At 47.4% G+C, this 52,133-nt stretch overlaps 1 protein-coding gene and 1 non-coding gene across 3 annotated transcripts; both read left to right on the top strand.

Moving 5' to 3' along the window:
* Positions 1–8,621: 8,621 nt before the first annotated feature.
* Positions 8,622–51,116, top strand: Dkk3 (dickkopf WNT signaling pathway inhibitor 3). 2 transcript variants are annotated; one of them, XM_020166358.2, is made up of 8 exons: positions 8,622–8,907; positions 9,464–9,687; positions 16,133–16,270; positions 18,716–18,799; positions 46,242–46,334; positions 47,503–47,647; positions 48,511–48,667; positions 49,525–51,116. In XM_020166358.2, exons 1-8 carry the CDS (start codon positions 8,637–8,639, stop codon positions 49,757–49,759), a joined length of 1,347 nt encoding a protein of 448 aa, XP_020021947.2. In that variant the 5' UTR covers positions 8,622–8,636; the 3' UTR covers positions 49,760–51,116. The 2 variants fall into 2 exon arrangements, with proteins under 2 accessions (XP_020021947.2, XP_073897584.1); XM_074041483.1 differs by lacking the exon at positions 8,622–8,907 and adding an exon at positions 9,112–9,234.
* On the top strand, positions 28,001–28,130 carry LOC141416645 (small nucleolar RNA SNORA51). The gene has a single exon (XR_012441275.1). It is a non-coding gene; the product is annotated as a small nucleolar RNA SNORA51 (small nucleolar RNA).
* Positions 51,117–52,133: the final 1,017 nt, after the last annotated feature.

Raw genomic sequence — 52,133 nt, 5'->3', positions numbered from 1 at the left:
TTAGTAGATTATTTACCAGTGCCTCGTCTCTTGGTCTTGTAAATTGAACCCAATCAATAAAGAATATTTAGTAGTAATGGCAAACTGGAAGACACATGTAAAGCTTGGAAAACACCTCAATTTGCCTTTCTGGTTTTTTTCTATAGACATGAGCTTGGTTCTACCTGAGCTGGGGTGCTACCAATAATACCAGTCTTTGCTTCTCCCCAATGGGGAGAGGAGGTTCTGAAGAATAAGAATAGAGGTTCTGAGGGCGTGGTGCCCAGGCCAGTTGTGTTGGGATCATCACCTGGGAACTGAGCACTGCCCAGTCTAGGACCCCATCAGTAGCCTGTGTTAACATCACTGCTCTGGGGGTGGGTGGGGGGGCTCTAGTGACTCTGATGCCTGCTGAAGTCTGAGAACCACGGCTAGAAGATGCTGGAGGCTCAAATGTGCTCCTAGCAGTGCTGGCCTCAGGGCCAGTAGGTGAATTTCCAGCCAAATGGGTAGGATCTACTGTCTTGCAGAGATATAAAACATAGTCCCACTCCTAGGTCTGCCTCAGATTCAGAAGGAATAGACACAGTAAGGCAAAGATAAGGAATCAAAACGAGAAGACACAATCTTAGCAATATTGAGTGAAATTGCTGTAATCGTGGGAAATCTTTTCCTTGTTAACAGTGGGACTTTGGACAAATGCCTTCATCTGAGTCTTGCTCACATTTTATCAGATTGCTGGGTGGGAATCTTATTGCAGGAGGGGATGTGGCGCTCCCAAGATGTAGATTAAAGAAAAATAGTCTAAAATGTGAGAGTCTGGTATCAGGACCTAGGAGTAGAGGGAGATATGTCCTGGGGACAAAACTTGTTTACTATGTGAACTTCTGACCCAGCTGTCCTGGCAGCTCTGTGTGGGAAGCAGATAAAAGGCCTGCCTGCATAAACAGAAAGGGCGTCTGACTGCGTGGGGCCCTCCAGAGTCCCAGCACATTTGTGTGGACACTGCCCTTGCCCTGCCTTCCCTGGGGCTGACACACACACACACACACACACACACACACACACACACACACACACACACTCTCTCTCTCTCTCTCTCTCTCTCTCTCTCTCTCTCTCTCTCTCTCTGTTCCCTCCCTAACTTCGTGATAAAAGGGCTCAAGGCTCTGTTGACCAGGCCTGGTAACTCCCTGGTGCCTACCACATGCCAGGTACTTTGCTGCATGCTTTAAGGAACTATTTCTTTCAGGACTCACCACAGCCCCATGGGATAGATTCAGTTTCTGCCCTCTTACAAATGAGGACAGTTAAGCTCAGAGAAGTGGAGAAACTTGACCAAGTTACCTAGAGAACGAGTAGTACCATTGCCTAGGGCCCCGGATTTTATAGTGAAATTGTAGCACCTCCCAACAAAGATTTTTTTTTTTTAGGGTAGGCTTTTTTGCTGTTTTTTTTTTTTAACAAAGGAGAAACTACATTCAAAAAAATGGGGAAAAATTAGAAGCATCCACTAGCTTATCCAAGATTATGAATCCAGAAGGTAGCAAGACCATGACTAGAACACAGTTCTGTTCCTCACTGTGATGTCCCAGATGCTTGCCTCTTTGTCTGACACACCTGGCCAGGGACAAAGCCGCTACCCTGAAAAGTGCCCCTTCTCACCTGTGGAGCTAATGGGGGCTTTCAGGTGACAGCACTGTGTCCTATTAAACGTCAGAATTCAGGAGTTAAACATACCTTTTTGAATCCCTGGCTCTGACATTGGACAAATTATCTTTTCCTCCCATTTTCTTTTAATTTGAGTATATAGTATATTTGGGTAGCCATGTGTATATGGTTTCAAGGAGACTGCGGTTGAGGAAAAGCTGCGAGGCTCAGGATGCATGGAGTTCAAGCTGTACTGTGGATGCTTGATTCCTTCTTCCATAGTGCTGCCAGACATGCCCCCTTTGACAGATCTAAACTTTTCACTTTATCACTTCAATTAAGCACATTAACTTTTCCTTTGCTTTTTGATCACCATTGCTTTTGGAAGACATTTTTCTACAAAATTAAGGGATTTCTGCAGGAAAACACTTAGCAGACCACACAATGATTTAAACACAACAATGATAACACAGGGCTGACTGAGAGCCTCTCCACCTCAACCGAGCTGCATAAAGCTTGCACAGGAATTTAAAATTTGTTTTTGAAAGTTCTTTTGATTTTTTTTTAAAAAAATCGTTATTTTTTTAACCCTACTTGGTCAAAATTTCATGTAATAAATCCACAAATAAGGCAATTTAGTGTAATTTATACATATTAAATTCAGTCTTTTCAAATTCAGTATATATATATATGTATGCATATACACATATATACAATATATACATTGATATATATACATTGAAAATACACCCCCCTCCACCCCCCCCCACACACATATATCAATGTCATGTACCTACCACTGGGAATCCTCCAAATGTTCCCAGGCTCCTTGATTCTTTAACCCTTCTCCATCCCAGCCTCTGGCAACTAAAGGTCTGTTTGCAGTCCCAATAGTTGTACATTTTCTAGAACATGGTATAGATGAAAACTGAATGTAGCATAATGCATTTGAGATGTATCCACATTGTTGTGCATAGAAGTGGTTCGTTCCTTTTTAGTGCTGACTAACAAGGACCTTAATGTAGCAAAAGCCACCAGGAGCTGCCCTTACTTCACTGAAAACACTTGGCCAAGCTGCTGAGAGAAGCTCCTGGCAGGTCTTGCTTCACTATCTTTAGGAAAATCCTTCCTTATGGCCTGCAGAACCAGGACTTGGTCACAGCATTAAGGGGAGCCCCATCTCACACCTGCTTAGCCATTATCTCTAGATGCAGTACCCAGGCATCTGTATTTTTCAGCAAATTTCTATATAGGTGACTCCTACATGGCCAGTATCAAAAAACCACCCCAGAGAAGAAACAATCACATCACTCTGTGCAATGCAGTGGAGAGAATTGGGTACAAATATTTCTAGATCAAGTTCCTCCATAGCTGGCTAATAACAACAGTTCTTCACTTTTCCTCTTTGGGTGCTGATTCCACCAAAATCCTCTTGCTCCTTTAGTCATTCTCCACTTCAGACATACGCATGCATATACAGAGCACGTGGACACACCTGCTGAATACAACAGTAAGACAGCCGGGCTTACGCTCCCCACTCCAGCGCTGCATTCCAAGGGTGATGGCCAGCAGTAAGGTCCTCTGGGTCTCTTTCACACCCACCCATGGAAACTTGGCAAATTCAATGTATATTTTGGATATGCAGTGGCTGTTACTCATGGAAAACCTGAATCCACATGGATACTTTCCAAAGGCAGATGGAGTTTCCATTCAGAAAAATCTTGGCATTGATTTCTTCAGAACAATAGCAAGTCCCAGGCAGGACCTGGGAAGGCTCTGTAGAACCATTGACTGGCACTGCGGGGAAGTGGTTGACTGATAAAGTGACTCGTCCTTTGCTCCTGGTGACTTGTCCTTGCTCATTAGGGCCTGGCGATCCTGTTTCTGGGAGATCATGAAGGGGGGTTAACCTCCTCTAAAGCAAGCCTACCTTGAGGAGAATTGTCTTATTAACACATACACAGTTGCACCTCAACCATTTGTACGAATGATTGGTGACTAAGTGAAGGAGTTTGATAGTAACATAAAGCTATTAGATCTAGCTTAAGCCAAAAGGGAAGTACAGTTGGCTCTCCTTATCTGTAGTTTCAGATCAGTGGATTCCACCAACTATGGTTTGAAAATATTCCCCCCAAACCTGCATCTTACTGAACACATACACACTTTTTCCTTGACATGATTCCCTAAACAATACAGCATAACAATAATTTCCATATTATATCAGGTATTATAAGTAATCTAGAGGATGCAGGAGGGGACTGGGGATGCAGGGTACTTGCCTAGCATGTTGAGGCCCTCGGTTCCATTCCTAGCACTTCATACACACAGAGAGAAAGAAAAAAAGAAAGGAAGGAAGGAAAAGAGGAAGAAAGGAAGGGAAAAGCATAAAGAAAGAATAAAGGATAAGGAAGATATACACAAGTTATATGAAATTGTTATGCTACTTTATTATAAGGGACTTGACCATTGACAGATTTTGGTATTTGAGGAGGTCCTAGAACCAGTCCCCCAAGGAGTTGGAGGGGTGACCGTATAAGAGGACAATATAAAAACAGCTTTCAGAATTTAAGGACCGATGGTGCAGCTGGATCTCAGAAGATCTCACAAAAGACTAGAACCAAGAGCCAGAGTGGCTTCATGGCATGTCTTTCTATCGCCATGGGCTCTTCTCTAAGTTTCTCTCTTCCTCAGTTGAATGATTTATCCAGCTTCAAATCCAAACAAGAATCTGATGGGTCTAGCTTCATTTGGATGCCCCCACCTTGGTCCAATCAAATGGGATGGCCACCCACGTAGATACCACCTGACCCCCATTCCCGTCATAGTTAGGTGGAGCAGTGATAGCTGCTCTTCATGAGCATTCTGGAAAGTCAGACTCTAGGGAGTCTCCTGCCTCCTGTCCTTCAGTTGCCAGTGTCTCTGTCTTTTCCTCCATCATATCGTCTTGTCTCTGACTATTTACTGACTCTTTATTGTATGATGGCTTTACAGATCTGCATTATTCAACATATTCTCATTCAGGCTGGGGCTGACGGAAGGTGGTTGCAGGGGCAAGTGTCACATACCTTCTCACGTGGCTTGCATTCTAGCAAGGAAAGCAGACACTAAAGAGCCAGTGGACATGTAATCTCTGATCCCAACTTTCCATTTTTGTTCCAATTTATATTCATAATAGTCTATTTAAGATGGAAGGGAGAGGGAAGAAAAAGAGATGAAAATGTGTGATATATCCCTACTTATCTAATTAACCATGCAGAATGGGTAAAGCTTTAAAAGTTGGTTAGGACACCCTAACCAATGTACAATGTAAGGCTATTCACATTTGTTACAATGAATAATCCCTGTACAATGAATATATGCTAATAAAAACGAAAAGAAAAAGAACATTCTGCAAGAAGGTGTTATTTTGGTTTTGTTTGTTTGTTTGTTGTATTTGGGGATTGCCTTTTTCTTTTCTTTTCTTTTCTTTTTTGCAGTAGTGGGAATTCAACTCAGGGTCTCATGCTTGCTAGGCAACATTGTTTTGTGGTACTGGAATTTGAACTCAGCACTTCTCACTTGCTAGGAAGGTGCTCTACCACTTAAGCCTCCAGCCCATCTTTTTTTTTTTTTTGCCAATTTATTCACACAAAATATTTTAGTATCCTGACAATAATCAGATCTGCCCGTATACCCGTATGTAACTAATCAGCTGAGATGATGAAGCAAGTGTGACTATTTAGATACTTTTGCTTAGAATTACTTCATGCTCATATATTCTCTTTCTTAAGGAACTAAAATGTCATTAATGCAACTACAAATGTCCCCCCCATCTTCCCTTGCCTCCCACTCACAGGCAGCCTACACATGTCTGTATTTTTTACCATATGTGTACCATTCATAAATAGCATATATCATTGTTTTGTGTTTTCCAAATTTGCACCAGTAGTATTCTGTCCATTTCACTTTGTAAATTGCCTTTTCTACTCCACATTATTTTTGAGATTTAGTGACATTGTTGCCTGTTAGTTCATTGCTCTTACTGCAGTAGAATAGTCTATTGTTTGTAGGAACCCGTTTATCCATTCTCCTGCTAAATAACACTGTTAAATGGCTTTCATGTTTTTCTCTTTGCAACTATTGCGCCAATGAATGCCTTTATACCTGTTTCTTTAGACACATGCTCACAAGTTACTAGAGGGTCAATAGCTAGGTGCGAAATTGTTGTGTAGCCACTAACTTTCTAGGCAAATTCTAGCAAGTGACAACCACTCAGCTGTTATTTCCTCAACCATGAAATGGGACCGAAGTTTATGACACAGAGAAAATGTGAGAATTTGGAATTTTAAAATAATAATTCCAGAAATGAATTCTAATATCTTAAAAGAAAAAAAAACAAGTATGGTGGCACAGGTCTTTAATCTCAGCACTTGGAAAATGGACGCAGGAGGAGCACAAGTTCAAGTCCAGCTTGTGCTACATAGTTCAACCCCGCCTAAAGTAAAAAGAAAAGAAGAAAAGGAGAGAGAGAGAGAGAGAGAGAGAAAGAAAGAAAGAGCCAAGTTGGGCTGTGGTGACACATGCCAGACACATGGGAGGCTGAGGCAGCAGAATCACAAGTTCAAGGCTAGATTCTATCCCCCAAAAACCAAAACAATGACAATAGAAACAAAAGAAAAAGAAAAGAAAAAAATCAGAATGTTGGTAGTGGATGAAGAGCCTAGTCAATGATATAAAGGAAACTGGGGAATTTTGGAATGTCCCTTCCTACAATGGTGATTGACCTGTCCTCTCCTTTTGCTGTGCCTCTGAGCCCCCCCATCTCACATGGCGGTCAACACTGTAACCCACTGGCTTCCCTCACTCCCACCCCAAGCTCTCTGGAGTGCAGGCCACATCTGGATCTGGCTGGCACCCATCTCTGCAACTGGCCCAGCACTTCTCCTGCCAGCCTGGGAGTGCCTCCAGTTGGTGGTAAGACTGGCTCAGAGGTGGGCATTTATATACTTTAGTATGTAGATTTTCTTATTTCTTTTCTTTCTGTGGTATTTTCATTTAATAATGGAACTATTTGGCTGCAAAATAGTTCTGCAAAGAATGATGATCACATTTGAGAGTACAAAATTTAGACCCTTTATGAGAAAGCACAGCCTTCAGATGACACTGGCACAGCTCAACAGTGTCTCTGTAAGTTCCATTGGGACCTCCCTGCAAAAGACCTGAGGCAGAGGACAAGGCTTATCTGGGGAGAGTCCCAGCATTTTAAGCCAGCAATTGGCTGGAAGAGCACATGTTGCCCTGTGAATCTGCCCTACTTCTGTTCTTCATTTGGCCCCAAATGTGTACCTCCCCCCGCCATGGCCTCCAGTTCAGCCTTTGGTTTCTTCTAGTAAAAAATACGTTTGAGTGCAGAGCAGGGCATCTGGAGACTCAGCTCCTGACTTCTTGCATGGGCTCAGTCACCCCTAGAAAGCAAACATGTAGCTGAGCCAGGGTTGCCAAATACCCAGGGGACAGAACAGAGATGCTGCCAGAAGAACTTTTTTTTGGATTCTAGAGAATCCACAACGAAACCCAGAAGTTAGAGAGCCCTAACTTGGCCATATGAAATTTTGAAGAGTTCTGCAAAGAATGGTGTCATAAGGACTAAAGCCTGTGAGCACTAACTTTGCAGTTGGCTATACTGAGTCTCCTTCCAGCCTGCACCCACTTGGCTGTTGGGATGGTCTGCTACTTTCTCTGATTTACTGGCCCCTCACTTATGAAATAGTGACAGTACCTCTCTCATCGAGTTGTGGTGAGCACAGTGCCTGGTACAAAGACGGTACCAAATAAGCTTCTTCCCCAGTTGACACTCAGCTGTGGATTCAGGTGTGTGAATACAATGTATGGATGCAACAAAGTGGCCATGGTCCCAAACTCATCTTTTCTTTGTGGTCTCTGAGGAAATCACTTTTCTCACACTCCCAAGTCATCTCAGACATCTCCCAGCCTGGCGTGTAGCAGAGGAGTGTGGCAGTTAAGGGTGAAGGCTCTGAGTCCAGGTTCCTGGGTTCAAATCCCAGTTCAAAGGCTTGCTGTCTGTGGTACCTTAGGAAAATGGATACTACAAACAAAAGTAGTAGTGTCAAACTCAGGAGTTGAGAATTTGACAAGCACATTGATTGCAAATAGTGAGGTCTTAGTAAGGATACTGATATATTATATCAGTAGCTATTGGCACAATGATCAGCCCATTCATTTCTTAGGCCCTAGTCTGAGGCCCCAGTGACACAAATGTGCTTCAGTGCCAGCCTCCAAGGAGCGCCTGGTCTCTGGGGAGAAAGTGGGCAGGGAAGATTGACTATGGCAAGTCAGTGATGCGGCAGCATAGGGTGTTAACCAACCTAGACCAGAGATGAAGAGGAAGGGGAAAAGAGAAGATGGGTCTTGAGAGAAGGGGAGGAGTCAGCGAGGTCACGGGGCGAAATCAGAGAGGTTAAGGGGAGGAGTCAGAACAGTCCAGACAGCAATCAAGGAAATGGAAAGAGGTTATTGAAAAGAAAAAAAAGAGCGCCCCTGTTTTAGGCACGGGGGAGACTGCTGTGAACGAGACATGCTCTCATTAAAAAGTAGCTGACACTTCTGTCTCAAGTATTACGTGCTCCACACTTCTGTGCCTGCATCATGCATGTTAACTAGGAGATAACGCATCTTACTGTCACCTCCATTTTACATTAGTATAACAGGGCACAGACAAATCTGGTTTTGCACGGACTTGGTCCAGGTGGAAAACAGGAAAGTCACATTCTGGTGACCTATTCCCGGAGCTACAAGTGGATTATTTTGGCTAGAGTCCTGCATCAACCAATGCAGTCCTACTAAGGCCAGCCTGTGATGCCTGAGGGGCTGGGATGCCAAGGATGGTGCGCTGGGCAGAGGTTGGCTCCGAGTCAGCAAGGTGTGACTCAGGAAGGCTGTTGCAAGACCCAAGTCAGAGATGGCAGTGGCTTGGGATGTGGCAAGGGCAGGGGGCTGCAAGGACGGCTATGGCTTCCTGCAGAGAGGGTCTCCAGGGGGCAGAGGAGACAGGCTGGGGGCGTGAGATCGTCGGCGCCCGGGCTGGCCAATGGCCGGGCGGCAGCCCCTCCCGCGGGGCTGGGGGCGCGGAGGGCGGGGCTCCGGCTGCGGGCTCGCTTGGGTACCAGCACTGCCGCATCCCCGTGGGTCTGCCGCGCCACTCCTGCTCCTGCTGCTCGGTGGCGGCTCTGAGACCAGGCGCGGACAGATCCAGCCCGCATCGCTGCTCGGTCCAGTCGGGTGGGTGAGGGGCGGCGGTGGGGGCGGGGTGGGGATGGCCCAGCTTGTTCTCGCCTGGGTGGGTGCTGGGCGGGGTGTTCGACTCCTTTCGACCGCGAGAGGAGGCTGACCAGATGGGGGCTGAGAGAGATTTGGGTGGGAGTGTGCGTGTGTGTGTATGTGTGTGGGGGGGTCCCAGATATATAGCTGCGCTCCGACCTCGTCAAGCAGGGGGCAGGGCTCGAACCCAGTACGGAACTGGTGTGAGCAGAGGCGGAGGTGGCTATTAGTGTAGGAGACCCAGGTTCTTTGGCTCCAGAGAGGGGGCGGCGAGCAGAGCTCCCCCAGGTACTAGAAGGCAGGGTGCGGAGGGGATCCGGGAGCAGGGAGGGCGCGGGGCTGAAGTGACTGGGGGGCGCCAGCGTCCTGGAAGAGCTGCGTCTGGAAGCAGGCTGGGTTTCGCCCTATCTGGGGGCGGGTGCCGGGAAGAGGGGCGCCGGGGGGCGGGCATCGAGGCGGGGCGGGGCTGGGGAGAGGGGTGGTCCGCGCGCCTCTGACCGGGTTCCGGGACACACAGGCGGCGGCGGCCCGCGCGGCGTAGACATGCAGCGGCTGTACCTGCTGCTGTTGGTGGTGGTCCCCACCGCCCCCGCGCCCACGCCGACGGCGACTTCAACCCCAGTACAGTCTGGCCCCGCACTCAGCTACCCGCAAGAGGAGGCCACCCTTAACGAGATGTTCCGCGAGGTTGAGGAGCTGATGGAGGACACGCAGCACAAACTGCGCAGCGCGGTGGAGGAGGTGGGTGCGTCCTGAGGGCCCGGGCGGGGAATGTAAGGCTTAGGGGAACAGGCCTGGGGGAGACAGGGTCCTAGCGCTGGCAGCGGACCTGGAGTCGCTCAAAGGAGCCGGGAAGGGCGCGAAAGCAGACGCGAAGAGTGCCTGTGGGCACCTCACCACCGGTTCTTTTAGCCTACCTGTCCAAAGATCTAGGTCTAAGCCGGTCCACTGAGAGTCTCGGAGATTCCCTCCCTGGGTAGCTGGAATCACTATCTGACCACCATGCTGCAGTTGCCTTCAGTTGGCCTTCTCCTGTTGGAACTATGCTTGCAAGGCCCGAGGTATTCAGTGCTGTGGTTTTGCAAAAGGCTCAGGCAGCTCCAGGCAGCTCCCAAGTTCTAGCTTGTTGTTGGGTGTTGATCCTGTCGTATCTTCCCAAGATATGGTTAGGATGCCATGTGGGGACAAAGAGACAAAGAGCCCTGAGCTTTGCTGGCAGTCTGTCTTTGCTGCCTTGCTTCTTTTAGTACATTATAGGGCAGAAAAGGAAGATTAAAATCTTAAATCTCTGCTACGATGTAAGTCGGAAGAAAGGAGATGAGAATGTGAGAGGCAACCCCATTCCCTCAACAAGAGTATGTTAGGGCTCAGGGCTCAGTCCCCCCTCTGCCACTTGCTGTCTGGGGGACATTGCAAATCATTTAACACTCTGAACCTTGGTTTCCTTTGAGAATTAAATGCTGTAAGTGTGGGCCCTTGGCAAATAATAAGCGTGCACTATATATTAGCTATTTTTTATTATCACATACCAGATACCTTGGCTTCTTCTTTCCTTCACCTCTCAGTCCAAACACTGTGGATGCCATTCTGTTCTGTCTCTTATGGTGGGCCCCAAGCATGGAGAAAGCTGTCTAGGGCCTCCTGATCCAGGTGTGGGGAGCTGTCCCTGGCACCTGGGGTGGACAGGCATGGTCACTCTTGGGCTCAGCTCTGGCTGTAGCCTATTTTTGGAAAGGAGCTGCCATGCCAGTAAAGGAATCAGTGAGACACCACATGTCAGTTTACAGGCTTCTACACATTCCTGTTGTCTCCAACTTGGTAGTCCCCTTGGGCAGTTTTAAAGGCTGACTCTTGTCTACTGGGAGAGGTTGTTTTCTTCCCAGCCTTGTGTAGTTTGGGTATATTCACCCTCCCTCCCTCGCTCCCAAGAATCGATCTGATAGCATCTGCAGTGAAGAGGACACTAGGTTGGGAGGCAGTGACATGGATGGTTGTACCTGATTATGCACTGGACAGGCCCAGACTTCAAGACCCATGAACCCTCCGTTTCATGAGATGACAGAACAATTGTGATGTGGAGCGATTAAAGGGTGAGAGGCTTCAGGTCTAGAAACTGAACTTTAAATTAAATTGAACTGGGAATCCTTCTTGTTCCAAGGCAGGTCATTTGCTTTCCTTATCTGGGTTCTAGGATTTTCCCTCCAGCACACAGATTCCCAGTAAGACTGACTAGTTCATCTCCATGCTTTCATTCAGTAGGAAAATGCCCACTACCATTCAGAACATTTGCAGCATGATGAGGCCTGGCCCTCTTCAGCCTCTTCATTGATCAGAGCAATTTGGGGCCCTTTGGGACCCATGTCTTCTCTGTGGGAATTATCTACAGTGAATTTTGTCAGGGCTCTGCCCTCAGTCCCTCCAGACATGGCTCTACTGGAGTTGTACAGATTGACAGGCTGAAGTTTGCCACCAAAGGAGACATTACATCTACTCTAGTCATTTCCCAAGCAGTGTCTTCTTGGGCTGTAGGGACAATATGAGAGGATAATAGGCAGGAGAATAGGTAGCAGGAACCAACAGACCTTCCTCCATCCAATCCCAGCTCCGTCATTTACTAGTCAAGGGATCCAGAGCCTGAATTGGTGAGAATGTCCCCATTTCAGGGGAAAGAGAGTATTAAAAGAGGATCTTAGTAAAGCAAGTTACCTGACCACCTATAAGGAAGGTAAACAAAATAGATGTAATACAAGTATCTTTCTCGTGAGGTCATTGTGAAGATTTTTGGAGACTGTAGGTTCTTAGTAAATAATAGGTATTGTTATCATCATATTAATAGCAGAGAAACAGTGCGCCACCACCATCTGACAGATTCTCAATAGAATCAATTTAAAATATCTTAAAGTATTAAAAATTAATCTTGAAATACTAAAAATATCTTTTAAGAATAACTTCAAATACAGGATAGAATATATTTTAATAGATCATGGCTATCGGTTTTTGTTTTTTTTTTAAGAAGCACCAGCCGGGTGCCCATGGCTCATGCTTGTAATCCTAGCTACTTGGAAGGCTGAGATCAGGAGGATTGTGTTCAAGGCCAGCCTGGGAAAATGGTTCACAAGACCCCATCTCCAAAATAACCAGAGCAAAATGAACTGGAGGTGTGGCTCAAGCAGTAGATTGTCTCCTTTGCAAGTGTGAAGCCTGAGTTCAAATCCCAGCTCCACCAAAAAAGAAGAAAGAGGAGGAAAAGGAGGAAGGAGAAGAAAGGAAAAAGAAGGAAGAGGGAGGGGGAGGGGGAGAAAAAGGAGGGAGAGGAGGAAGAAGAATCCTGTGCCAGCCATGGTGGCACAAGCTTGTAATTGCAGTACTTAGCAAGACTAAGAGAGGAAGAGAGATTGAGAGAAAAGCTTCCGGAAAGCCCCTTAAATCTCATAAACACATGTGACAGTTGCTATTTATTTGTCCTCCAAAGCAAGAAACAAAGACCTGGGCCAGATGCATCAATTGTTTACATAGCTGCATCATGAATCTGCTTTCAAGTAACTTCCTAGTATTTTATTTATTCCAGCTGCCTCAAGCTGTTGATGTCTCTTAAGGGAAAAAGACAAGGCAGCTCTACTTCTAAGATCATTTATTAGGAAAAGCAAGTTTGCAAGTGGCTTCAATCTGGGATGTTCCTATTTTCCTGTTTTATTATTCTGTATGTTACTAATAACATGTATGTGGAGGATAAAAACCACTACGTTTCTTCTCCCCCTCTCATTGCCATGTCTGTAACTGGTGTATTTTAGACTGTTCTTGTTGTCTCCTTAGTCCTAAAATGAAGCCCAATACCAAGCCCGCATTTATCTCTGTGGTTTTTTCTACTGTGCCCCTTTAATAGACAGATTTAACCCACTGTAAAGGCCATTTTTAACAGCACTCGCATTCCTCCTCTATGAAATAACTATTGCTTCAGGCTTAAGTTTCTCTTGCAAGTGGCAGTAATAGTTGTGGTTGAAATTTCCATTGTAAACTGTACTTTTAGTTCACAGTGCTATTAAAGAGCCGTTAGCTCATTCTGTTGAAACAACCACTGGCTGAGGTGGGGAGAGGATTTATAGAGACTGTCTGCTCAGCCACAGCAAACTGAAGATTTGGGAACTTGTCAGTTTTTTGAAGGCCAAACTGTACCATTCAGATTCCAAGGGGAATTTAAAAACATTAAAACATCTCTTTTTCCCTCTGTATAGGTCCCTCTGCCACTTTCAGTCTCCTCCTTTCCAGCTCTATCTTTTCCATCATTAAACATACCAGGATCTGCCACTTGACAGAAAAAAAAATGTCATATCTTGCCTTTCCTGTCTCTCATCCTGTTCTTTCTTCTCCACTTTGTCAAAATGCAGACTCTTCAAACACATGCGCTCTTTTGCCTGCCTCTCCCCATTCCAGCTTTTTTTTTTGGAAACTGCTTCCTTACAGGACAATGTTATGAAAGCAGTTACATTTTACATATTTGACATGTGACAGGTACTGTACCAATGCTTACATTTCATGATCCGTAATTGTTATATCCGCTCAACAAAGTAGGGTCATCTGCATTTCTATCTGGTATCTTGCCCAAGGTCATATGGCTACTTTGGCACCTAACTGGGACTTGAACCCATCTTGTCTGAGTCTAGAACCTTGGCACTTCCTACCATGCTGTCCTCTGATGATGCTGGAGGCAACTGCTTGTGTAATTCAGGGGCTGTCTCTCCATGGTTCAGTCCTTCTAGACTTATTTGGAGTCTTTGCTGCCTAGAAGGCCTCACCCCCAGATAGAACTCCCTCCTAGACCTGATTCTAGTCAGCATCCTGACTCTTCTCTCCTCCTTTCCTAGTCTTTAAATTATCTCCCAACTAGTCTAGAATTTGCTATAGCTCCCAGTTACTTGGAGAAGAGGTTCTTGGGGAATCCTCATTGATATCTCAGGTCCCAGCTCCGGAACTTACAATTTGAGAAGTGTGAGAAGGGATCCTGGTATGCATGTATGTACGTATGTATGTGTATATATATATATATTTTTTTTTTTCTTGAGTTTTGGGTATGACTTTGAAGTTCCTGTTTGGTTGAGAACCAGACCAACAAACTCTGCTTTCCAGCTGCCCCTGGAGTCTGCCTGTTGACCTCTCTCTACTGCATCATCCACCACTTCCTCCCGTGTCCAATGTGGATCTCTGCTCCAGCTCATAGCACATACCTTGCCTGTTCAGGCTGATATAGCTTTGCCTGTGCTGTCTGTAGTATTTTCACATATCTCTTTATGCAGATCCTCTTCATCCTTTGAGACCAGCCCAAATCCTGCCTCCTCTTTCTCCTGGGAGCCTTGCTTATTTTTTCTTTGAACCCCTAACTTGCTTGTAGGAGAGATCATAATCATCTTTAAACTCATTTGTGAGGGCTCCCTTGTCTTCTAGTAAAAGATTAAGCTACCGGGAAAGAGCGTATTGGGAAAGGCATGTAATTTAGAGTCACGTGGACCTGAGTTCTAACCCAGGGTTTGCTGTTTAGTACTGAAATGATGATCTCTGCCAGCCTTGTTTCCTTCACCTGTGCCATGAGTGTAAACAGCACCTTCTCCATAGGGGTGCTGGGAACACGCAAGGTGTCCAGCACAATGACGAGGCACGGCCAATGCCCCACACATGGGGCTGTGATTATGAGTTACATTGTAGTCAGTGACCAGTTCTGTCAGTGACCAGTTCTATGCATGGCAGGAGCATCCCAGTGTGAGCACAGCACTGTGTACATGGCAGGAGTGCCTAAGCCCTTGTTGGATGAGTTGAGCCTCTGTGTCCAGCAGAATTCTTCACACACCTAGTTCAGTATGTTTGTGCAATATGGAGATATGAGGATTTTTTTTATCCCTGTTTGCTCCAGTTTGGCAAATCTGGCTGGGGGAGCAGAGAAAAGAAGGGGCTTAAATGGTAGTCAAGGGGACAAAGGACAATGTTTTGTTTTTCAATATGAAAATAATTCTTGAGGATTAGTTGTAAAGAACAAAAATAGCTCAGAATTATAGATAGCAATGTAGGAACACTGTCAACCATCAACTTCTCATTTGAAATTGCTAGAGAGAGTATCTGATTGGCTCAACTGTCCATGCATGGTCTGCTGTCAGGTCCATTCAGCTATGAATGGGTCACATTGTCACCTGCCCACTTGTCAGGGTTAGGGCAGGGTGATAAATCTGGAAGCGTGTATAGTGTTGACTGCTAGATCTGATACAGATGTCACAGAGGCTCAGGACATTGGAGGATTTGAGGACATGACTATAGAAGCCTCAGAGAAGGACAGATAAATGTTCAAGAAGGGCCAGACAAGGTGTGGATCCTAGCTACTAGTTGGTTAATGCTCTAGAAGGGCCCCCTACACAGGTACCCAAGAGGAAGAGTGAAGAAGGAGACATCCTGTGGCCCTACCTGCAAGAAGATATGGTACTATCTTAGTTTGGGTCCCCCTACCACCACCACCACCAGACCTCACAATAAAGATTTGGGAGCAAATTATTATTTTCACTAACAGGAAGTGAGAAAGTGAGGTGGGAAAGAAGAAAGGCAGTAAATGTCCATGAGCAGTTTACTGAGATGGGCATTTAGGGTTCAGTCCTACTGGGACCCTCAGAGACTAGACTCGATATATTTTAGAATGGTCTTACAAGGAGAGAAAGAAGCTGGGGTTCTTATCTTATAACCTATCCCTCAATGCTAGAAATTGGGGCCTGTGCAGACTGAGCACACATCTGAGGTCAGAGAAAGACAGAGGTGATTTTGACACACATGGGAACAAAATGCAGGCGACCTTGGTTTAGGTCTCCAAGAGATAGGCAAGGCATCATCCATATTGTTACAGGGACCAAGATTGATTCATGAAGCATATTCAAGTTCCAACTTCACTCTTCTCTGGGAGTCTTGGGGGTCCAGCTAGCCTCCCTGAATCTCAGTTTCCCCATTTTCAAAATGGAGGCATTAGCAAGCAACAAGCTCTTAGGATGGTTGTGACATTTGGCACAATGTCTTGTCCTGATGAGGACTCATGGCCCATCATTGCCAACATCCTTTGGAAATGCAGAAAAGGGAAAGAGAGGTGGTTCTTTTTTTCTAGTGAACTCTCAGTTGTAACTAGAGGAAACAATTTTGTTCATTAAATTCATTGACCTGACAGATGGAGGCAGAAGAAGCTGCTGCTAAAACGTCATCAGAAGTGAACCTGGCAAGATTTCCTGCCAGCTATCATAATGAAACCAACACGGACACCAAGATTGGAAATAATACTGTCCATGTGCACCGAGAAATTCACAAGGTAAAGCTGGTTGTGGCCAGCACTTCCTTTTTCCTGCAGTGCAGTTCCTTCAGACAACTAAGGGCTTATTTACATATATTTAATACCCAAATCACAAGTGCAAATAAGAATGATAAAATACAGATTAAAACCAGGGGCGTGAGAGTCTATTTAATGGGGATAGATGTGTATCAGGAACCTAAATTGCTTTTGCATTTAAGCCAGTATTAAACTCTAAGCTTCCTACCAGTCCAGAAGGAGGAATTTATCTCAGGTTTCTAGGGTTGTCTGGGTAGGGATTGAAGCAATTTTGGTGAATGGATCCTCACTGTTTCCTCATAAAGAACTCAGATGTGGTAACACCCCACCTTCAGAAGGGAAACACTCTGTTGCCATGAGATTCAACATTCATTCACTTCCTGTTGTTCATCTAAAATTCTGTAGCAGATTTTTTTCCAACCTACCACCTGTCTCAGTATCTCTTGGTCTAACATCGTGGATGAGGACCAAGCAGGTTCATCCCAATCTGGCCTGATGAAGAATTTTGCAAATCTAGGGGAACATAGATAGCACTGACTGGCCTGCCCCATGTGTGAAATATCTCTTGTGTGATTTTGGCAGAAGTTAGCAAACTATGTCATCCTGTGAAGAGCATTTGCCAGGCAAATATTCAGGGTCATTGTTGGAGGCTGTAGGGTTGACATTCTACGTAAATATTAAGGAGCTTGACTGCTAATCTCATCTCAACCCCCGTATGCAAGGCCATGATGGCCCCCACCAAAGAGCATTGTGTTTCTGCAAGTGCCCAGGTAATTACTTGATTGAAACAATAGTGTTTCTGTGCCATGGAGCACAAGGAGAGCAATTTTATGGGCCATTGCCTTGACTATAAAGCAGCTTTTGTGAGATTCTCCTCTTACTGTATCCATTTGGATGGATGAGCTGTGCATGTATCCCAGGTGCGTGAATGAATTCACCAACTGAACAGAATCATGGATTTTGCTCATCTGAACACTGGGGAATGCTTCTGAACGTGATTATCTTACTCTTGTCAAAACCAATATGAAGTCATCCTTTCTGACTGTAATTAGCCAACAGTTTCTGTTGCATCTTAAAGTTGCTCCTGTACATGTCGGAATACCTGGATGTGAATCTCACCAGTAACTAGAGTGATTTTGAAAAAATGATTTCACTATCCTGAACTTTACTAATAGCACTTATAAAAACAGGGATATCAATATCTACTTTCTGGTATTGTGAGGGTCAAATAGCCTAAAGTATATCAAAACTTTGTAAACTATAAAGTCTGTACATAAGCAAGTTCTTCTTCTTGTCATTGTATTATTATAGCAAATTTGTGTAACCAGTACAGTACAGTAATCTCAGGTGGGTTCCATGGAGCACCAGTCTTGGGCAGCATTTCATGAAATGCTTTTGAAAATATTGTATAATTCTCCTAAAGATGAGAAATGTCTTGGTGCAATAAAGGCTCCAGGAAATCCTGCAACCTATACATACAGGACTGCAGAATGTTTTAAAATATGACATTGGTTTATCATATGCAAAGCTGGCATGAAGGAAGAAGACATCATCCTCTTTCCGGTAAAATTGAAAGGCACGATGAAGACATGGTCCACACTTCCTCAGACCTGGAATTTGATCCCTTACTGCAAACTAGGCTGTTTCTACTTTGTCCTGGGTTCAGACTCCTGTGACTAGAGCTGGCAGGGGTTTATAAAATGATGTAGAAATGAAAAAACTGAATCAGAAAAGAGAAACGACTTCTTGCAGGTGACATACAGATGGTTGTTAGCAACTGAGCCAGGGCTCAGAGAACACAATCTCCTAGCTCCTGGGCCAAGCCAGCCATTAGACCTAGCCTTTGAGGGGTCAGGAGTAGCCTAGGGCCCATGCTGGGCTTGATTCGAGGTGTCTGCACTTAGGAACAGAATCAGAGGCAGACGATGGACAGGACACAGGGCAGGTCTCCTGTTGTGTTCAAGCACTTTCTTGATGAGATGATATCATTCTGCAGAATCAGGAGGGTGGCTGCTGTGGCCGGGACCTGCTTATCTTTCATGAAGAAACTTGACTAGACACCAGACATGAAATCTGTGAGAACAAAAGTTGTCACTGTGTGTCAGGTGTTGAGCCGCAAGGATAGTAAAAAATAGCTGCCATTGGGAGTGCTTTCTAGGTGTCAGGCACTGTGCTGACAATGGCAACTGTCAGATCATTTCCTCCTCATAGCTCCCTGATGAGGCAGACTGTTAATATCTCCTGGCACAGCTCGAAGGGAGCTGTTTGTCCCCCAGCACTGGTGGCTGTGCTCAGAAGAAGGGGGTGGGCAGCCTGGCTACTTTTAGCTCAGGTTCCTTCTTCAGAAAATTAAAAAAAAAAACAAGAAAAACCTGGTGGGATTTTCCCAGAGTTGCTTTGTTTCACTTTCACTCTGTTCTATTGTAGATAACCAACAACCAGACTGGACAGATGGTCTTTTCAGAGACAGTGATTACATCGGTGGGGGATGAAGACAGCAAAAGGAGCCACGTAAGTTGTCATTTCCCTGCTCTCGCTCCCCAGGCACATGTGCTTTTATCCAGCCTGCCCCAGATGACTCAGACTGCAGGCTGGGGGTGGGGGGTAGGAGGAGAGTGGGAGGGGACGGGCTCCTGTTTCCTGTCCTGCCTTGTGTCTACTGAGAGTCCCCATTCCTCCATTCCTGCCGGATATGCAGTCTGGTAGCAGGCTATGCCTCTAGGCACCTGGTCTCAGAAACAACAAGACATTAAACCCAGTTTGCATCTTTGAAAGGGGAGAAAGCAAGTACCAGATATATGGACTGGGGCCTCTGGTAGCAGACCCAGTGTATCAGCCAGTTAGGTGCCCAGTGCCTCAGGGATGGCCCATGCTTGTGTCATCCTAGCCAAGGGGTTTGAGACCAAGAGCGTGTCAAGTGGAACCCAAGGGCCTAACTGGGAAAAAACAGCCTGTCGTATTTCAGGCTTCAGGCTCTGGTCCCTGTGAGTGCTGCTGCAGATTGTCCGTGGCTTAGCTCAAAGGTAGGATGGGTTTTGTAGGATTCTAAAATCCTTAAGTTTGCAGGATGTGATTTCACAGATGGAAAACCTGGACTCATGTGGGAGTCGCTATTCTAACTTCCAGGCCAGATGAGATTTGACTACATGTGGACTTGGTCAGCAGTAACCAGTTCTTCCTTCACAGGAATAGCCAAGACTCAGCCTATGCTGTATGCATGCTGTCCTTCCAATGACATTGGGGATTCGTGTCCACTGCTTTGGGCCTTCTTGGTAGAAGAGAACAACTGGTAATAGTTAGCAAGGTGGTATTACTTTGATTGGCAGTCAGATTCTTTTTTTTTTGGCTTGGTTTTGTCTTGTGATAACTGTGGGGAACCGGCCAACATTTACTGTGGGCTGGGTGGCCATGTGAGGGTGGTCACTCACCATTCAAGAGGCCTGTCGGTCAGTGGAGGGAACCATGCTGTGAACTAGACAGGCCCTGGTTGTGGAGCTAGATGCACAGGTTTATCACCTATGAGCCAGGGAACCTGGGTTTCCTAACCAAGTAGGTCATGATTCACACCCTCTCTTAGCCTCAAAAGTACAGAAGCCTGTGAAACAAAGATGGAGTTAACTAAGGCTGAAAGGAAAAGAGGCCAGCTTTCTAAGGAGGCAAGAGGGAGAGGAAAGCAAACCAAAACAGCCAGCCACAGGATGCGGTCAGGCTTCCTAGACCGAATGCTAACAGAGTACTTCTGAGGCTGTGTTTGGGGGCTGATGGGAGATGGAGGGCCTGTGCAGAAGTCACACAGTGAAAAGATCAGGGCCAACAATTAGAAATAAAGCCTTTATTCTCAAGTTACTAATACAAAAAAAAAAATTAGTGTATCATTGCACAAGGGGTCAGCGTGGCTCCAGAAGCTTCCCCAGCCCTGAGTTGTACTCATGATCACAACTGCACATGCTGGCGGCTGAGGTGCACATGGCTGCACTGCAGTGTGCACGACCTGCATTCCTGCTCCAGTACTGAGTGAGGCCGCTGGGGCAGGTTTGGGTGCTGTGGTGGGGGAATTGACATTCTCTGAACAATGAGTAGATAAGAGACAAGATCTCAAAGATGCCCAGAGGGTGCCTGGGACAGGGGACAGCTGCCTGCGCTCTTGCGCTGTGTGCCATGAGTTTGTAGGAACTTTCCTGATGTGCATGGCCTTCTGTGTCCATGTGTGTCCCTGCTTCAGGTCTTAGGTGGGAAGCCCAGAATCTCAATGTGCCCATGCGATCTCATGTTCATTGAGTGACAAGGGACATAAGCGTGGCACCCTTGTGCAGTGCATAATCTGAACCCTTCTGTGCGACAGTCCTAGAATGCAGGTGGCTAAGGGGGATCAACAGATCCAGGAAACCCAAAAGGGAGAGGCTTGTCAGGTTTTCCTTGATTTCTGCTCAGGTCCAGAGAATGTGAATTCACTGAGAATAAATGCCACCTTGATTGGCTAGATGGGAGACCTGAGGATCTGAGGCTTGACTGGTTAGTGTCTGGCATGTCCCACAGGCTTTTGACAACAGACTGGAGGCTTTACAAACTTCCCGGAAAGGGAATGTCATATGGCAGAGACGGCACGTGTACCTCACTGTAGAGCCTTGCTTATGTAAAAGAGTGGCCTATCAAAGGCCAGGGCAACAAGACCTAGTGTCGAATGCCCATATCATTCTTCATCCAGCCACCCTTCCATTCTGGGTTCACCATTGTCCAACATTGAGCCAGGACTCAGGCGCCATCTTTACAGAGACATGGAGATCCTTTTACTGAGCGGGAAGCTGTGGAGGCCAGATTGCTTTCAAAGAAAGGCAGAGGGTTGTGTGCTGTCACCTCTGTCTCACTCTGTAGTTTTGCAACTTAATGATTTTTATTGTTGGGTCTGAACTATACTTCACACCACGGAAGCCATCTCTTAAAGGAGAAAAGAAGATTCACTATTCCAAAGGGCAAAATCATATGCTGTTCAAACCTTCAGGTACCATAAACAGGGGCTGAGTTTTCAGGATTTAAAATTCCCAGGAGAATTTGATTAAAAATAGTCACCAAACATCTCACATTTGCCTGTCTTTAAATGCCGGTATGTGTGTTAATATGTATGGTAACCTGAGGAGGCTCATGGAAAGTTACAGACAGTAACACTATATGCCTGTCTAGAAATATCGCAGTCTGAGCAAAGCACTGGTCTGTTTTTACACTCAAGTGTGTTTTGGAGGGAAGGACCCCATGGCGTGTTATTTCACCTGAGTGCACTGGCTGATGGTGATGTGGCCTGAAGTCCTTGTTAGGGGACTTTTGTGCTGAGCCCTCAGCCTGGCCCCTTCACGGGCCAGTGGGCAGCTGACCTATTGTGCTACTTTCATTAGAGCAGGGGAAGTGGAAGGTAGAGAATGGCAGGCCATTGTGCTTCAATAGGAAGCTTTTATTTCCAGAACAGTCTGCCCAATCAGCCAAGGCACCCTTTCGAAAGAATCTGTCCTCTAATTAAAATACAGCTCACAGCCACCAAGCGTATTGCATGCTTTGCATTTGTTGTCTTTCTTGCTTCACCTAAGGTGATATAACAGAGTGAGTATGTGTTTTTCCACCTGAATGCACCTGTTTGAAGCTACAAGTTCACTCATGTCCAACCAACTCCAAGATATTAGTCCATATTTCTGAGGCCACAGCTGGATGTATTTCACTACCCAAAACACCCAGGCCATAGAAATTTGAGTGACTCAGTAGTGACTTTCTTGTTGCAGAGCGGGCCCACTATTGATGGTGGACTGAGGACAGAGCCTAGGGAATTTTTTGCAAGTGTGAAACCAGTGCTTTATCAGGATGCTTTGCCTGTTCATTATGTTGGAGACTGGGGTATTAAACCATGGTGGGATTGTTGGAAGTTGTTTGGTTTGTTTTCTTCCTAGGGAGCAGTAGGCATCCCATCCCCTGGGTGCACAGAAAGATCAAACCTGGCTATGGAGAGAAGAGCATGAGTGAGACCTGTTTCTCCCTCAGGTCTCCATTCTTCCTTTCTCCCAACTTGGTCATTAATCAGAAAAGAAAGACAGCTGGTGCACTGGCTTTGTATCCTTGCTGGCCTGGTTTCTTTTCCTGCAGGCTGTCAGGTTAAAGGCATGCCAGAAGATACCGTGCTGTCCAACTCCTAGGGGTTATTTTAACAGAGTTGTACTGGGAAGGGTGAAGCCTTCTGGGGAGAGTGAGTCAGTATGTAGCGGTTCTTTAGGCCTCCAGGGAAGTCCTGAGGTCCGAAGGGCTGAGGCAGTTGAGCTCCAGGAAACAGCTCTTCCTTCTGTCAGTCTCAAGACAGAATGGAGAAGTCCCAGCAAATACCAAGGAAGACATGGGTTGGAGCCCTGCCTGTGCCTATCGGCTCTGCTCATCCATCAAATTGAGCCCATAATCTTCCTTTCACAAGATCCAGTGACAATCAGTGTGGCGAGGTTTACAAAAAGCTCCTTGTGTGAGGCTCATTATTATGGAAAAGTAATTAAAACTGGGCTATAATTGGGATCCCAGCAACCTACTACAAAAAAGAATGGAATTAGGCTGGGAGCTGAGGTTTCATGGAGGGGCCTCTCTCCCCTGATGGTGAAGTCTTGGACTCATTTCCTTCTGCACCTCTGCCTTGCCCTCTGAGGAAGAATTTACCGGGAGATACGTGCTCCTAACCACAAGGTTGACCCATCCACTCGCTGTTCCTCTGTATGTGTCATTTGTGTTTGGGGTGGGTGCTGAGATGCAAACAGAAGGAAGGAAGGACAGGCAGTCATGCATGACAAGAGGAGTGGTTTATGGTCAGGTGCTGACACGTTTAAGGTTGAGGTCCCACGTGGCAGAATGTGCACCAGATACTGTAGAAGACAACAGACCTGTTGTTCTGAAGATGATGACTTAGTGTCATAGGATATCCTGTTCTATAGTCTTCTCCACAATTGTAAAAGAAAGTGGTACATTTATATTTCTAGGTCATATTTCAAGTTGATTTTGTGATTTCTGCCCCTCATGCTTTAATCCAGTAGGGAAAATTAAAAAACTCTATTATTCTGAGAAATGGGTGACTAACCCTCCCCCTCCCATAAAGTTGATGTGAGTAATGTTTATGGGATGGGTTAGTTTTTATTTATTTTTTTTGTCAGTACTGGGATTTGAACTCAGGGCCTTGAGCTTGCTAGGCAGGCACTTTTGAGCCACTACACCAGCCCTTTTTGGATGGGCTTTTTTTTTTTTTTTTTTTGAGATAGGGTCTCATGAACTATTGTTAGGAACTGGCTTTGAATTGTGACCTTCCTGATCTCTGTCTCCTGAGAAGTTAGGATTATAACTGTGAGCCACCAGCACCTGGGTAGGTATTTCTTTTTGAGCCATAACCTGGAGTGTTAGGTTGTATTCTCCTCAGTCTAAATACTTTCAAAAAGAAATTCTTTAAGTATAAATGATACTGTATCTAAATCAAAATGCTATGGAATTAATACATGAGTCTCATATAGGTTTCATATAAATTGGTTTAAAAGGATTTCTTCAATAAAATGTTCAGCAAAAAAAGCAATTTCAGAGCAGTATACATAATACATAAATTATATTAAAAAAATGTGTAATTTATAAATTGTCTCATTTTTAGGAAAAACTATGCATAAGAGAGCTTGATAAAATGCATACTAAGTCATCTAATTACTCTAGTAATTAGAAATCACTAGAGGAATTTAAATTTGTAGAGACTTTTCTTTATAGATGTCTATACCTTAGAATATTTTTAAAAGACCTTATAAATTATTTACAATTTTGGTATCAACAGCTACCTATATTTTTCAAAGATTTCTGTGTGAATCCAGGAAGTTAAATTGCTGAGTGTAAAATTTTGAGAGATCCTGACAAATCTTCCACCTGATAATCACACTTGTGTTTGCACTTTGCAGCAGTTTCTGGGGCTTGTTTCACAAGCCTCACCTACAGTGGGTGTGGGTGCTACAATGGGTGACCACTTGGGAGGCAAAGGGAAAAGGAGAGCTTCTCTGTGCTTATCTGTTTTGGGCTATGAGTAAGGTCAAGGGAAAGGGTGGCTGTTTGGAAATGTAAATTGTAGAGATATGGAGGTAGATCTCATCTCTCCTCTCTGTCAGAGAGAAAGGTCAGTTTTGCATTCCAAGCTGTTCCCAAGATCAAATACCATGCACTCCACGTGGAGCAGATAAGGAGGTGGTGGAGTGTCCCAGCAGGAGCTGTGTGTGACCTGATGGGCTGAGTCACATCATGGGGGGGAGATGGTGGTGACTGCCTGGGCTCCTAAAGTATGAAAAAGGCAGGCACTCTCTTCTTCCTTCCTCCCTTAGCCTCTACCCGCACAGAGGTGTTTTAGGAAGCACTTCAGTGAGGTGGTTAGAGCACGAAGTGCCTCTGTTGATTATTAGCTTTGATTTTCCTTCAGCTCCTTACCTGCTCTATGCCTTGGTTCCTGTAGATGCAAAATAGGGTTATGATGTTGTCATGAGGACAAAATGAAATAATCCAGTTCAGAGTCACTGTACAGTGCCTGGAACACAAGATTAAGTAGTCAGTAACAGTCACCTGTTTGTTGTTAATACAATTTGATTTCCCCCAATCCATGCCTATCTGGGACTCTGACCCAGGAGTTTCACCTCATCTGCCAGCATCTTTGAAACTGTCAGGCACATGTCACCCGGCAAGGAGGGGTCTCTCAAGCACTTCATGACAGTTTCCAGGAAGAGGTAGCAGTTGCACTGTATTTTGAATGGTGTCTGGGAATTCTTAGTTGTGGGGAGGAAGGGCATTCCTTGCAGAAGCACTCCTCGTTCAAAGTCAAGGAGACAGGCAAGCAGAAGCTAGAGTGTTTTGGCAGAACACTTAGCCAGCGTAGATGGCCAGAGCTGGAAGTGTGCCCGGGGACAGTCCAAGAGCTGGGGAGGGGCAGGAACTGGATCAGGAGCAGCTTCAGAAGACCAGGGAGTTAGGAATAATACATGCTGGGGTAGGACTGTGTCCTGTGTTCGCAGTGCCTTGCTGTGTCCTGCACTGCATAAGAAAATACACTGCTGTGCAATCCCAGAGGAAAGAGCCAGGAATGGCAATGGTGTCGCTTGAGATAGTGTTTTGTTTAATCCTGCTGAAGCATGAGGCCCGAGTCCCCTTTAGGCTACAAAGCCTGTGGCTGGCAGAAGCTTGGCTCCAGGCCTGGAAATCTGGAATCTTTTACTTCGATGTGGAATACCGTGCTGTGACTTGGTGCCAGCCGGCTGCGAGATAAGTAACAGTGGGTGGATTTGAAATCTCATTAGGCTGATGGTGTCAGCTATAGAACAAGTTGATTCCTATGGTCTCAGGGCAGCCCGAGCATGGCAGAGGCCGAACAGCTCCTCCACATAGGCATGTGGCTGTCCACTGTCCTTGGGACCTGGGGACTCTTCCAGACCAGTCTGGACAACATTCACAGGGGAACCTTTGCATCCTGTTAGAGCCTTGCCTCCCTGTCTCCCCCTGCCCCTCCGTCCCCCCTCCCTGCTTGGCATCATTCTGAAGAACTCACAAAGCTTGTGAGTCCATTTTGGTTTGTTTTTTTGATAATACTATCAAGATCTGTAGCATTCCCCAATAGTCCCTTATTTAGTCACTGTGATAAAGAAAGTGACCAGATTAACCAATCCCTCTCCCGTCCGTTTCTGATTTTCAGTTGTTAATGCTGATAGTGGCTCAGACCAGTCAATAGTGCTGTGATGTGACTGAATGCTCTGTGATAATTAGTGGCTATAGTGGCAATGATAGCAGTAAATGAAGAAAGGAAAAGCTATTTGTAGAATCCTCCGCATGATCTGCATGATACCCATGCAAGGAGGACAACCTATTGAAACCATTTTACTGATGGAACAACTAAGACACAGAGAAATCACACAGCAAGCTGGTAGGTATCAGAGCCAGTATTAAAAGGAAAAGATAGAAAACATTGAGATCTTACTGACTCCAAGACTTCTAAAACCCATATTCTTAATGGAACATTTAAAAAATAGTGTGGCAAAATAAATAAAATGTAAAATTTACCATCTTAATCGTTATTAAATGTACAGTTTGGTGATATTTAGTACATTTGTACCCACAAAGCAACAACTACTATCCCCCACTCCTCCAACCTCTGACAGCCAGAGTTCTATTTCCTGTTCTCATGAACTGACTGTGCCAGGTTCCTCATCAAAGTGGAATCACACAGTATTTATCTTCTTGTGACTGGCATGTTTTGCTTCACAGTGTCCTCAGGATTCAGTCTTATTGCAACATGTGGGAGACTCTCATTCCTTAAGGCTGGATAATATTTCATTGTTTTATTACACACACACATTATCTCTCTATATGCCATGTTCTGTTTAATTATCAGTGGACAGACTTGACCTGTTTTCACCTCTTGGCTATTGTGAGTGCTGCTGCTATGAATGTGGGCATGCAAACATCTCAAGACCCCGCCTTCTGTTGTTTTGGGTATCCCCGCAAAGGTGGACCTTCAGGTTCATAGGACCATTCTGTTCTGAATTTTCTGAGGAATTGACATTCTGTTTCCCATAGTGGCTGCCCCATTCTACATCTCTGCACAATAGGGAACATTTTTCTTACCTCTTGATTTTCATGACTGTGGCATGAGGGAGCCGAATTGGTGTCTAAATGCTCTTGGTCTCACTACCTTGGGTGAGGCAGAGCCTCTGGGACCTGGTTGCCGTGGTCACCTCTGCAGGGTGGCAGCCTCAGGCTCAGGGATGTCTTGGAGACATAACCCAGACCACTGCTTCGAGACCTCTACCCAATGTGCTAAAGACCCGCTCCCCACCGCAGGCCTCGGGCTGATCCTCAGAGATTCAGCTGCAGGACACACTGGCTTTACTCGGTCATTTAAAATCCACACTCCCTCCTGCGTTATGTCTCCTAGGAGTCCCCTAAAGCTTTGAGCACCTCCCGCTTCTCTGTCAGACTCTGGGGACTCTACCCCAGGGTGGTAGTGGTGGCGTTTGGATTCCCACCAATGGCAGGGTGGACCTTCTGAGAGATGGGCAGAGACAGTGGCAGCAGAGGTCATGTCCTCTCTTGCAGGGTCAGATGCAGGGGCAGTGGAAGGAAAGTGGGCCAGGGTGGGTGGAGAATGCAGAGGACACACTTGATGCTTCCTGGAATGCATAGTCGTCTAAGCTGAGCTGGCCTACCAAATCAGCAGGATGCCTCTAACCTGGTCCCCATCCCAGCTGAATTCAGGGCAAAGGATGGATGGAGACTGAGTCATCGAAAGGCTTGTCTACATCTCATTGTTCTGTCCAGACCTGCTGTCTTTTTTGTTTTTTTTAACTGCTGCCTGGAAGAAAGAGAGCAACAAGACATTTATGTTTCAGGAGCATAGGTGCAGTGCAATTTGGAATTCAAACTGCCACAGGTTAGAGCCCCTGCTGTGGGCAGTGTCCCTCACTCTCTGAGTGCTGGGTCCTGCTCTCCGTGAGGGGATGTAGTGATTACCCAGAAAGGGTGTTTTAAAAGCAAGAAGCAGTGAGTCAGTAGTGTGCACCTGTAATCCCAGTACTTGGGAGACTGAGGCAAGAGAATCAGGAGTTCAGCCTGGGCTGCATAGCAAGATCTTGTCTAAAATAAAAAAAGTAGAGGCAATGCATGGAAAGTTGTATCTGGCATTTAAGAGATGCTGAATAAGGCCCCCTGCTGCTAACCACAGGCTGTGTTCTTACACTAACTGTACAAAAGAGGAGACAAAATAAACCTTCTCCATATCACCTCAGCCCAGGCCCTGTGCCTGGTTTGTACTGTGAATAGGGAGACATGGGAGGAAAAGAAAAAAGGAGATGCGGATTTAATTTCCTGGATCCCTTCGGGTGGGAAGCAGTAGTTTATTGAATGAGTGTGATAAATCAGTAAAGATGTTTATTTTTGTTGTCAGGTTGCTGTTGTTTTGAACTCAGTAATTTAGTTTCTGCAAGATGACAATGGACAAGGTGCCAAACCAAACAGTTGGAAAAGCTGTTATATGTAAAGACAGGCCTCATGCCAAAAAAAATGAAGTATTTCATGGAGTCATATAATTACAAATTACAGAATTTGCAGGGTCCATTTAGCTCCCCTCGACATTGCCATCGAGCACAGAGTTACTTCCTTGTGAGCCCAGAGTCTCAGCACCTGAGCCAACCTAGCCTTGTAAGCAGCCTCTGACAATGAACTGGAAAAGAGCTGTATTTGGAACTTCTTTGGGAGTAAACCTGCCTTTCTATAGATGAGAAAACAGAGATGAGGGATTTAATTTTTCTCCAAATTATACATCAGTGCTCTAACTTCATTCCCAGTTTAGTTCAGATTTAGACATGGAGTTAGTTTGCTGTTTCAGGAAGCAGGCGTAAGTGCTCCTGACTCGTCAGAATTGAGGATTAGTAGCAGGAAAGCTGGGCTGCCTAACGCTGAGGAAGATGGCGAAGACTGAGGGGAAAGTCTTTTCACAGCCCTGGAGTGGGGATCTAGAAGACTGAGCTCCAGGAAGGCAGGAACTGTCCTGCATCTCCTTGGTATCCCTGGGTCTGAGCTTGTCATGAGGTAGACACTCAGTAGTTGAATGAACACATTTAATAAATGAAGGCCATATGACCCTGGAGTTAATTAGGAAATAGAGAAGAAAGAATCCTTGAAGGTAAGGTCCAGTAGGCAGCTGCAGTCCCTAAGTGAGTGTTATTTGTTTGGAAAGTGAGCTTATTCTGGATGAATGTTTTCCTTGCCTGCATTCATTTATCTGCATTCCCAAACACCCACTGTTGGTTGGGCTGTGCATCAGGCATTTTTATATGCTCCATTTCTCTAATCCTCATAACACCTTGGCATAGATATTATGGGTGAGAACACTGGAGCATGGAGAAGTTAAACATGAGAAGATGGTTAGTTGACACAACTAGAATATGAATCCAGATACAAATTTTGGCTATGTCAATAACAAGATACATTTCAGATAGAAAAAGTCATGGGAGCTTGCAGCCATAGTTTTGGGTTGTTTAAAGAATTTTCCAAACCTTTCACCACAAGATTGCAGCTTGTGTCATTTCTACCAAGAGTCATTGAGCAGCACCAACCCCTCCACCCACCCAAAATGGACACTAGCACTGCAGAAGGACCACTCATGACAATGTGCACAGGGATCTTCCTCTCCCAGGGATGGCAGAGTGCCTTGGGATCGTGGGAGGGGACATCAGAGGAGAGAGGTTAGGAAGATGTGGACTTTCTCATGCCTTCTCTTTTGTTCTTGCTATTGGCTGGCACTGCAGAAAGCACTTTAAGTGGGTGGCGTGTGCCCATGTCTGAAGATATTGGCCACTGATTCATTTCAATGACGTGATGTGTGGAAAATGTAGCCACAGGGAAAACAGCCTGAAATTTCCATAGTCTCATAATTCAGAGCCTTCCAGAAGAGGAATAAGGTTCAAGATGCAGAGAGTAGTGGTTAAGATGCAAGAATACTCAGACTCAAAGATGGAGGAAGGCCAAGGAAATCCTGAGGGACTTAGGGAGAAGGAGACCAGTCGACTCCATCCTTCCCAAGCTTGTGAAGCAATAGGACAGGCTCCACCCCACATGCACAAGTCCCCACCCAGCAGCCTTTGCTTTTCCCATTTCTTCCAGGGTCCTGCTTCTCCCAAGAGTGTCCCTGGGGACCTCAGACCCCAGGGAGGACACCCTTCCTGTAGCAGGCAGGCTAAGCGGGAGGCGGGCAGTCAGACTCAGTGCTGCCTTGGGCAGAGCAGTTCCCCTCCGCTATAGGATTCAAAGGTTGAGAGCAAGGGAAGAGAATGCATATTGACTGAGCACTTACTATGTGCCAGGAAGGGTGTGACCATGTCATTTATGTGTTTCCCTGCACTCCTGCCAACACCCTAATCAGTAAGTAGAGCATGTGGGGGGTTGGAACAGGATGGGGGTGTGAGGCAGGACCCTGGGTATGCTCCAGTCATCTGCACATGGCCTTCCCCTTGGAACTGAAGCACCCCATGTTCTCTGCTAGCCCATGAAGGTGAAGCAAAGTACATCATTGCCACTGATGAGCAAGATGAGATCAAAGCATAGATCTTTCCGCCACCTAAACATATTAAGGTCTTTTCCAGACTCATTAATGTTAAGTGGCTCAATTTGAAAAGTTAAAAAATTCCAGGCTCCTGATTTTAGTTCTGGCTGTGGAGGAGCTCTGTGGGTAGCATTAGGGAGGAGGGAGACTAATTGCTGAGGAAAATAGCCTGAGGGGTTTGGAAGCTCAGGAGAGGCCTGGGCTGTTGTCAAGCTGTTCCACCTCCCCAAGGGCTGGGAAACAATTTTTCTTCTATATGGTGCAGAGGAAAACAACTTTGTTTTTGTTTTGTGTTGCTTTAAATTTTCTTCCTTTTTTCCTACTTTTTTTTTTTTAAGGAAGTTGAGGGAATTCTCTGGGGTGTATTTTTAAAACAGGGTGATTGGTAATGAAGTAGTGGTGCTTAACCTTGACTTCTGCTCAGAAGTTGTGTAAAAAGAAATGCATCATTATTTCCACTAACTTTTACATTAAATTTCCTCCAGTCTTTTAAAAATTTTATTATTATTATTGCTGTACTGGGGTTTGAACTCAGGACCTACACCTTGAGTCACTCCACCAGCCCTTTTTTTTTTTTTCGAGATTGGGTCTCACAAACTATTTGCCTGAGCTGGCTTTGAACTGTGGTCCTCTGATCTCTGCCTTTGGAGTAGCTAGGATTACTGTCATGAGCCACCGGCACTGGGCTAAAAGATTTTTTATTTTCTGGTGGTACTGGGGTTTGAACTCAGGACTTCACGCTTGCTGGCACTCTACCATTTGAGCTGCTCCTCTAGCCCTTCTGTACCCATCTTAATGCACTATTCTAAAAAGGGATTCACAGGCTTCATCTTACTACAAAAAGGCCCATAACAAAATATTAAGACTATTTATTTATTTTTTTAAAAAGGACAGTGGTCAGTGTGCACACTGGGCTTCTTGGTGACTCAGATAGATATGGCTTTATGGAGAGCAGGGAGGTTGTTGAAGAGATGTCTGTTTCTTTTACCAGAATGGATCCCTACTCCTGTAGAGGGGTCTCAACCCTATTTCCCTGAGTAATGCCAGCCTCTCCTCTCAGGTAGTTTGAACCCTAAGAACTGAGAGGAACCATTTGAGTGAAATTAAAAAAAATTCTGACCTAGGGGTATGTGTGCCTGGAGATGCTGGGAGTGGGGAGCGTTCATCTCAAATGTAGGGGCCTCCTAGATCTGCCACTTGACACCCAGGTGGCATAGCTGGTGAGTCTGGACAGATTCCAGCTGCTCACAACCTCAGTGAAGGTTCCTCTGAGGAGGCCCGAGGCCTCTGGCTACAGCTCATTCTGCCGCCCAGCTGGAAGGTTGCAGACCTGACTCCACTGATGTGTCAGGAGGGATCACATGCCACAGCCGCTAGAATCTCACTCTTCCTGAGAGGAGATTTCATCTACTGAAGGCTCCGGTCCCAAGTATTTGGGATGGACAAAGACTAAGAGCAGAGGCCATGTGCCTCTGAGAACCCTGCTGCTCTGTGCAGTTGCTGAACAGCACAAATCAATGTTTGCAACTGTCTGTGGACTTTCATCCCCCATTATACCTTTTTTGGATGGAGGAGGGAACCAACCGAGTCATTTGGACCACTCCAGCTCCGTGGTGGAGGGGGTGCAGGTCAGTTTGGGAACGTGAGTAAGTGTAATTCTCCTGATGGCTGTGTTTGAAAGAAAGTTGACTTCATTAGCTTGTGTATGGAGCTTTCTGATGGGGGGAGACACAAAGCTGAGGGCCTGCCATCTGCCACGGTCACATTGGAGCGTCCTCCTGACCTGTCCTCTGAGAACTGACCTGGTGTCCCCTTGTTCATAAAAACATGAAGGCTCAGTACACAGCCACTCTGACAGTGGCTCTGCTGCCCTCCAAGACTGAGTATTGTTTGCCTGGGGTAAAATTCTGAGTGCAAGTGTTGCACAAAGTGGCCAAGACCTGTAGGACTGGAGATGAAGGGATGCAGGCTGTGTATGAAGATGTGAGCCAGACTCATCTTTTTCCCCCTAAGCCAGAACAGGAGGAACGGGAAGATGAAGAAGAGCAGACCAAGGTGGCCCAGTGTGGAGAGAAGGCAGGGAGTGGGGGAAGCAGGTGCAGCTCCTCAGACCAGAGCCACACGGACTCTCATGAGGGACATTTCTGCTGTGACTTCTGGAGTCAATTCCTAGGAGGCCTGCACGATACCCCAGACCCATTCTGCCCTGTGGGGGCCTATCACCCCTCTCCCCCTGGAAGGCCTGTCACAGGTGCTCAGATGTGACTCCTGTGTCTCCTTCCAGGAGGGCTGTTAACTCCATCCCTGAGACAATAAGGTGAATAGGAGGATGTAACTCTTCAGATGTGTGACAATCCTGTAGGGTCCACATTGCCCCAGAATATACTTGAGAAAGCATAAAGACCCTCACCATAGACTTCCAGCCCCAGAGAGTGGGGAGGTCTGTGCTTCAGACACCAACCAGAGTCACAGGGAGAATTTCTGGAAGCTGACCCAGTGATCTGACCCAGCTACCTGGCCATCCACAGGGCCTGATAGCTTATGAAATGCACTCAGATTCAGAGAAATGCCAGTCCTGCCTGACCTCTGATAGTGGAGGGAGTTGCCAGGCTAAAGAAAACAGCATCACACCAGTTTGGCTTGGAGAGCAGCCAAGAAGGCCAAGGAGGGGCAGAGTGGAGATGGAAAATTCATGAAATTAGCCACCAAGCCATAACGTAACCCTGCAGAGAGATGTGGAGACAGGCCTCTCCTCTGAGTGACTGCCTGAGATTTCGAGGTTACAAACCCACCATAATGGTTGCACTCTGGTTACTTCTAGTTAGGCCACCTGCAGGGAAGCAATGCCCCTGCTGACAGGCACTGGCTTTACCCACCAGTGAGATCCTGAATGGGAAGATGGGCATGCAAAGAGCACATTTGGACGTACTGTTCTGGTTAGCTATTACTCCAGACTTGGTGATATAGAACAACCACTTGTCATGCTCCTGGACGCTGCAGGTCAGAAGCCTGGACAAGGTGCTCTGGGACAGTTTATCTCTGCCCTGAAGTGACTGAGACCTCAGACCTGAAGCCTGGGGTGACTTACAGTTAAGGCTAGGATCACCTAGAGGCTGCTGCCTGGGACCCTGGTCCATGGTTCTGGTCTCTCATGACTTCCTCACAACATGGTGGCTGGTTCAGAGGGCAGGCATCTGACGGAAAGAACCAGACTGAAGCTGAATTGCCTCACAACCTGGTCATGAAAGTCATGCAGCACTACTTCCTCCATGTTGAGTTTATAGAGAGTAGGTCACTAGGACACTTTGACTGGGGGTAGTACACTCCCCTTCCAGTCCCCTCCTGCTTCCTGTTTCTAGAAACAGTCACTGGGTCCAAACAGACTTTGGGTGGAGGAGAGGTTGGTGATTCAGTGGAAATGTTGGGGGCTTTGAGTATTTAAGCATGTTCCACTATGATTGCCCAGAGATGTCAGTGACCAGCCAGTCACAGGTCACATTGCTGCTGGATGGAGTCACTCCTCAGAGAGCAGAGCCACTTGCAGTCACTTCCAAACCTCCCAGCCTGGATCTTGGCTTTCCTGGCATAAGTCTTGCCAAGCCTTATAAACACCTATTGGTCCTTTGAGCCCAAACTTATTCCTCTCTTAATCCAGCTTTGCCTGGGGTGGACACTGAGGGTCAGGAGAACACCGAGAACAGTGCCAGTTGCCCAGTGGAGAGACACAGGGAAGGCTTTGATTTGGAGGAGACATTGTGCCTGCTCCTTGAAGTTGAACTAGAGGGAAGGGTGCTAAGGGATTCTAGAAGCGTAGGCAGAAATCTGGATCTTGGGGAGGTCAGAAAATCAGGCAGGACAAGCAGATTGGGAACTTACCCTAAAAATTTTGTAGTCCATATAGAGTTGGATTCCAGGTGATGGGCGGTAGAAAAATGGAGAAGGTAGAAGGTCATCCTCAGGCACTCACAGCCTTGGTGAATTTGCTAGAGTGACGGTCCCCTGAGGTCTGCAGATCCAGATAGTAAACATTCTCAGCCCTCTTGCTTTGCTAAGTACATCGGACCTCCCTCACCAACATGTGACCAAAATTGGACAGGTAATGAGCTGGATGTGGTAGCACTCTGGAGACTGAGGCAAGAGGATTGTGAGTTTGAGGCCAGCTTGGGCTGCCTAGCAAGACCCTGTCTTAACAACACTTTCCCTCCCCCCGCAAAAAAAGCCAGGTTATTAATTTTCAGGGTGAGGAACATCTCTTTCCAGTGGCAGGGATGTTAGGACCACATCCAGGTCATCCCCTCTTTGGTGTCAAGGTCCTGGGGGAACAAGGACAAGGCTGGTTGTCTGCAGGTTGCTGGGTGAATAAGAATCGAAGCCAAATCAAAGCTGAAACTGTCCAAGGGCACTTCATGGGTTCCAGGTACTTTCTGGTGCTATCAGGGCAGACACCTGCCCAGGGACAGAACTCCAGGCCCCCACTCCCTGGTCACTGGGGGACACACCTGTGTTCCCACTCCCTCCCTCCTTGTCATATTATTTTATTATGCTAGTGTCACGCAAAGAGGTTGACTGTTCTCAGGGCCTGGAAGGCAGCTGTCTCCTCCAATTAGGTGTTAATGGAAATAGGTTCTTCTTGAGGGCCCCTCAGCAATGGCGGCTTTCAGAACAACTACGATCAGGGATGTGTGTAATTAGGTTTGTGTTTTAGGTTGATAACTGGTGCTGCAGCAAGGGGCCTGGTAGAGAGGGAGGGTGGCTGGTGGCTGGAGCAACCTCTTTGCTGCCACACTGAGTGGAGAATGAGGTGTGGCCTGGAGGGGAGGTGGGGACTGTCTGTGAGGGCAGCAAAGCTTTCCACTGCCTGCGAGGAAACCCCACTCATGTCGGAGTCTAAAAGAGAATCTCGAATCACCAGAACTCCTATCCCAAACTCCCTTCCCCCAGCAGGAACCAGCCCCAGTAATGACAGCTTGGGAGGGTAAGGTGAACAGGAGTGAGGCTGGGTCTGTGTCTTTCTGGCCTCTCAGCACCTTCTCCAGGGACCCAGGTCTGGATTCAGTTCCTGGGAATCTGGCAAGAACATGGATCTCTGCCAGTTGCTAGAAGCGTTTCTCCTGGAATCATTGTGAGACTTTGGATCCACCTGGGCAAGTCTCCCTGTACTGCACTGAATGCTTTGAGGGTTTTGCAGCCTGGAGTTGGCAGCACTGGTGGGCCTGAGTGAGGGACCTGAGCAGAAACAGAAATAGCTGAGAGGGGCTTTGCCTGACAAGGTCTGGCCCACCTCTGCTTCCACTTTGCTGACCCAGGGGCAGGGGAGAAGGGCAGACAGGGCTCCCTGAGGGTAGAGGGAACACAGCAGAGATGGCTGGAGGAGACCTGAGCAGCTGAGGGAGATTAGAAGATCTCCCTTTACAACTTGTGCCTTTCCCTGTGTGTCAGCTTTCTGTACAAATCAACTTAAAGGAGAAAAGATTTATTTTGGCATGCCATTTTAGAGGTTTCAGTCTGTGATCAGCTGGCTTCATTATTTTTGGGCTTGGGGAGAGACAGCACATCATGGTGTGAGCTGTGTGGTGGGGCAAAGCTGCTCACCTCATGCCAGCTAGGAAGCAGAGAGATAGGAGGGGCTGGGGTCCCAATATTCCCTTCAAGGACACACCCCTAACTTCCTCCACATTAGTCCCACCTCTTCAAGGTTCTATTTTCTCCCCATGAGCCATAGGCTGATGACCAAGCCTTTAGCATATGGGTCTTTGGGGAGACATTCCAGATCCAAAGGCTAGCACCCTGTATGGGGGATTCTGCCCACCCCCCCCCCCACTTCTGTGTCTGTTCTTTTAACCCCACTGGAAAAGACTGGTGGGCAGAATGTCTTGCTGGGGAAGGCATGGCCAGGGGACACAGCCTGTGGCATCTAGCCCCCACCCCATCTGCTGTCTGATCAAGTGTTAAGAGCCAGCTGGTCTGCTTTCACATCCCTGTGACCCTGGGCAAAGTTACTTGCCTTTTTGTGCCTTGGTTTTCTCATCTGTAAATCTAAGAAGAATAGTACCAGCGTTACTGAGTTGTATCAGTGGAATCAGTTGGGTATGGATGGATTGTTTTGAAGATTACAGGCACTGGTGTCTAGAATGCAAAGCAGCTCTGGCACATAGGAAGCATACTGTCATTGTTGGCTGCTACGATTGTGATCGCATTCATCATCCAGAACCAGAGGAACAGCTTGGCATAGTGGCACACATCTGTAATCCCAGCTACTTTGGAGGTAGAAGTAGGAAGATCATGGTCTAAGTTGGCAAAAACTCAAGACCCTATCTGTAAAAGCAAAAGGACTGGAGGTGTGGGTCAATTGGAGGCCCTGAGTTCAATCTCCAGGACTGAAGGAAAAAATAAATCAGAGGACCTTTCTCCACATAAGCTATACCTGTACCTGTACCCTGAAGTCCAGACCAGGATATAGGGTACAGAGGGATGAAGCACCTTGCCCTCACTGGAAATCTATGCCTACTAGCAGCCCAAAGCTGGAAGGAGCTCCTCATTGTCTTTGTCTTCTTCCATGGCAGTCTTTGAAGCCACACCTGTGGCCGCCATTCCTCCTCCTCATCCTCCTGCCTAAGGCCAACCAACCTCTGTCCAAGAAACCTTTGGAACCTGTTGGTCAGATTAGGTCCTTCCTGTGGGGAGATCTGGGAGTGCCAAGGACGACACTGTATCATCATCCACACATTTGGATCTGAAATTCTGTTAGTGTCCTAGTCTTCTGCAGGTGGAGTGTTGACTGTACTAGGTGGACAGACCCTAGGAAGGCCCAGTGGTCCCCCCGTGTGCCTTTGGAATGGGATCTGGGGCTGTGCAGACCCAAAGACACTGGAAATGTGTTGGGAGAGTAGGCAGGGAGGCTCTCTCCCCCACTTCAACCCCAGCCAGTGACAGGCATGCAGCTGATTAGATTCGGGCGTGTGAAGACATTTCCTGTGGAATTAACTGCATATGTTCTGCAGAGGAGGTGCCAGCCACTCAGGCTCCAAGAATGTGGTGGGCAGCTCTGTGAGCCTGGGTTGTGGGCTGGTGCTCTGTGACTGGCAGCAGAACAAGGTCCCAGAAGGATGGAGCAGGCTGCTCTATGGAACACGCCCTCTTTGTTCCTGAGGACCCTTGGGCCCTTGGAGAGGAGGTTGTGAGGAACCCCAGGTCTGGGGCTGGATTACAATGGGGACTAGAGGGAGAGAAGGAGGAGAGAGAAGGCTTCAAGACTGCTTCCCAGTGCCAGGTCCTCCCTCACCGGTTGGGAGCCAGGCATGTGCCATACCTCAGTGCACAGAGCCCAGCGTGGGTGGGGTGTGTTCCTTTTCACTGTGCCATGTGACTTGGGGGAGAAAGAACTGGTGGGAGCAGCCCCAGTCAACCAGGCTTTTGCAGACACTGGCTGGCATTTGAGGATAATAATGGCTGGCACAAACTCCAGGCTCCTGCCCGGATTTTTTCACAGGGCTGCCAGACCCTTGGTGGGGTTGCCTGACCACCCCAAGCTGGCAGACAGTTTCTAGCATAGCCTGCAGGAAAAAGGCTGGAGGCACCCCACTGTGTCGAGACAGATGCGCATTTTACAGGCTCTTGAGACTGGCCTGGTTCTAAGGTGTAAAAAGGATGCCAGGAGTCAGCTAGATCTGACTTGAAATTGCTAGAAGAAAGGGAACTCCTTCCACTGCTGTCCCTCTGGGCATCCTTTCTGACCCTCCAGTCACCTTATACCAAGCCAGTTTAGGGGACCCAGCCCCCTAACTAGTGCCTACCCTTATCTCCATGGAGCTCTAGGTTGGGGTTGAGTGAAGCCTTGCTATTTACCCATGATCTTGGCAAATGACTTTATCTCATTGTCCTTGTTCCCTTGTCTGTAAAATAGATAAGATGGTGTGAGGATGAGATGGATGTGATGGGTGGGGTGTAGCCTCTGGCATTGATTTTTGTGTTTATGCTTCTTGGCTTGTGCTGCCTGCTTGTCCTTCTTGGTTGGTTGGCCAGTCCTGTGCCCTCCTGCAGTTCTGTGTGACTATCTTTCTTCCATTTGTCTTGGCCCTTAACAGTTGAGGGCTCTTTACTCAGAACTCAAGCCTGATGTTCTGAGCTTTTCAGTGGAAAAAGTGTTCATTGCTCGTATGGATCCATTGGCTCAATGGAAGCTTGGCAGGTTGCTGGAACCTTCCTGAGGCCGCCCTGCAGCTCCTGCCCTGAGTAAGCACCATTCTAGGAGGTAAGTGATAGAGGCACCACGCATCCCTTCTAATATGTCCAGCAGCCTCATGAAGGTTCTTTGTAATAGATAAGGAAACTGATGCACACAAAGACTCAATAATTTTCCCAGAGTCACGTAACTTATAAGTGAACCTATATTTGAAACCAGACATGAGCTCTAGGACCTGCGTTTTACCCCTGCATGGACTCAGATACACTCAGGCAACAAGGTCTCCAGCAGAGTGGCAACACAGCAACACAGCCTGAAGGGGGCTTGAGTGGGAGCCCAATGGGGACGGAAGCAGATCAAGCTCTGGCCATTTTGGCCCTGTAAGACCCCAGTCCCAGCATGCCCCAGCCCTAAGAGTATCAGGACCTTGGTCAATCCATCCCCTTGGCCCATGTGCTCATTCTGGGAGCATTTAGGGCCTGGCACTGCATCTCTACCCCAGGGGTCAGAAAATGGCCAACCACAGACAACTTGCCCCATCCTAACCCTGAGTAACCACAGAGCACACAGGCTGGAGTAACAGAGACAGAGACTTCCAGGTTGACTGTGGTGGCATCCAGGGCTCTGTTCTGGCCCCTGAGGTTCAGTGTCCTCCCAAATATGTATACCAGTGCTTCCCAGCAGCCTCCTGTCTGTCTGTCACCTCCCAATGGGAAGGTTCTGAGTTGCAGAGCTCAATGTGTATAGCCATTGAGCCAGAACAGGAGATGGTGGGTAACTGGGTTGTTTAGAGGGAGAGCTGAGTATTAGTGGCTGCTGTGACATAGTGCCATGAACTAGGTCACTTAACAGAAGTCATTCTGGAGACCAAGAGCCCAGCATTTAGGTATCAGCAGGTTGTTTCCTTCTGAGGGCCGGGAGGAAGGATGTGTTCCAGGCCTCTCTCCTTGGCTTGCAGATGCGTCTTCCCTGTTTCTTTACATTGCCTTCTGTCTGTGTGAGCCTAGCTCCAAATTTCCCCCTTTTGCAAGGAGAGTGATCGTACTGGATTAGGACCTGCTGTAATGACCTCATCTTAACTGTATCTGCAATGACCCTATCTTCAATAAAGTTCCCATTCTAAAGTATTAGGAGTTAGAACTTCAACATATGAATTTGGTGAGGAGGTTGGAGGCACAAATCCATTATGGGACATTTTGAGGCCATAGCGGGCAGTGGAAAGAGTGAGCACACTGGGGTGTGACGGGCTTGTGTCTAAATCATAGCTTTTGCTCCACTGATGCCCTTGGGCTGTGAGGCTAGTTCCTACCTGCAAAATGAAGATTGACCAGTGGACCCCTGCAAGAGTGCACTCCTGTTCCCCCCCGCCCCACGCAAAAACTGCAGGGATTCGCTTCTTGTCCCTTTCTGCCCTAGCTCCCCAAACTTTTGGCTTCTGCTTCCTGGGAGCCTCTCTCCTCTGATAAACTATGACCTGGAAAATCAAAGACACAGAGTGGCTCCCTCCCCATTTATTTTCCACTATCTCAGAATGGTGTCAAAGCACCGGGGTGGTTTCCAGGCCCAGCATCCCTGCCAAGGCCAAGCTGTGTTCCTCGTCCACTTCCCTGCCACCTTTGAGCCTTCTAAATATAGCTCCCTCCCTGGGACAACAAAGGAACCATGCTCAGAATGGCTAAGGTCTGATGATCAGCTTCTGGGCCGCCTGTCAGGATGGGAGGGAAAAGCCGGGCAGACAGGCAAGTGGCTGGGACTGCCAAGGAGTCTGATACCCATGCTGCTGTTTTTGCCACTGAGCACAGTGACATTTAGGCCCATTCATTTACCGCCGGGCTATAGCCTTGGCCTCCTGTCTCTGTAGATGTGTGGGACCAGGACCCTGGCCCAAGACAGCACTGCGGGGCAGTGATATTCCTAGGACAAGCCTGTGTTTAGGGATGCATGCTAATAAGCTGGGTAGCTCTAGGCAGATCCTTCACCTTAAATCTCAGTTTCCACATCTGCGAGTAAGGATAATAGCCATGTCTAGGGATGATATTACAGTTTGTGCCTCTTGGTGGGCACATGTGGCCCTGCTATGTGGGGCCCAGTGTTGGAATGAGATGGATAGCTGTGGTAGCCTTAACCCTCCCACTGGGTTCTGCCCTTGGTGTGCGTCTTCATTCTGGGCTCTGTGTTAAAAGGAGTTCCTCCTCCAATCCTAGGGCCTAAGAGTAGGAAGGCTGGAGGATCCTCGCTGAGAATCAAGACACCAAACCCACAGCCTCTGTGGCCTTTATGTGGAGCAGTCCTGCCTTACCCTAGCCCCCAGGCCTTACTCAGCTCTCAACCCCTCAGCCAGCCAGGACCCATTTGACCTTTTTGTACATTGGGCACAGTACAGAGAAACTGGAACTACTGGGAAGAATAAAAAGCTGTGCCTGGCTGTGCTTAGGGAGCCACTCAGTTCTGCTAAGGCTGGAGGATCTGGTGCCTTTCTTATGGCTAACATGGGAAAATGTGGGACCTTCCCCTATTGCTAAGAGGTCCTCTAGACTTCTTACAAATAGACCATACAAACAGTCTTACCATAAGGAAGGACTGGTCTCCTTGGAACCAGAGCTCCACCCCAGTATTTTCCTCCTGGAGTATATAGGCTGCCGCCATGAGTCGACATCCTTTGGGTGTAAACCAGGACTACCTGTCCAGTCCTAGTGTTGACAGGGGTAGACATGCAGAATTGCTGGAGGAAGCATCAGGCCCCTGTTATTCAGACCTGCCTTTCTGCAGATAAAGCAGGCCCCAGGCAAGGACATGTGGGGTGGAGGAACAGGTGGAGAGCTGTCTGTTGCTATGGCAACAGAAGGAGCACTAACTCAACACAAGAGCCCTGCACATAGATCCGGGTACCATGAATCAGCAGCCAAGGTCACATAGCTCTCAAGGGGCAAAACCAGGATTCAAGTTTTGTACATCTGGGAGTTCAAAGGTTTCTTAGCATGGTCGCAGTTCTTCAAAAGCGTCTCTAGGGTTTGCTGAATGAGGGCTGCGCGTCTTCCACAGATGACCTGCTAGGCTCTATTAGAACAAAACCACTGAGCATTTGCTAGGGAATGTTGAGTGAAAGTAGCCTTCCAGAGCTCTTGATAGCTTCTACAGGTATTAAAAACATGTTGGCCAAGGAAACCAGGAGCTTTTTGTATTCAGATTGTTCATAGGCCTTTGACAAGCTTCCATGCCCTTCCCCTCCCCCCCCCCATTTTCTCCATTCTTTGGGGAAAAAAGCAAACTTCTCACTGTGGCTTTGCAGGGTGGGGGAAAGGTGTGGGGGTGGGGAGGTGGACTGCTTTGTCATGCATATTTGCTGGGTGGGGGAAAGGACACTCCCTGAGGATGAGCAGGCTCTTGTCATGATGCAGAGCTGTGAAGGACTGGAATAGGAGGGCTCCTACTTTGTGTTTTTTTAAATTAAAGATCTAGAAGAGGAAGTACACAATAAAAATTTCCAGTCTGTAAAGACTTGGCGAATGAGAAGCCAAATGAGTGGAATTTGTGTATGCTCTTTGCTCTGGTTCCCAAATCATTGCTAATGATTAGTGCTTGGTGGTGTGTTTGCCACAGTAGCCCACAAGTGGCTTCATGCTCTTAACACATATCCATTGTGTGCCTGTTATGTGCCAGACATGTGCTGGACACAGGCACATATATGGTTTTATTCTGGGATATATTGGACTGGGGACATGACCCAAATGGTAGAGTGCCTGCTTAACAAGTTTGAGGATCTGAGTTAAAGCCCCAGTAAACCATGCCCCTCAAAAGTAGGATATATAATTCTGACATGTGCTCACTTTATTTACTGATAAAGTGTAGAAATCACTATGCGAAGAACCACTTCATTCTTTTCAATGTCCACACAGAGACATTTTCCATGAAATGACTGTGTACTGATCACTTCCCTCTTATTGGTCACATCTGTTTTTTCTTGAGTACAAATAATACAGTGGTGTAGCCTTAACTGATATTGGTCTGGACTGTTGTTCCTTGGGTTTGTGTCCTGGCACAGTCAATGAATGAAGGTGCCAGACAAGCAGTTAGGAGTTAAAGCAAGTTCATGCTACAGACCAGGAGTTAAGAGTAAAGCAAGCACAAAGTTTTTTGAAAAGGTAGCACAGCACCCTAAGGGGTGGAAGTCTAGCAGGTGACATAGAGCATTAACTAGCTTAGGTCCAACTATTCTACCTTGAAACCATATTTATGATTGGTTGGCGCTGAGTCAGCTTCTTGCTGAACTCAGCCACCTATCTGTCCCTCTCCTTACTGAACTGAGCTTTCCAAGAAGATCTGGTTAGCTTGCTCTGGCCTTGGGGTCCACGTCTTGCAGCTGCATTTTGTTATTTTGGTTAGTTGCTTGTTATTTTTGTGGGGAACTTATTGTTTCTCAAGTGCCTCTTTCATCTAAAATGGAGTCACCTCTGTCATTGCTCCCCTTATATAACCATCCTTATATTCAGCTATTTGGACTTAAGTATTTCTGAGGCTAGTCACCTAGAAGGAAAATTGCAGGATCAAAGGACATATCTATTAGGTTTCTTCATATAGATGCTGATGAATTGCCTGTAGAATATCGTTAGTTCTATTTTAATTACCTCCACAGTACCTGGCAATGTCTGCTTCCTTCACCCCATCAACATGGCATGTTATATTAGTTTCCTATTGATGGTGTGTGTAACAAACCACAATTTTGTGGTTTAAAATAACATAGATTGATTATCTTACCTTTTTATGAATTCCAGCATAGGTCTTTCTGGGTCAAAATTGCAGTGTGGACAAGGCTGTTTTCCTTTTGAGAGGCTCTCAGGGACAGTCTGTTCTTTAGACTGTGGCCTCTTCTATCTGCAAAGCCAGCGATGACCAGTGGAGCCTTTGTGACATCTCACTGACCCTTCTTCTATCCCCCTTTTTCATTTTTAAAGCCCCCTGTGATTACACCAGGAGCAGCTGGATAGCTCAAGATACTCTCCCCATCTTCAGGGAAGTGGTAAAGCATCCTTACTTCCATCTTTCCACGGAACTCAGCAGATCCATGAGTTCCAGAGAGTTGGATGCAGACATCTTGGTGACAGGGAACTGTTCTGCCTGCTACAGAGATCAGTCATTTACATTTTTTTCATTCTGTGTGATAAAAAATGATGTTCTGCTCTTCGAAACTGCACTTTCTTGACTATTGACCAGGTCAAATATCTTTTTCTACATCTTGAAGAGGCAAAAACATTTCTGCTACTATAAATTGTCTTTCTGTACCCTTTGTCTCCTTTTCTACCAGTCTGCTTGTTTCCTATTTTCTTTCCAATTGAATTATGAATTCCTTAAGGGCAGAGACCTTCTCACAGTCACCTTTGTGTCTTCATTGCCTCAAAATGTGCCTGTTGGCTCTTCCTCCCTCCTGAATGTCACCCCTCCCTCTCCATTCATCTCCATTCACTTGTTCTTCTGCTTTAGAAGAAACAGTCAGATGCTTCTGGCTGAACTGCCTGAGTTGAGTCTGTGTATGGGTGACATACACAGGCATGGCAGGCTGAGTGTCTTGTGATTTATAGTTGGCCATATCCACAGATCCAGCCAACCTCGGATTGAAAATATTTTTGTAAGCATTGCATCTGTATTGAGTATGCACAGGCTTTTTTCCCCTTGTCATCAATCCCTAAACAATACAGTAGCAGCAGTGGTTTGCACAGCGTTCACATTGCAGTAGGTATGGTAAGTAACCCAGAGATGACTTAGAGTATACAAGAGGATGTGCAGAGGACATATGCAAATTCTACATAAGGGTCTTGAACATCTGTGACTTGGCCATCTGGTTGGGGGATTGGTCCTGGACCCAATCCCCCGTGGATACCAAGGAATGACTACAGACGGGCTATACTTACAGCCTCATGGACTTTTTTGCCATTGTGGGATCCTGGGTTCAGCAAACTGAGAGGCCAGTGTCCAGCTCAGCCCTTCATTTGGGCTACCCCCTCATTGTCTGTTTCCTCACCAGTAAAAACATTGGTGGCCTGCCTCCTGACACTTCAGGGTTGCTGAATAGGTCACTGGCACAAAGGTATCCACTTCTGTGCTCGGGAGGGAGAGTCCTGGACTGAGCTGCCAGTACCCTGCAGTGTGATCACAGCTTCTGGGTCCGGCTGAGCAGGACTCTTGGGGAGAAGTGTGGGAGAGTAATTTAGGCCATTTTTGGGACGTCAGGCAATGGGATCTCCTTTGACTTTTTTTTTTTTTTTTTTTTGAGAAATCACAGTGAAGAGTTAAATTGCTTTTCTGTTACTCTGGGAGTTGGTCTGAAGCACCTGCCAAGCACAGAATCTGCTGTGTGATGGTGACTCATACATGCTTAGCATAGGCACCTTGACTCTGGTCTTTCTGTTATCCTTCAGAGGGGGCTGTGGGAAGACAGTGTCCGTGGCACTTGTGGTCTTCCTGGCTGGGTGAACAGAGCACAACCCAAACCCATATCTGAGGTGTGTCACACTAAGTACCAGGCTTGCAGCTGCCCTGAATCAAATACGCATCTTCTCAGATCCAGCAGAGTTGGCCAGGAGACACCCAGACCTGGACCAAGGACAGCCACTACTTCCTGACGATAATGTCCCCTTTCCTCGGTCACCTGGCTGGGGTCTCTCTGCTGACCCCCAGCCCACACATGCTCAGGGCCCCAGGTCTCTAGCTACCCAGAACACCAGGTCTCTGGGGACCCTTTCCCATATCTGATTGCCACATCTGGATCCTTGAGCGCCTCCATCTGAGGCTGCGGGTAGAAAGTGACCCTCTACTGTGAACTAACCTTATTCTTCTTGGAGAAACCCTGTGGCCTCCCTGAGCCTCCATTTTCAACTGGGATCTTGGGGAAGGCCGTCTTCTGCAAGGGGGTATCGCTGACTGGGATGTGGGCTGTCAAGTCTAGCGCAGTATTCTCCCTTAGAAGGGGGTCAATAAATGGTTGTCCTTGTCATTGTTTCCCCTCTGTCCTGCCCTCATTTCCCTGCTTTGAAGCTGCCAGCGCCTAGGTCTGGAGCATGACAATAGGTCTGACTCAGGGACAGACAGATGCCCTGCCTTCCCTCACGGAGTGGAGACAAGGCATCTAGGTTGGGAGGGCCAAAGCCTGGTCACCCAACTCTCTCTTCAGAGCTGGCAGCTGCCTATGCCTTTCTATGGTGAGCTCCCCGTGGACTGACTGTGGCCGCCAGGGCAGGTGGCTGGTGGGGCAGTGTCTGCAGTCTTCCCAGGCAGCGGAGCCTGCCGGGCCTGGCCTCCAGCCCTTCCTGTGCAGTCATGCAGGGCCTGGAACTCATTAGCGCCTTTTATTAAACCCATCTGCTCCATACTGAAGACCAGCCCCGAGGCCTTGCACTCCCCAAGATTCCACACAGGCAGCAATTGTGTGACTAGGGCATGGGATCCTTGAGGCCCTGGGGGAGCTTGAGAGGGCAGAGACACCTGCACTGTGGGTGACGCAGACACCAAACATCACCAGCCAGGCTGGTGTCAGGAGTGGCTGAGGTCTGCAGTCCTTTCCTGAGTGTCCTGGGCCCATGTTTTACCTGAACCTGGGATGAAACAGGGTTTGTCCTTCCAGCCCTGCATGTCATGCACAAAGCTGCCCTTCCGTCCCTCCCCAGGAATGCATCATTGATGAGGACTGTGGACCCACCAGGTACTGCCAGTTCGCCAGCTTCCAGTATACCTGCCAGCCATGCCGGAACCAGCAGATGGTGAGGCTGCCTAGGGTTCTCCAGGGCAGCAGTACTTGGGTCATGGGAACTGGAGGAGAAGGCCAGGGGCCCCAGGGGTTCTCAGCTGGAGTGCCTGGAGAAGCCCTTCAATGATGGGGAGGGGTCCCAAAGGAGCAGACTCCTGGAGTGACCAGGACGTCATCCTAGCCTGGGATGTCAGCAGGTCATCTGCAGATCTGCTGCCACCCCATGATATCTGGTCATATTATTTTCCTCATGGATGGCAGGGAAGGTGAAGGAGGGGAGAAAAGGAGGCCCTACACCAGGCTTTGCCTTTGTCCTAGAAGACACAAACCCTAGAACGCACAGCAGAGACAATGATCACCCCTCTCCTTCTGGGTCTGCAGTTCACCTCCCCAGGTCTTTCTCCCAGTCTTCCCTGTGAGAGGGTAGAGGGAGGAGCCAGGAGGTGGAGCAATCCCCCAATGCAGGTGTCACTGAGATGAAACATGAGGCCAGGGCAAAGGAAACCCTGCCCTCCATTCAGCTGGCCTTTTGGGCAAAGTCAAAAGGCTTTGGGACTCACAGCCTTTCTTGTCATTTCCGTTATTATGATTTAATAACCTAGTACTATAATAAGTTGGGAAAACAAAGGGACTCTTGTTACCCTGCTCGACCCATTTGTAGCATGGCAGCTGCTGGAATGCCTCCCGCATCTCCCCATGTCACTGGGGACTGCTGTGGGGACCTCACGTTGGTCTCTAACACCATTCCCTGAGTGGCTGTAGGTCCTCTGAACCCACATGCCATCCCATCCTGGGTCTTCCTGGCTCGGTCTTGACTTACTGGGTTATTAGAGTCATGCTTCTGTCTTTTCCTGTGACCTGAGCTACCTTCCTTTCTGACCTGGGTGTAATTGAAAGGGAGAACGTACAAGTCCTGGAAGAAACCCCAAAGATACCCCGGAAAGATTCAGACACCTGCCTCCCTGGGCACTGTTTTTCCAGTGCTTTGATTCCTCATGTCCTGATGGCCATATTCTTACCTTGGTCTCCTTGCCAGGTTACCACCTACGAACTCCCCTCCCACCTAGAAACCCAGTTTTCTCTCTACAATGGGAGACTGGAATGGCAGCATCTCTGGGCTGGGCTGGCCAGGCTTGTAGGTCCATGAGCAACGCGCCCTTATTTCTTCTGCCTCTCTGCAGCTCTGCACTCGGGACAGTGAGTGCTGTGGAGACCAACTGTGTGTCTGGGGTCACTGCACCAAAAAGGCCACCAGAGGTAGCAACGGGACCATCTGCGATAACCAGAGGGACTGCCTGCCTGGGCTGTGCTGTGCCTTCCAGAGAGGTAGGTGGCCCCTCTATGAGATGCAGAGGAAGTCTGTCCCACGCTCCAGCAAACTTACCTGCTGGGGCCACAGTCTGCTACCACCAGGTAGACACCTCTGTGCTCACAGTGTGCACACCCACCACCTCTGTCTAAATGGGAAGACTCTTTTTTTTTTGTCTTGCTCTGTCCATGTCTATGAAAAGTACATTCTTTCAGGAGGCGTGAGCCCAGGGCAGGAGAAACACCCTCAGATGCGTGGGGTTCCAACAACGCCTTTCCCACCCACTTACTTCTGAGGCTCCAAGGTAGCCTTGGCCCTGGGGCCTTCTTTCTGTGACTCCCCCTTCTACTCACGGCTTCCATTCTCACTGCCTCTTCCACTTGAAGGCAGCATATGCCCTCTTTGTTCCAAAAACTCCTCCCAAGCTCGGCCTTCCCCACTCCCCTGGTCCTCCCAGCACTTGCTCTCCCAGTGATTTTCCTGGATGGCAGCTGTTAGGGGCTTGTTTCCCCAGGACCCACAGCAGCTCCTGTTGTCTCCTGCTGGCAAGGTCACATTTGTCCCAGCTCCGCTGCCCTCCTTTTCCATCTACTAGTCAGCCCCAACTTTTTTGGCTGCACTGACCTCGGGCTTTTGCACGGCTTCAATGCCTCTGTTTCACTCTTTAATTTCTCCAGGCTTATTGGACCTCAAAACCCAGGCAGACCTCCCTAGCTGCTCTAGTTCTCACCATCCATTCCCTTCTGACTGCATTCTTCCATTCTTGTTCCTCTTTCTCCCGCTTCTTCAATCCTAACTTCACCTTGGGGATGAGGGAGGAAAGGGAGGCTGCACTCATTTCTCTGCCCTTCCCTATGGTGACTGACTCTGCTGGTTCCAGGCCTGCTATTTCCCGTGTGCACACCCTTGCCTGTGGAAGGTGAGCTCTGCCATGATCCTGCCAGCCGGCTGCTGGACCTCATCACCTGGGAGCTGGAGCCTGATGGAGCTTTGGGTCGATGTCCGTGTTCCAGTGGCCTCCTCTGCCAGCCACATAGGTGAGGCCCTTCCTGCTCTTCCTGCACCTGAAGTGCCATCCAATAGGTACTGAGGGTGGAGGAGTTCAGCCAGCATCAACTCTGTAGTTTGGGGCACTCTGAAGTACAGATCTGGGGCTCTTCTAAATGGTGATTGAAGCCTTCCAAGTGGCGGACCCAGGGAGAGGGTATGGAGGAAAAGAGTGAGGGATGAGGAAGACCCTAGGCCCATCACAGTGATGGACAAGCAGAGGAGAAGTTGCTGGCAGATAGGCAGGTGAGGAGTGGGTCTCCAAAGGGGAGGGTGCCAGCAGTGTCATAGGCTACTGGACCATGAACATGGGGCTCAGACCTGGCCAATATCTCCACACATCTTCCTGTCCTCCTAGTGCCTCTACTCAACCTCTGTCCCAGGAGATTCAAGGGTGGCCTGGCAGACAGAACTTCCCTTTCTCCTCTCCTCTCCTCCTCCCCAAGAGACCCAGCACCCCCATGTATGCAGTAGACCAGGGTGTGTGTGTGAGGCCCTAGACCGTGGTCCTCTCTCAAGCTGCCTCCTGACTGGAGCCCAAATGGGCAGGTGCTTGAGGGGGCACCATGTGGCCCTGGACTTCCAGGCCCCAGGGACCTAAGGACTTGTGTCTGGGCTGCTGAGCCGAGTCAGTCACCGTAAGTCAGGCCTGCAGCTGGCGTGGGGTTGCTGTCCTTTGCAGACATTGCCTCAGTCAACCTTCTTTCAGTAAGATGTTGACAGGAAGTGAAGCCTGTTGAGGTGTAAGAGGAGGTGGTATTCGGGTGAGACCAGAGGCCTCGTGCACAGGCATGCACGCCTAAAGCTACAGCTCTGCTTTGCCAAGACACACCCTGTCTTTCCCCAGCCACAGCCTAGTGTACGTGTGCAAGCCGGCCTTTGATGGCAGCCGCAACCAAGATGAGGAGAGCCTGATGCCCAGGGATGCCCCTATCGAGTACGAAGATGGAGACATCATGGAGGCGGTACGCCAAGACCTGGAGGACCTGGAGAGGAGCCTGGCCCAGGAGATCATGGTCGGGGAGCCCACCACTGAGCTGCTAGGGGGAGATTTTTTAGACCCAGACCTGCACCGTGGGTAGATGTGCAATAGAAATGGCTAATTTATTTCCCCAGGTGTGTCCCCTAGGTGTGGGCTGGCTAAGCTTTCCACATGTCCCCTTTCAAGTAAGTTCTCCCTCCAGCTTGATAAAGTAAAGTACTATGTGTTTGTCCCAATGCCCGAGCTCCATGTACCACCGCTCTAGAGAGACAGAGTGTCGCAGGGGGAGGCCTGAGCCAAGCTGCCCCATGTCGTTGGCCCCTTTGCCTCTAGGATTGGCAGACCTTATATTTTGTTCTACATGGATTTGAGATGTGTTTGAAAGTAGGGGGTAAGGAGTGAGGTGGAGGCTGCGCACGATGAGTTTTGGGGAAATACAGAGAGGGTGCCTGCTTTGCAAATGTCATCCTGGCAGAATTGCAGCACCTGACATTTCCTGCTTCTTCCCATGGACAGAGGTGGCTGCTGCAGATGAGTTGTGCTGTGCACTTGCTTTTTCATGCTTTCACCCCCAGCTGTTTCACTCAGCTACCTCGCTGTCACGACAGCATGTCATATTCACCATCCGCTCACTCACCACGCCTGGGGAGGGGGCGCTTCTGTCTGATAAGGACCTTGGAGGCTCAGAGAACACAAGCTGCCCGCCCAAGTTACATAGCTAGTGAAGACCAGGTGAGTCACCCAGGTGTGACTCTAAGCTCAGTGTTTTCCATATATCCCACATTTGCTTCAGTGCCACCAACAGTACCCTCAAAACGAGGGAGAATGAAAGTTTTTCTTTTGAGGCATGCCTGGAATTGGGGTCAAACTACTTCCCGTAATCTTCTGAGATTAAGCTTCTATTACTAGAAAATAGCAGCGTGGGGTGGCCAGTATTCTCATGGATACCAATGGTGTGGACATCTCTCTCCCCTTTGACATTTGCATTAGTAACGTTGAAGGCATATGGTTGGAGCATAGTATAAAAGTTAACTTGCAGAAAACATGCTTGGGTAATTGTAAGGCCAGAATTATAGATGAAATTTGCAAAATCACTTAGCAGCAACTGAAGACCATTAGTCACCACATAGAAAGTGAAACCAAGCCAGACTATGAAATATGGCTGTAACATCCAAACCAAGAACCCTGCACTGGCTGTTGTCCCACGGAATATTTTCAGGTGCCAGACATTGTTTCCATTGTGTATTGGCCTAGAGTTATTAAAGTTGCACACAATTGTATAAGCATGCTTTCTTTGGGTTTTAAATCATGTATAAACACACGCTGTATTTAAAAATCAGGCATAAATCACTCGGATCACTCTCCTGTAGTTCTTGGACTTCCTTTCTCCTTCTGACTTTGAATAAATGTAAAACCCTTTCAGCCAGAAAAAAATAATAAAATAGAAATGACCAGTATTGTTAAAAATTTTTTTTTCCATAGAAGCAAATTTTCCAGACAGCTGAAGCACACCTCTTTTAGCATCAAAATATTTTAGAAATCTTAAAGCATTTTTTTTTTTTTTGGCTGGAAATTGGTCTTAAGACTAAATATTTCACTGTCTCCAGAAAGAATAAATGGGATATATGAGTCGGGATCAAATGCAGTTCTGGGTCTCTTTCAGTCAGCTGTCACTATAACAAAATAGCTGAGATAATTAGCTTACAAAGAGAAAAGGTTTATTTTGGCTCACAGTTGGGAGGGTTTAGTCTATGATCTTGTTGCTTTGAATTTGTGGAAAGCAGCACCTAATGGTGGGAACATGTGGTTCAGCAAAGCTGCTCACTTCATGGCTGGAAAGCAAGAGAAAGGGGACAAGACTGGAGTCCCCCACATTCCCTTTAAAAGGATGCTTCCCTTCTCCAGCAACCGAGGCCCCACCTCCAAAAGCATCATCCTGGAGACCAAGCCTTTAATACATGGACCTTTGAGTTTGCAGGACACTTAACCCAAGTCATAGCAGAGCCATCACATAGTAAAACCTTTAGGAACTATAGTAAAGAGGTTACTATATTTAGGTCACCAGGGCGGTAGATACCAGATAGGGCTGTCCACCTATATTACTCATTTCATCTTCACTGAGTTCTATCAGTATTTTCTTAACCAAACAGATGAAGAAATGGAGGTGCCAAAAATGATTAAGTGATAGAGCTGTAAGTCAGATAAAAATTGCATCTAGTACAGTAGGCTGTCCAGGATATGCTGATTATTTTAAGGTCAAATATAGAGCCGATCTCTATCCAGTGTCAAAAATCAACGGAACGACTCTCCATATTTACATACTGAACAGGTATGTGCTGGCAGCCTGCTCGGAACCAGGTGCTGTGGAGGTGACAAGTTTGCCCAGATAGAGTCCCTGCCCCAAACACATCGCTGTCTTAAGAGAGAGATACAGCTAAACCAAGCAATGGCACAAAAACAGTCAACTCAATACC

The sequence above is a fragment of the Castor canadensis genome, chromosome 1 (genome assembly GCF_047511655.1).
Source record: "Castor canadensis chromosome 1, mCasCan1.hap1v2, whole genome shotgun sequence".
Classification (NCBI taxonomy): domain Eukaryota; kingdom Metazoa; phylum Chordata; class Mammalia; order Rodentia; family Castoridae; genus Castor; species Castor canadensis.
The sequence above is the reverse complement of the archived record's forward strand: the minus strand, read 5'-3'. Positions and strand labels throughout refer to the sequence as shown.

Excerpts from the sequence above, each read along its gene's own strand:
- Dkk3 (XM_020166358.2), top strand. The coding sequence starts at position 8,637 with ATGGCTTCCTGCAGAGAGGGTCTCCAGGGGGCAGAGGAGACAGGCTGG. Across the intron at positions 46,335-47,502 it reads CATGCCGGAACCAGCAGATG|CTCTGCACTCGGGACAGTGA; the intron begins GTGAGGCTGCCT and ends GCCTCTCTGCAG. Across the intron at positions 48,668-49,524 it reads CTCCTCTGCCAGCCACATAG|CCACAGCCTAGTGTACGTGT; the intron begins GTGAGGCCCTTC and ends GTCTTTCCCCAG.